The sequence below is a fragment of the Rattus rattus genome, chromosome 7 (genome assembly GCF_011064425.1).
Source record: "Rattus rattus isolate New Zealand chromosome 7, Rrattus_CSIRO_v1, whole genome shotgun sequence".
Taxonomy (NCBI): Eukaryota; Metazoa; Chordata; class Mammalia; order Rodentia; family Muridae; genus Rattus; species Rattus rattus.
Window position 1 is genome coordinate 123,206,675 of NC_046160.1, and position 60,948 is coordinate 123,267,622.

Below are 60,948 nucleotides of genomic sequence, written 5' to 3' on the forward strand. Positions count from 1 at the left end.
CCTCTCACAATCTCTCGCCACACTTATCCCAGGAGTGACTGAACCGTCATTTGTGATTGTGCACATTTAAAACCTGCTCCTCTCAAAACTGTATGTCTCCTGTAAAAGAGCCAGGAACTGTGCCTGGGGCACACAGCAGGCTGGGTGCGATCTTAAAGACTGAGCAAATGGGGTCTTTTGTCATTCCCGTAGGTGCCTCTAATTGAGTCCAGAGGGAGGCCTCTGCCCTCTTAGACCACACAGTTTGATTGCGTGCTAACACCGAGACCAATTTCTCCACATTGCTCAACTTGAGTGATGACTTAAAGCACACTGTCGGAGGCAGCAACCCCACCCGTGACCTTTTACCCTCATATCCGCCTCCCAGATTTTGCTTTTTCCCACCCACCTCATTCCCAAAGCTGACAGGTCTCATCCCAGACTCCCTGTTTGTTTTCTATTGGCAGAGGTGAGTGAGCTCACCCATAATTCCCTGTGTAACCTCTGTGGCCCTGGTTCCTTCCCCTGGGAAGTGGGCGGCTGGGCAAAGGATGTCAGGAATCCTGACTGTGTGATGTCCACATCCACTTTCTTCTTCTGCATCTTGGCCTTGAAACAACAATGAGGACAGAGGAAGAGAGAGGCAGAGAAACACAGACAGAGAGGCAGGAGGGATGGAGGGACGGAGAAAGGGAGGGGGTGGAGAATATCAAAGCCTTTGTGTCTATCAGTTTCCTCGAGTCTGAGTTCTATCACCAGGATGAAATTCATCTGGTCTAAGGATACCAGTGTTTTTCCAGCTCCTAGCCACGTGGGAATCATCATGCCTGAGTCAGAGACAGAGTCCCCTCACCCTGGCCTCTCTTCAGTGGAGAAATCAGGTTCAGGAGCAAGGCCCTGCTAAGGTCTAGTGATCCCCAAGGGTTGCCCTCTAGGGACCTCTCCTCCTCCCTCCCCCTCCCCCTCCCCCTCCCCCTCCTCTCCCTTCTCCTCTCTCTCCCTTTCCCTCCTCTCCCTGCCCCTTTCTCTCTCTCTCTCTCTCTCTCTCTCTCTCTCTCTCTCTCTCTCTCTCTCTCTCTCTCTCTCTCGATCAAGTTTGCTGAGGGTCAAAAAGGGCATCTTGAGCCTTCCCAGAGTCAGATCTGTAGGTTTGTCCAATCAGATAACTCAGTAATGCTCCAGACAGCTGAGGGCACCACTCCTCCTTTTTGGAAAGCGGGCTGGAGAATTTGGACTTGAGTTTCAGAAAGAGGCCACCAGGAAACAAAAGCATGGGATGGTGACAAGAACCTGAGAGGGACTCTGCCCGGGTCCTCAGCCTCACCTGCTGGCAGCAGCCACGCTGACATGGCAGGGTTCTGCTCTGCTCAGGCTTGGAGTGTGCTGTGGCGACCCTTGCTTCCTGCTTGAGTGTCCCAGCAGCTGAAGCTCATAGTCCCGAGGGCCCTCACAGTGTGCAGCAAGGAATCCCCGTGGCGATCAAGGCTTCACGGAGACGCTATAACTTCCTTCCTGCTTAGATGCCGCTCATAGGCAGCTCTTGGCACCTCTGGCCATTGCTAATTCATACCAAGTTTTACACATCCTTCTCCTTCCTGGCATCTCTCCACCCCCCTCCCTTTTCCACGGGTTCACCTAAGTAGGTGTTCTGCACACAAACCCTACCTCTCTCTGCTTTGGAAAGAGCACAGCCTAGTATAAGTTCTCTCCTGTTGGTGATTCGGTCAGTGTCCCTTCTGCGAAAGAGCTTCCAGCTGTGGAGGCTAGAGCAGTTAGTGCCGGTGTGTAGCTGTTGATCACCTCAGAGGAGTGGCCTGAATGCATCTCACAGGAGGCAGACAGACCCGTGAAAGAACGCATTTGGGAGTTTCTGTGTCTCAGAGTCATGCGTTCTGGGATCTGACCCACTTCATGATGGTTGATCCAGATTGTTGCCTTGATTAGGAATATTCAGGATGTTGGTAAGGCAAGCCTCGAGGCATATCTGAGCACTGACTGTGTTTCCAGAAACAATGAGATCCTTAGGGCTCTGAGTTATTCAATGAGCCAACCCATTAATGGATACAAAACCTGTTGTACTGTCACAAGGAGGCGGAACTGTGGGAGACAGGGACTATGGGAGGAAGTGTCACTGGGAGTGTGTCCTAGAAGCTGTACTATGCCTTGGCCCACTTTGCTTCCTGTCTAGGAGGATGAGAGCTGCTTGGCTCAGCTCTGTCCTCTCTGCCATGATGAAACCATGAACTAAAACAAGTCCACTCCTCCCCTGAGCTGTATCGCTTGGGTATTGTAGGAGCAAAGTATCCCGTGGGGCTGGAGAAGTGGCTAAATGGTCAAGAGCACTTGCTGTTCTCATGGAGGACCTGGATTTGAGTTGCAGAACCCACATTGAGTGGCTCACAATCACCTGTAACTGCCACCCCAGGGGAACTCATGCCCTCTTCTGGCCTCTCTATGTACACCTGCATCCCCCTATTGTGCACGAGTACCCACTTCCCCCAACCCACACACACTCACACACACTCACACTCACACACACGCACACTCACATACACACATGCACACTTGAACACACACTCACACACACTCACACATACACACACATGCACACTTGAACACTCACACACACTCACACATACTCACACATTCACACTCACACTCACACACTCATACACTCACACACACATGCTCACACATTCATACACTCACACACACTCATACACTCACACACACACACTCACACATGCTCACACACACTCATACACTCACACACTCACACTCACATACACACACATGCACACAAACACTCACACACACTCACACATACTCACACATTCACACTCACACACTCATACACTCACACACACTCACACTCATACACACACATGCACACTTGAACACTCACACATACTCACACACTCATACACTCACACTCACACACACGCACACACACAGACTCACTCTCACATTCACACTCACACTCACTCACACACACACTCAGACAGAGAAGAGGAGAAGGAGGGAGGGAGGAAGTAGGAGGGAGTGGGAGGAAGCCAGATGACAAACAGAGACACAGACAGACAGAGCAGTTGGGGGACACCTAACCCATACCTCTGCTACCCTAACTCTGACAAATAAGCTGCTCCTGCCTCTTGGCCTTCACTGACAACCTCATTCCAAGTACTCAGGGCCACCCAGAAGGTCTGGATACCACGCAAGAAGCTGTCCCCAACCCCAAGCTGCAGACTCAGCAACCCCAGTCTCAGAGAAGCACGGGCACTCTCTGTCCCCACATACAGTCCTTTGCACACACCACTGGACCACACGCCCACTGAGCCTGTCACCAGCGCTGCCTTGCCACAACATCTGCTCAGGGCTAAGAAATGGGGGCCTGGTCCTGCTGAGCAAAGAAGAGGAAACAGGAGCCCCAGTGGGTACACTGTAGGACCCAAGGACGATGGCCTCTCTGCTCTGCACTCTTGTGACCTGAGGTGACCTTCTGCTCCCCTCGGAGCCCATTTCCCCACATGTAAAGTGGACTCGTAGAGTCTATTTCACAGAGGTGTTCTGAGTGCTCAGTGACAGTTGTTGGAAGCCTTATGCTAAATTCTACAAGATAGGAGCTGCTGACTAAATAGCAACTTAGAATCCTGTGCCGAGGGGTTGGGGATTTAGCTCAGCGGTAGGGCGCTTGCCTAGCATGTGCAAGGCCCTGGGTTTGGTCCTTAGCTCCTGGGGCTGGGAGTGGGGAACAAAAAAACAAACAAACAAACAAACAAACAAACAAACAAACAAACAAAAGACCAGAATCCTGTGCCATCCTTGGCTGCGGAAATGGGCCCGCTCCATGGTTTTCCCAGCATGCAGGTGTCCAAGCCCTTGAAGATCTACACGAGCCTCCCACCCTCTAACCACAGAAAGTGAAAGGCCTTGGTCTGATGTTGCCCTGGAGAATAAGTTAATTAAATGAGCACTGTAATGGGCAACTGTGGTGAGACCGCAGGATGACCTTGAGAGTGGGGACCGGGAAAGAGCAGGGTCAGCCGCTGGGAAGATCTGCCCTCTGCATGGCCTAGCTGGCTCCATCCCTGGCCTCTGCAGCACTGACTCAGGGTGCTGTGGACACAGGAAGTCCATTCCAGAAGTTTCCACTGGCACAGACATAGGACATGCCATGGTGACCCAGGATAGCAGGCGCTTAGAGCATTGTGGGAACACTGCACAGTTAACTCCTCGGCCTGGGCACAGCCTGAACCAGACCTTCTTGGAGTCTGCATTTCCAGAAGAGGAAATAAAAGGTTTCTGGAGACTCACATCCCAGGCAGATTTGGACCAGGTGAGCCCTCAAAGCCCAGGAGACTGCCCACTGTGCAGGAGTGTTGGGTACCCACACCCTAGACTATGGGGGAGGGGCAGAGGATAAAGTGAGGAGGACTCCAGAGAGCTGTCAGGGCAGACACAGCTGCTGTATGGGGGTCATGTAGGTGACACCCTGGATTAGCAGCCTTAAGCCTAGATGGAGAGGCATTTCTCCTTATCTCCACAGTACTCACTCCGTATCTGTGAAAGATTTAAGAAAGCCAAGTCTCTTGACCTCTCTAAGACTCCATAAGCCATGTTAAAGTTTTATTTCTAAATGGGGGAGGGATCTCTTGCCCTCTGTGAGAGAATATAAATAGACATACTAGATGGGCAGAGGGCCTAGATCCTACACTCATTCCTCAAATCTGCTCGCAGGCAGAGGATCCAGGCCCTAGGGGATCCCCCAGCCCTAGCCATCACCTGCTATATACCAGTCATTGCCACAGGATCTGTTGTGTGCCAGTCATAGCCTTTAGGACCAGCAGAACAAGAATTGGATAGCTGGGAACAGAGAGCCATGTGTAAGCAAGTACAAGAGGATTCTCATGGAAGAAGAGTAGCTGGCTTGAGAGAAGACAGCAGGGTGCAGAGGGAAGAGTACAGGTGCAAAGAGGGAGGACAGGTGCAGAGGGAAGAAGACAGGTGCAGAGGGGGGACAGGTGCAGAGGGGAGAGGACAGGTGCAGAGGGGGGAGGACAGGTGCAGAGGAGGAAGGACAGCTGCTGAGAAGGGAGGACAGGTGCAGAGGGGAGGACAGGTGCAGAGGGGGGGACAGGTGCAGAGGGGAGAAGACAGGTGCAGAGAGGGGAGGACAGCTGCAGAGGGAGGAGGACAGCTGCAGAGAGGGAAGTACAGGTACAAAGGGGGAAGGACAGATGCAGAGAGGGAAGGACAGGTGCAGAGGGGGGAAAGACAGCTGCAGAGGGGAAGGACAGGTGCAGAGGGGAGAGGACAGGTGCAGAGGGGGAAGGATAGGTACAGAGGGGGAAGGACAGGTGCAGAGGGGGAAGTCCCTCTTCTTCAGGGATGTGGCTGTTGGTAGGGTGCCCATGCTCTGGGGGATACCCACATACTTGTGCATGCAGGAAGCACTCTTTAGACTCCGTGAAAAAAATAAAAGCAGAGAATAAAGGGGGACTTATAGATATCCGGGAAGTATGGGGGAGTGAGAGGGGATTTGAGTTGGATACAATCAAGATACATTGTATCTATACTTGTATGGAATCTCCAAGAATAAATAAAAATATTCTTTTTTTATGTGCATTGGTATTTTGCCTGCATGTATGTCTGTGCAAAGGTGTCAGATAACCTAAAACTGGAGTTGCAGACAATTGTGAACTGCCCTGGGGGTGCTAGCAATTGAACCCAGGTCCTCTGGGAGAACAGCCAATCTGTCTAGCCCCATAAAACATATAAATAGAATACCCTAATGTTGTCTCATGTGGTTTGATAAGTGGACACTCTCCCAGGAGACTACTCCAGCAAGTGGTCACCTCCACACTAATTCCCTAAACGTGGGAATATATCCTTTGAGGAAAGCCTTTTGTGGAAAAGATCAAGTTAAAAATAAAAACCCGCTGTGACCGTGTCCTTAAAATTGGGGACACTGGGGCTCAGACAAGCACACGTTAAGCATCATATGCAGAATAGAGTCCTGCTGCCGCAATCCAAGAAGGTGCCAGACACCAGAAAGCCTGAACCAGAGCCATCTAGAATCTTCTGGGGTCTAGGGCCCTGCCACACAGAGGTGATGCACATCTGGCTCCCAGGACGATGTAACTTATGTTCCTGTGTTCTTGGCACTTGGTTCAGTCAGCCCAGCACTATCGTATACATCCGTGATCTGAACATTAAAGTGGAGTTCCTAGGCTCTTGGGGGTGCTACTCTATTGCGTAACCATCAGTAGATACCACAAGCATCGCCCCTGAAGACAGCCAATGTATAAAGCAGCAGGGTGAGGCTTTAAGACGGGGGAATTGGAGCCAGGAGCCTGTATTCTGAAAATAAGAAGCCAGTGGGATCCGAGGGCTGTGTGCCAATGCCGACTGGGACTCCTGGATGGGATCCTGGACTGCTGGCTGGGGACCATGAGGTCACATCCTGAGAAGCAGGTGTCTGGTGTAGACAGAGACAGTGGCGGAACAGTCCTGGGGCAAGGAACAACCAGGCGCCTCCCGGGGGATTGCTGTTTCCTCTGTGAGGTAGTAAGAGAAGCTGCCAGCTTGGGTGGTGGGGGAGAGGGGAGCCAGAAAGTCTGAGGGAAATTAGGGCACGGAGATGGGAACCCCTGGGAGGCTCTTCTAGGCAGTGAAAGCCCCGCTGGGGCTGTCTGTTCCCAGGGGACAGTGACACTAAGGCGCTGAGCTGTGTAACTCTCCTCGGCAGTGCCCAAGAAATGTCAAAATGATAGATCATGATGCCTGGTCTAGTAAGGAATAGAAAAATGCAACGAGAGACACAGACAGGTAGAGAGGGGCGTTTGGGCCTCAGAAACGGGGGGGGGGGAGGTCACAGGAGCAGTGAGTCACTGGCCATCAGAGCAGGAAGTGCAAATCGGCTGAAAACAACTGATTTGCTCCTTCTTGGTTTCCGACTGTTCCCCAAACTCCTTTTGAACGTTACTAAAGAGGCAGGGACATGGCTCAGCAGGCAAAGGAGCTTGCCTCAAAAGCTTGATGACCCGAGTTCAATACCCAGTGCTTGTAACAGAGAGCTGACTCCTATAAATAATTTCAGAAAGTGAGATTCCTTTGTATAAGTTAATGTCTTAGTCAGGGTTTCTATTGCTGCGATGAGCACCATGATGAAGGCAACTTGGAAAAGAAAGGACTTGCTTCATCCTAGGTGACAGTCGATCCCTGAGGGAAGTCAGGATGGGAACTCACACAGGGCAGGAACCTGGAGGCAGGAGCTGATGCAGAGGTCATGGAGGGCGCTGCTTACTGGCTTGCTTCCCCTGGCTCACTCAACCTGCTTTCTTATAGAACCCAGGACCACCAGCCCGGGGATGGCACCACCCACAATGTCTGGGCCCTCCCCCAGCAATCACTGATTAAGAAAATGCTTCCTGGGGGTTGGGGATTTAGCTCAGTGGTAGGGCGCTTGCCAAGGAAGCGCAAGGCCCTGGGTTCGGTCCCCAGCTCCGGAAAAAAAAAAAAAGAAAAAAAAAGAAAATGCTTCCGAGAATAAAATACTAGGCCCACTATACGAAAAGAAGTGTTTGTGAAAATGAACCATAAACAGAGCTCTCACCACCAAACATGTCCAGGTCTGGCACTTGCTTCCAAGCCACCACCCTGTGGCAGAAGAGAATCAGCTTCCCCAAGCTGTCCTTTGACCTTCACATGACTGCCATGCCTTGCTTGCACACTCTTACATAAACAAGATTTAATAAAACGTTTGAATGTCACAATCGAGCTCAGAAGGAAATCTTTGCAAAGTACACCTTTCTCTGATGAAGGGCCTGCAGTTCTCTGTAAAGGACTCTCACTCACATGAAAACAAGTAACCCAATTAAAAAAATGGGACAATGATTTAATAGATGCCACTCAGACACACTCTCACATACACGTACAGGCACACACACACACACATTCACACACACACACACACTCACATACACATACATACATGCACACACAGATACACACTCACACATACACATACACTCACACATATACTCATACACATACACTCACACACACACACTCATGTGCACATATATATGCATAACATATTCACATACACATCCACTACACACACATACACTCAAATAACAGACTCACACACTATGTACACATATATGCACACATATACATTCACATATATTCACACACATACACACACATACACATACACTCACACACTCATTTACACATATATGCACACACATACTTTCACATACATATAACACACATACAAACACACATACATTCGTACTCTGACATACAAATATACACACTCCCATACACGCGCGCACACACACACACACACACACACACACACTAATAATTATAAGAAGCAAAGAGCTCCTATACCACTGTGAGAGGAAGTCACAGCCCTGAGCATGGGGTGTCTGCAAGGATGGTGGGGGCATTTTGTGTGGCCTTCTTCATTTCCTGCCTAAGCTTCCTGCGTTCAAATTTTGCACCCAAGTCTTGAAGGGTGGTAATATTCTCCTAGCCTCTTTCACATTTGGTGTGTACACGGGTGACTAGAATTTCCCAGTTGAGAGGGAACCATAAGTCATTAAGAGAGATAGAGGGGTTGGGGATTTAGCTCAGTGGTAGAGCGCTTGCCTAGCAAGCACAAGGCCCTGGGTTCAGTCCCCAGCTCCAAAAAAAAGAAAAGAGAGAGAGAGAGGAGAGAGGGAGAAGAAAAAGAGAGAGAGAGAGAGAGAGAGAGAGAGAGAGAGAGAGAGAGAGAATCCTCCCCAGGACGCCCCCCTCAAACGGTGACACCAAGTGGACCCTGATATGTCATGCTTTAGGGGCAATGTGGTACCCGTGTCACACCTGGGCTCCTCAGCACTTGGAGGAAACAGGCATGACTGCATGGGAGCAGATCTCAGGTGGTTCTCAGTAATGTTTACAGCAGCATAGGCTGCAAGCCGAGCTTCGAGGACACCCCTCTGGGTCACCCAACTCCACCCTCCCGTGAGCACTGGATCACTGTGAAAACCCCGGAGACACAGCGGTGCCTCCCAGCATTCTGCAGGCTCCGAATGAAAGGGACTGGCTGGTGATTCAATCAGAACAGCCATCCAACACTTCCCTCTGACAGGTTCCATAGCATGACGTCATTCGCTATGACGTCACCCACTCTCGCTTCTATTCTGGTGCTCAGAATGTCCCTCAATAAACCCCAGAATGAAAAGGTGACCCTGAGGGAAGGAGGAGGTCACCTTCTCTTTCTCTGAGTCATTCCGGTCTGGGAAGAGTGCCTAGCCCGGAGCCCGGAGCCCGGAGCCCGGAGCCCGGAAGTGGATGTTACCACCCACCCGTCTGGCCCGCTTGGGGGGCCCTGGCTATTTCTGGCCTCAGATAGCCTTGGATCTTTTCCCACCTCAGCCCCCCTTGGCTTTTGACAAGACCTTTAGGAAGATAGTGTCTATTTATGGAGCAGGACCCACAGGCTGTGCGTGCTCAGTGTTACCCTAACTTGGGGAGCCCGGGTGCCCCTCCCCCACCCTCTCAGAATTTCCGCCTTCATGACCCACTGATAAACACTGGCACTGACCCAGCCAGGAGGACAGGATGGGTGGCCTTGAGCAGTATTCCAGAACCCCAGGTTCTCCTCTTGGCAGGGTTTCCTTTTCTGGGGTGCCTTTCCACACCCTACCCTCTTCCAGGGACTCTCCCAGACCCCCTGTGCCCATACAAGGGCCCAGGGAGACTCCATATCTTCTCCACCTCCTCTACCTCTTCTCTTCCACATAGCTGCTGAAGTGATTGTTTTGTCTTTTGTTTTGTTTTGTTTTGTTTTTTCTGAGACAGGGTCTCATGTAGCCCAGGCTGGTCTTGAACTTCCTACATAGTCAAGGAAAACCTTGAACTTCAGCAGTAATATGGAGGGGAGAGGAGGTGACAAAGGAGCCAGGAGAAACAAGCTAGGTTTGGGAGGACACCCCAGGCAAGGGCAGCTGAGCCCCTGGCACTTGGTGGTTGTGGAGAGATGAACACAGCAGGGCAGGTCGCAAGTCGGAGACCATTGTGAGCCTCAGCTTCCTCAGTGGAACACGCATGACAATTCCCACCCAAGGGCTGCTCCCTTGGAGGTAACACCTACAACCTGGCAGGACCTGGCTGAGCCAAACTGCTCCCCCACTTAGAACTGTACAGTGAGGGTGCATTGTCCGGGGACGGGGTGGGGCGGGGCTCCTGTGGCTGCCTCAGGCTGAGCTACCCACCCAGGGAGCTGCTGTAGACACACTCGAAAAAGCCTTTGAAGGTGAAGTGTGGGAAATTACTCAGCCATGAAGGGCACCCGGCTACCTGAGCTCCTTCTGGCCTATGGGCCCCTTCCTGACAGAGGAATGTGGTCAGAATGTTGTGCATTTAGAGTGCTTCTCTCCCAGGGAGGCCCAGGCCTCCAGCTGGGGCTAAATCAGGGTCTGCCTGAACTGGCAGGAAGGGGGGAGACAGGTAGCCCCTGGAGTCCCACCACATCTGAGGACAGAGAAACACTCTGAGAGGCAGGCAGAGCACAGCAGGGCCGAAGTCCTGCTCCACCTCAACCACCAGTGAGCTGGGCCGCCTTGGACAAATTATTCACCCTCTCTGACTAGGAATAAGGTCATTGCGTCTCCTGGGGGAGCCACTTCGAATGGCCACAAAGTTCTTACGTAAGGATGTTGATGGAGAGGGACCGCTGCCTCAGCTCGGTCAAAGCCTCTTTCCAGAGTCAGCAGGCTGTTTACCTACCTGTGAATGCCAACTAAAGGAGGGAATGTTGCTGGTGGGACCAAAACGGTGCTGCCCTGCGGGAAACAGGCTGGCAGCTCCTCCCAACATTAAGCACAGAGCTGCCCTATAACCCAGGACCTGCCGGCGTATAACCCCAAAGGACTGAAGCGAGATTGAGCAAAGCCTGCCAGGCAGATGCTCACAGAGCATAGTTCACCAAGGTCAGCAGGGGCGAGCAGCCTCAGACCCCACCATAGAATGCTCTTCAGGCTTGAAAGGGTTGGAACCTCATGGATACTAAGAAGTGCGCATCCATTCCATCAAGTAGGCGAAGCTAGGCGTGAAGGCTATGTGTATGGTTTCATACACACAGACCACGCAGAATAGGTGACCCTGTAGAGACAGAAGTTGGGTGATGGGCAGAAAAGTGGGGTGACTAGAGGGTAGTGAGCACAGTCTCCTTTGTGGCTGGTGGAGTGTTTGGAAGCTAGTCAGACGTGAAGGTGCCCAACGCTGCGAATGCCACTGAATTCGACAGAAAGACAGCTTGGTGTCTCATGAACTTCTCTTTTCTCAGTGGAGGCAACCCAGAGTGCTCTGAGCTCCTGCCAAGATTGAGATTCGATGCACTGAGGCTGGCTTCCTGCCTCCTGGCTGTCCCAGCAGCCCGTGATGGGTGTGTTCCTATTCTCAGCGCTCCCACGGGGACTTGGGGTCCCCAGTCCCCGTCGGTTTTCAATGAGCCATGCTGGGCTGAGGTCAAGGCCTGTGTCGGTATTGTGTACCCCCAGCCACATACCTGCCACTCTGCTGGTGGCCTCCTATCAACTCCCTTATCTAATCTCACAGCCTGCACATCAGATTATCACACTATGAAAGGACAGGCTCCCAGAGTTCTGTATACTAAATCACCAATGACAAGTCACCCAGGGGGAAGGGGGACCCAGACCCATGACAAGTTCTGTTATCAGAGAGGGCACAGACAGGCAGAGGCATAGCCCAGGGATGGTGGGACATTGTGTTGGGACAGAACGGGTTAGGTAAGAAGTAAATGAGGTTGGGGGGGGGGATAGTAAGTGCAGGGAGCAAGAGAAGTAGGTTTTAGAGCCCTGGACACCTGGGCAACGAAGAAGCCAGCTGGCAGACAGGCAGGACCAGTGGGTGTGGATAGATCATGGAGGACTCCTGACTGCACACTGGCGCTGGTGGTCAGGAGAATAAAGTCTGAATTTGGGACAGGAGGGAAAATAGAAGCGTCTAAGTTCCTTCAGATACCCACACCTCAAGCATTCGAGCCAACTGGCCCTTCCTCCTCTGTTCTAGGTCCCCTGAGTCATTTGAGAAGTCCCTAGAAGGTTCCTTCTAAGCTGTGCTCCACTAAGTTGAGGAGGCTCCTCTTCCTGAGCCCCGGTCTCAGATAAAGAGGATGGGAGACTGAGAGGGGCTGGGGGAGACTCTTGAGAAGGTGGTCAGACAGCTGGGCGAGGATCCCAAGTATGAGGGGAGAGATGGTCTGAGGGCCCAGGCAGATCAGCTCCCTGGTATTGGTATTCCCAAACACAGCAGGCTTAGGGGAAGGGTCAGAGCTTGGAAAGGCCCCAGCCAGTGCACTGGCCTCAGGAAGTGAGTAACTGCCTCTCCCTGCCTACCGGCAGCAGCACAAGCCAGCCGGAGTTAACAAGTACAGCAGCTGACTGGTATTGAGGAGGCCCTTGCTGTTGATGGCTCTACCATCCCAGAGGGACATGGCTGCATCCTCCTCCCAGGGGAGGAGGAGAGGTAGACAGAGGACAGATAGGTCTTCAACACCTGTCCCACCTTACCCCTGCACTGGAAATTGCTAGAACCTCACTTGTTTTCAGCTTATTCATTTACAATCCATTCATAAGCCTGGGCAAGGGGCCCAGCGTATCTCCTCAGTGCTAAGGCAAGAGGTCCAGTATTTCTATTTGGTACAGAGAATCCCTAATCATGAGGCACATGCTGCAGGGGCAAGAACAGCCTTGTGTATACATCTCGGTCTTTAAGTACAAAAGGAATAGATGTCAGAAATGAGGTGTACCTTCTAAGCCTGGGCAATTTCACCCTTTCTCCCTGGTGCCACCCATCAGCACATGGGGTGTAAGTATAACTTACCTTCCTGGAGGATTCTTCCAGATCTCAAATAGAAGTGGGGGTGCCTGTCTCAAGGGGTTCAAGGTGAGTCTGAGGTCGGGGTGCCCTAACCTGGCCTATGGTTCCCATCCTCACCAGGCCCTGCTTTAGAGTCTGAGAGAAGATGTGCCTCCTGTAACATCAATGGCCAGAGACCCTGTCACAGGCCTCCTGCTCTGGTGCCTGTCCAGCCCTGGTCACCCACTCATGCTCAGGGATAGAGGAGGGAAGATCCGCTCCAGAGTGTCTTTTCTTCCCGGGCAGAACACGGCACAGAGCTGGTGGGATGTTCCAGGCCGAGAAGGGGAAGACAGGTGAACTTGACCTCCATGTCACTTACTTATCAGGGTTCTTTACTCAGAAAAGCATGGCTGACGGAGGGGGGCATGTCCCGGTAAGGAAAGCAGCAAAGGACTGAAGGCCATAGCTCAATGGGTGGTAGAACCTTTGCCAAGCTGCATAAGGACTTGGGGGTCAATCTCCAAGAAAGGAAGGAAGAGAAGGACTAAGCAACAGCAAAGAAAGAGCTGGTGAGCTGCTAGGACAGAGCTCGCCAAACAAGATCCGGATTCCAGCCTCTTCATAGCATTCCACTAAATCAGCACTAAAGTCAGCAGAAGCAGGAGGAATTCACAGCATAAGACAGCACGTGTAACACGATGAACATATATGTGTGTTGCATAAGAAGGCGGTTATACAACAAACACATGCATGCACACATGCACATGTATACACAGACAGACTCACAAACACACTATCCACCCCCCCCCATACACACACATAGTTTTGTGTGTCTGAATGCTTGGTCATAGGGAGTAGCACTATTAGGAGGTGTGGCCTTATCTGAGGAGGCGTGGCTTTGTCAGGGAAAGTGTGCCGCTGTGGAGGTGGGGCTTTGAGGTCTTAAATGTTTAAGCTATGCCAAGCATGGAACATATCCTGTCCCCTTCTGGTGCCTTCAGATCAAGATGTAGAACTCTTAGCCTTTCCAGCACCATGTCCGTCTGCACACTGCCGTGCTTCCCCCCATGATGATAATGGACTGAACCTCTGAAACTGTAAGCCAGCCCCAATTAAATGTTTTTGCTTTATAAAAGTTTCCATGGCCATGGTGTCTCTTCCCGGCAATGGAAACCCTAACTAAGCCACAGGGTGTTTCACTTTTTATCTTGTGGTGGAGCTCAAACAATAGAGAACTACACACATTATGTCTACTCTCAGGTTTTGAGCATGCAGGTAGGCCAGAGGGTCAATCATCATTATTTTCTGAAAGGCACAGTACACCTTTTGGAGTTTTTTTGTTTGTTTGTTTTTTGTTTGTTTGTTTGTTTTTCTTTTTTTCAGAGCTGGGGACCGAACCCAGGGCCTTGCGCTTGCTAGGCAAGTGCTCTACCACTGAGCTAAATCACCAACCCCCACCTTTTGTTTTTTTGAGGCAAGCTTTCTCACTGGCCTGGAACTCACCAAGTAGACTGGCTGGTCTTAGAGCCTCAGGGACCCACCTTTCTCCTCCTCCCCAGCGCAGGGATTAAAACACAGGCCTCCACAACAGCATCCATCTTTTTCCGGTGCATCCTGGGTAATCAAACTCTGGTCCTTATGCTTGTGGAGTAAGTGCTTTGCCCACTGAGCCATCTCCCAGCCCCTGTCTCTTATCAGGTTTTCTCAGCTGTACCTGAACCTGGAGACACAGGGAGAGACTGGGGAGTCTGACTGGGCCTCGGAGCACAGCTGGGCTATTCACATGTGGAGACTCAGAGAGGATAAGGAGCCTCTCTCAGCCTCCATTACCTCATCCAGCTTCCTTCACTGTTGTGCAAAGTCAGGGGAATCACATAACCACTTGCTTAAAGACAGCATGGTCCAGAGAATGCCCATCCCCATGAACAAGGGCCAAATCTGTGTCCCATAATGCCCCAGCAGGGTTGGGTAGGAGATCCCTGTTGGGTATCTGGACCCCAGGCCCAGATAAACCACCTGTAGAGGCGCTGAGTGTCCTACAGGGTGACAGTCAGACAAGTCGATAGCTTGAAACCTAAGAACTAGAGTCAGGGTGGACCTTTGCATTCCAACACCAAGTTGCTTGGGTCCGATGCAACTTGCCACAAAATAGAATCACCAGGGTAGGGAGTCTCAGGAGAGATTTGTCACAATTGCCTTAGTTAATGTGAGAAGAAATGCCCCCCAAATAGGTAGCCACTACTGGAGCAGCCCAGATTAAAAGAGGAGTGTACGAAGACATGGGTGGAGAAAGACCCTCTTCTCGGTTGGCCTTCCTCTTGCCTCTGGGCCAATTTACCCTGTTGCTGCTGATTCCTTCAATGACATCAGACCCAGAATTTCCAGGCTTCCATAGTAGACTGAGTCCAGAGCTCTTCAAGAACATCTGGGTTTCAGTACCAGATTGGAACTGCTAACGTACCCAGTCTTAAGGACCAAACAACTGCTGGGTTCTCAGACTCGCAGGTGTGAGAGAGAGAGCTGGTGTTACTATTTCAACATAAGCTAATTTGATAAATTCTTTCGACACACATATATATGTAGACAGACAGCTAGGTATAGATAGATGATAGATAGATAGATAGATAGATAGATAGATAGATAGATAGATAGATAGATAGATAGAAAGAAAAAGAAAGAAAGAAATGAAAGAAAGAAAGAAAGATAGTACTACATAGATATCCACTGGTAGCTTTCTGTTCAAAACCATGGATCGCACCGGCCAGTTCTTGAAGCTTTGGGGATGTCTTTCTCACCCACCAACACGTAGAGAATGTTCTGGAATGTTGCAGCAGAGCGGTGGATGCTCATGAATGTGTTGGTATCCTGTTCCAGGCTGTCCTGTTTTACTTGGTCTCTCCTTCACTCAGGTTGGGTAGGGGGGACTCTTCCCTTCTTCATGGGGTTCCCTGCTTGAGGGTTCTTAGCCCACTAAGAAAAAAAAATCCATGACTGGTGCAGAACATGCAGGAGTTGGTGAGCACACGTGGGATATGGTACTGGACCACCATATCGGGTGTCCCCAAACAGCCTTCCAGAAAACAGAGACTGCCATCCAGGGCAGAGATCACAGCCAGTGCAAAGGCCCAAAGTTGAACGTGGTCCTGACACACTTGTGGGCTGAGAGGACATCCTGGGGCTAAGGCACAGAGGACTGAGGGGGCTGGGAGCTGTACTAGAGAGAAGAGCGGGGCACAGGGGAACCTCTGCCTGTGGTGTGAAGGTCCTGGCTGGGTGGGGAGGCTATGGGAGCTTCATAGGGACATCTGACCTCCTCCATTGCGCTCTCTGAATACAGCAGAGGGCTGAAGGCTGGAGTCCTGCCTCCCAGGTTGAGCTTCCCTCTGCAGCCTTCGCACAAGCACACATAGTGCTGAGGACATAAGAGGCAGCCACCTCAGAGAGCTTTCAGAAAGTTGAGTCAGATTTGCTCAGAGCAAAAGCAAGGTTTGAAAAGCAGGCAGAGCCAGAGAGGACCGGTAACCAGTTTGTAAAGAGTGCTTTGAAACGGCTGCACAGCCTGTTCTGCCCTGAGGGACTGGCCTGACCTGCACCCATCCCTTCATGTCTGCTGCCTATGAATGTCTGAGATGAACCAGGTGGCTGGATGAACCAGTGGGCATAAGGGAGAAAGGAGAGGGTGACAAGTGAGGGAGAAGAAAGGAGAGAGAAGGGGGTTGGGGATTTAGCTCAGTGGTAGAGCGCTTGCCTAGCAAGTGCAAGGCCCTGGGTTCGGTCCTCAGCTCCGGGGGGGAAAAAAAAAGAAAGAAAGGAGAGAGAAGGGGGATGGAGGAAGGAGAGGAGGAGGAAGAGAGGAAAGAGGCAGGGAGAGGTACAAAGGCATAGGTAGCTAGATGGAAGAAGGACTTGTCATTGGTGTCAATAAACAGGTGTGGGTGTCTATAAGATTTCTAGATTCATCTGACAGCTGGACACAATGTAACTCCAGGTTGCTAGATAGAGACACAGTCTTGGTGACTTACAGTATCCAGCAAGAGAAGCCTCCTCCCGGTGCCACACTAGGGTTCGTGTCAGCAAGCCAGACCAGTAGGGACAGCTTCTGTAGGGGTGACATGTGGGTGGGGCTGGCTAACCTGGGGATTATCAACTCTGAGTGCTCTCATGGTATAGGATTCTTCATAACTTCTGAGTACCTGGCCTCGGGGTGAAGAGTCGGTTGCTTCCCATCAGGAAACGGAGTAAGGGAATCGTGTGTTCAGAATGTGAACGGAGCCTGCCCCTCCAGACCAACCAGCCCTCAGCCGAGACACAGAATGGGGACAGGACAGTGGGGCTTTGGGGGTTTTTGTCCTTCGTTTTGAGTCTGGAGAGCCAGGCAGACCTCGGACTCTAGAGCCTGTGGCCTCGGTGTCTGTGGATCACCGCCCAGCTTCTCTGTCTGCTGCTCGAGGTTCGTGAGGGACCCTTCCCTTGTGACCTCCCCTTAGTGCTCTGGTGGAGGTTGTGGTTTCCCCTGCAGGAGTGGGGTAGGCACAGGACATCCGCATTCAGCCTTAGTCAGATCACAGACTCACTCACCCAAGTGGACCCGAGGTCCCAGGCCTCGGAAGTTCCCTGTGGTCAGACAGGCCAGAGGTGCAGATGGGGCCATGGGACACTCAGGTCACAAGAGCCTTGACTCACTTCAGTTAGGTCTCGGTGCATCCATGGCTTTCCTTGGATTCAAAGCCTTGGCTGCCGCCGCCTCCCATTCCTGTGTCACAGTCAGGGGGACAGCAGTTGGAGTTCTGTCTGTGTGCATTCCTGGACCCTTAGACTTCACTCTTGCCTGGTCTTCCCTGCACCCTCCACGCCTCTCATCAGGAGAGGAAAGTGCAGTAGGTCGTTAGCAGATCTTCAGAGAAAATGAAAAGATCCAGAGCTTGGAAGGAGAGGGAGAAACTGCTTCTAAATCCCCCGAAGGAATTCCGTGTCTGGCAGGGGCCCACACACAGCTCACCCAAGGACTTGGCCAGCAGTGTGGCCTTCTCTGAGATGTATCCTAGTTTCTGCTACAGCGCCCTTGGGATGTGTGCATGGCGAAAGCAAAATACAAAAACACTTTGAGAACTTCCCAGCCCAACCTTTCTGTTTACATCCTCTATGTAAGTGCGCACTGTTAGCACCTAAAACTCTGGAGCAAAACAATCACTTCAGGAGACCCAGTAGTGGTAAACAATGTTATGTTAAACACAGGCATTCATGTGGTCCCTCTAAACATTTGCCACCCAAGGCTCCCCGGCCAGACCTCAGTCTGCACCAATTGAGGACTACCTGTGGCTGTGGCCATCGCAACTTGGCCACTGCAGCTAGGAGGTCCAAAAGCACCCCAGCCAGAAGCTGCTGCTGATCCCGGAGCCAGGAGCTGATCTGGGCTGGAAGTGGAGGGGGGAGGTGCCCAGGAGAGTGATGACATCACCGGCCAGCCCTTGAAAGATGAGCCGTTCCCTGTGCCACTCCAGCTCGCTCCTCAGGAGAGTGAGTAGTACTGTTGGGGACGGCGTGGCAGGCAGTCGCTAGCCCTGGACCGAGGGACTCCCTACAACACAGAACCGGCTCTCTCTCGAGAAAAGGTGAGTGTCCGGCCAGAGGTAGCTCACTGAGAGCGCAAGTGCCCCAGTACAGAGAGGGCCTGGCCAGCATCTGATACTGAGTCCTAGGCTCCCAGGGGTTCCACGGTCCCGGGGAACTGGAGGAAGATTACTTCGTTCCCTGGGTCCGAGAAATGGCTGGAAGAAGGGTCACAAATACAGACGGTGTTTGCCTTGCCGGTTCCAGCTCAGCTTTTTCCTGTGAGTGACCTGTGGTTTGAGTTTTATAGGCTCCATGTGGACACCATGGGCTAAAGCAGTGAGTGCCAGGCAGCAGGACAGGTGTCCAGAGTCTGGCTTTTTATTCACTGGGCCACTGATGGTCTTTTGTGACTCCCGGAGAGTCTCTGTCATGTCTCTGAGCCTAGTTATCTCCCTCTGCAAGGTATGTTCGGCTGCTCCTTGGAGCGGAGATTAAGACAGAAAGGAGACTTTGTCCCCACTGTCTTTGTGCCTCATGTGGGCCAATGGGGGCAGCTTTAATCCACAAACGCTCTGTGTCCTTCCTGCCCTGGTCCTCCATCAAGGCAGTGGTTATGAATGAGCTTTATGTGTGGTCTTGGGTTCAAGTCCCAGCTCTGCTTTTACCCCATGGGTGACATAATTGGTGAAAGTTTTATATATATATCTCGGGGCCAAGGGCACAAAGAAGTGGCTCCTTTTAATTCAGACAGAAATGTGGCCGCCCCACGATGGGCCACGTGTGCAGTTTGAGTTACCCCGGTTACTGGGTTGGTAGCTCGGCGCCTGTGTTAGGTGCAGCAGTGATGCGCCCGGGTGAGGCAGGTTAGAATGCGCTTTCCTGAGTCACGGGCCGCCTGTGGCTCTCTCCAACCATCCACAGGAAGCAGGAGCTCTGTTGGGTGTGGGTGTGGTGCCATGCCAGCCACAACTTCTGGCCCCTCTGTGCCAGAGAAGGGTTTGTAGAGGCTCTGATCTCCCTCTGTGCCCTAACAGCAGGGTGGGTGATGGGAACACCCCACAGTTGTGAGAGTCGGGAGCAGAGTTTGCTGTTTTCCTTTGCTCAGATGGGGGGTGGGGTGGGGAGGGACAGGGACAGGCAGGGAAAGAGGGATGGGGAAAATATTAAAAATGGAAAAGCTCATGTGCTTGCAGGGCAGTGGACCCTAGGACTCCATGACAGCCCTACCCTGGATTTCGCACTGCAGCTCCATGTGTTTAAGAAAAAGAAAGCCCCCGTAATCACACCCTGCAAGGCCCCCAGCACAGATGTCCTTCCTACATTGCCAAGGGACTCCCATAACTTCATGGGACACAGGCTCTGTCACCTTTAAAACAGGAAAAGATGGATTGACCGAGCCTATGTAAGGGCGCTGATCTACAGGGGATCCACCAGATGGAGATCGAGCCCAGAATAATCGGACCATGTGACCTCTGCTAACACAGTGACTGGCTGGACAAGAATTTCAGGGTGTCTAAGAGTAACATGAGGGTTACCCTCTCTGCTGTTCAGGTGTGGCCTGGAAGGGACCAACCACATGGGCCAAGGGAGAATTTGTACAGATTGCCAGGGGGTCTGGGCTTCCAGAATGAAGGTGGGACCCACACCTCTGTATCCGCTTGTGGGATAAATAGTTGACTGCTTTACAACTGGGCCCAATAGTCACTATTTAATGAATAAAATGAAGGGTTTACTGAATGGACGACCACAGCGCTAACACAGAAAGCACCAAGAAACACGCAACTTGCTTGGTGCTAAGTTAAAGCAGTTAGTTTGGGAAGGTGACATTGTGAACAGCCTGTGACATTCTGGAGAAAGCTAATCATGTATATGGTAATAAATATAGGGTCAGGATGGACAGGGGAGGGTTAGGTGAGAACCCTTTGAACTTTCCCCTTAAGTTTTCTGTGAGCCTATAGCCGGTCTCTCGGTTTGGGGCGGGGGAGTGGGGGAGAGCTCGTGGATCAGGTGGGTCCGTGTTTTGCTTTAAGAAGTCAAAGGTCATCAGTTAAGGGATAACAACCCATTGACACCAGAGACCCAAGCGACCACTTCCAACATGCACCACTTCCAACATGTGTTCCTTGGCCCAGGAATCCCCAAGCTATGAAGAACTATCCCACTGTGCATGCTGGGAGGGGAGCAGTGTGATCAGGAAGCTGGCTGATGCCCAGGACCTGGTCCGTCTCAGGAGGGTTCTAAGGCCAGCAATGCCCTCCTCGGATGGAGGTGATCCTCTTCCCCAGAGCTGCAGCCCATTTACGGACTTTACGACCCACACAAGTGAGCTCTCCTTGGCTGGAATGTCCTTCACCTGCCCTCTGTGAGAGGCGCTACCTGACAACCTTTCCTGGTTTCCTGGGGAGCCCGCACCCAAGACATACACCCAGGGCTGCATTCCAGAACAAACTGAAGAATCTCAATCAATCAATCTCTCTCTCTCTCTCTCTCTCTCTCTCTCTCTCTCTCTCTCTCTCTCTCTCTCCTCTCTCTCCTCTCTCTCTCTCAATCGCTCTCGCTCTCGCTCGCTCTCTTCTCTCTCTGATTCTGTCACCAAGGTGGGGTCTCTGAGACTCTGGAGGCCAAAAAACTGGCACTCTATGGCCCCCCGCCACTTTGCCAGAGGTCAAAGTGAGGAGGGACAAGCAGGGCATTGGGTCCAAACCTTAATGGTGCCACTTACAGATCAGGAGACTCTCAGTCTCTACTTCCTTGCCCTTGATAGGGACAATTGTCCCTACTTCAGAGGAGCCCTGCAATGCCCCTTACAGCAGACTAGAGGGAACACCCTGGAGAATGAGACCAGTTCTCTCCCTCCCTCTTTCCCTCCCTCCCCCCTCCCTCCCTCCTCTCCCCTCCTCTGTTCTTCCCTCCTCTCTCCTCTTCTTCCCTTCCCTTCCCTCCCCTCCCTTCCCTTCCCCTCCCCTCTTTTCCTGTCCTCTCTTCTTTCCTCCTTCTTCTGAAGCTAATCTAGAATTGAATCCCTCCTTCCCCCCCCCACCACATAACCTAGGGCAAACCATTTGGCTTCTCTCCCCTCCTTTCTCCTCCCCTCTTTTCCTTGCCTCTCCTCTCCTCTGCTCTTCTGAAGCTAGGCTAGAATTGAATCCCTCCTCCCCCTACCACGTAGCCTAGGGCAAGCAAGCCATTTAGCTCTCTGAGCCTTGGTTCCCTCAGCTATAAATAGTAACTGAGCCAGAAACTACCTAAAAATTCAAATTGGAAACCCCCCTGAGAGTCTGGAGCACTCAGGGAAGCACTAGTCTCCCACAGCAGTGCCTCTGGGAGGCCACAGTCACAAAGAAGGTAAGGGAGCGGAAGGTGCTGCGGTTACGTCCCTGGAGAACAGCCAGTGGGGCCAAGGACTTCTGGCTTCTACAGCACCCACAGTGGAGATACCAGGGGTATCACGGGATCACGGGATCCCGACATCCCACGACGTTAGCTTGAGAGATGCACACCCATTGCTCTGACTTGACTATCGATCAGTCCCTGCGGAAGTATTCTGTAAAGAAACACTCATTGTCAAGGTTTTGTGGGGTTGTTTGTTTGTTTGTTTGTTTGTTTTTAATTAGAGCCAGGGCTATCCCACAGAGCACTTAGCCAGCATGAGTAAAGCCCTGGTTTTTCTCCCTAGCACCTCAGAAAATGAGGTGGTGTGGCAGTTGGTGATTTTTCAACTTGACACAAGGTAGAATTATCTGAGAGGGCATTAATTAACTAATTAATAATTGATGTGGAAGGACCCAGCCCGCTGCGGTCAGTGGTCTTGGGTTGTATCAGAAAGCAAAGTGAGCAAGCCAGGAGGAGCAAGGCAGTGAGCAGCACGCCTCCATGGTTCCTGCTTCAGTCCTGGCTGACAGGTCTCACCTTGGCTTCCTGCCATGGGCCGGCCTCCAGGATTTGTAAGCCAAGTAAACCCTTCCCTCCCCAGGCTGCTTTTGGTCGGGATCTTTCTCAGAGCAATAGAGAGCTGAGACAGAGGACTGCCCAGTGGATGCATAGAGGTAAGGACAGAGTAACTGAAAGTGTCTGTGCGTGTCCTCACGCTTGGTCATAGGCATCTGCCGGTGAAAACCAGGAGGCGTCTGAAAAGGGAGGGGGTGGGATGACAAGAGACAGCCTGGTGGCCTTCAGGGAGGGGGTGACAGGTCTGGATCACACCAGGAGGGAGGCTTAGGGTCACTGTGCTTCCTTCTGTACTATTTGAAACTGTCGTGAGCCTGCAGGTCCCTTTGCGGAAACTTAAATGAAACCTTAGAAGCCAAGCCAACGGGGATAGAAATAAGAAGACAAGTCGGGCTGGGCCTCACACCTGGAATCCCAAAACCCAGAAAGCTGAGGCAGGAGGATTGCCTCAAGTATGTGACCTGCCTGGGTGAGCTTCTGAATTCTATACCAGAAGCCTGGGTTTACCTGTATCTCGGTAGATCCAAGGTCTGAAAAGGTGGAGTGGGGAAATCACACACCCAGGAGAGCCAGCCCAGCAGGGCAGCAGTGAGGTTGGGGTGAAGTCAGGGGTGAGGTTTGAGGGTGGCAGAACAAACCGTCCTTGGATCTTCAGTCTTGCTGGGACTGTGTATGAAAATGGAATCCCTGAGCACATACTGTGTTGAGCCCTGGAGCTGGAGAGGGTTTTTTTTTTTTTAAAACCACCTCTGTTAAATAGACTCAGATGTATGGGGTTCCTTGAAACCACCTCTGCTTATACAAACTCAGATTCCGGGGAGGGATTTGTCTTTTTGGGGGTAGGGAGGGAAGAGAAGGGAAAAAACTTCTTGATTAAATATTCCAGCCAAAGATAAAATTCATCATGCTAAATAATCTACTAAACAGAGTCAACATTATAGAAAAGATGATGATGATTAGTGGTGCCTTCCAGTTAAAGTCTAAGCAGTGGCCCTAAAGCTGGTGGGAACCTGACAGCGATGCTTAATAATAAATGTCTGGAATGGTTCCTCAGAAAAGATAAATACTTTCTAACTACCCGGGACTAAAATCTCATATAATTTCACCCAAGGGGAAAATGGGAGAAGGAGGGAGGGAGGAAATGAGAGTGTGCTAGGGTTTCCACCTTGTTCTTTTCAAGTGTGGGCTGTGTGTGCACCCACACACGTGTGCATGAGTATGTTTGTGTGCCCTCGACATTCAAGCCCCCGTGAGACCAGAGGTCAAACCTTGGGTGTCTTTCTGTGTTACTCCTGATTTTTTTTTCAGAGTCTCTTCCTGAACTTGGAGCTTGCCAACTGGTATACTGGCTTGCCAAGGAGCTCTGGGAATCCTCCTGTCTCTACCTCCTCTGTATACAGATTACAAGGACGTACCCAGTTTGTATGTATGCGTGCACAGGGGTGTGTGTGTGTGTGTGTGTGTGTGTGTGTGTGTGTGTGTGTGTGTGTGTGTGTGTGTGTGTAAAGGCCAAAGGTCAACACTGGGTATCTTACTCTATAGCTTCACCTTAGCATTTGAGACAGGGTCTGACTGAATCTGAGGTTTCCCCATTTCAGTGATCAGTGGCCTACACATATATATCCCTCTGAGATTATACACGCGTGCCTTTGTGCCTGGCTTTCCTGGGTGTTAAGGATCTGAGCTCAGGTCTTCATGGTTGTGTGACAAGCACTTAACTGTTGTTTTTTTGTTTTGTTTTGTTTTTGTTTTTTTAAAGATTTATTTATTTAATGTATATGAGCACACTGTTGCTGTCTCCAGGCACACCAGAAGAGGGCATCAGATCCCATTACAGATGGTTGTGAGCCACCATGTGGTTGCTGGGAATTGAACTCAGGACCTCTGGAAGAGCAGTCAGTGCTCTTAACCGCTGAGCCATCTCTCCAGCCCCAGCACTTAACTGTTAAGCCATCTCTGCAGCCGCAGTTTTTATCGTATCTGGGAAAGGAATATCTCTCTACGCTTGGCGTTAATCAGCAGATATGGATTCCCATGTCCATCAGGAAGATAACTGTTAGTAGGGTTAGTAGGAATGTCACCCGTGACATGGCTACCACAGTTGCAGAAATCAATTGTGTGCTCTAGGCCTGTCAGAAAATCTCAGCAGATAGAGATTAATATTGATGGACGCCTCGTGTTATATTGATAGCTCTGATAGGGTGTACTATGGAAGTTAATATCTGATATAAAATCTTGAAAATTCTAGAAGCTGTTCCTAAAACTCATTCCTCAAAGCGTTGTGGTGAAATTGCAGATAATCTGGGAAATGATCGACTCTATGAAAGCACTGCTTACTAAACCGAGGGGACACAGCCAAGGCTGCACCAGAGGACAAGTCATTCCTTCAGAAATGTCAGTTAGGAAACCACGAGAGCTACACACATGAGTCCATCCAAATCCACTTAGAATATCTGTCTATAGCTAAGCTAGGCTTGGTAGCACAGGTTTGTAGTCCCAGATGCCCAGGAGACTGAAGTGGGTGGATTGCAAGCCTAAGACCAGACAGTCTGGGCAGTGTAGTAAGGCATTCCTACCTCAATAAAAATTGACTGGAACTGTGGCTTTGCCGGGCAGTGCTTGCCTAGCATGCTCAAAGCCATGGGTTCAAACCCCAGCACCAGAAAACAAAATTAGATAATGAATAATAGCCAGAAAGAATGGTGGGTAATAACAGCACGCGCGCGTGCACGCGCGCGCGCGCGCGCACACACACACACACACACACACACACAGGACTAACTGGAAAGAAGAAAAATACAGGCATTGAAAAGCTTGCTGCTGGTGGTGGCGCACACCTTTCATCCCAGCGTTTGGGAGGCAGAGGCAGGAAGGTCTGAGTTCAAGGCCAGCCTGATCTATAGAATGACTTCCGGGACAGCCAGGGCTACAGAGAGATAAAAGGCAAAAAGTGAACAAAGGAGCTATTTAAGGACCCAGGATCTGCTCCTTCTTCGTGAGGTGCGTTACGTCTGTGCAAGGGTTTGATTACAGAATCCTCATGCAAACGCGTGTGCCATGAGCCTGTTCACATTCCCGTCAGTCCCTTCTCTTATCCTCCCTCTGAAGAGGGCTGGAGAAGGGAAATGTGGGTGTGGCTGGTCCGAGGAGTCAGGTCAGTTGCTGGGTGGTCAGGAGTAGTCTGTAGGAGAAGTTGGGGTCAGCCGTGCCCCAGCCTTTAGGAGCCTGAGATGTAGAAGCTGCTCAGATCGGGGTCTTCCCCGCTCCCAGAAAGATCTCTTCCCATCAGGCTCCCCCGAGATCACTGTCTGGACAGAAGGCTCCTCCGGAAAGGCACGCCGAGGGGACAGAGTGCCTCCCTCACTGCAGAGCCTGAACGCCCTGTCTCCAGCTCACTTTTCCACTGGAGTTTCTCTAGGCTCACCGGTGGGCTGATTATTTGACCCCTGGTATTAAAATAATGTCCCAGCGTTTAGAAATTAGGACCAATTGGTCTTGTCCCGCAGTCTGGGGTTAAGCTCTGCCAATGTGGGATTCTGCTTTCTCATTTGTATGGATCCGATGCAGGAGGACCATTGTCAGGTTGACAGAACAGGGCCGCCTGCTCTGTGCCCAGGATTTGAGAAGTTGGTTTATTCCTTCATCTCTCTATCTGCCTGCCTGCCTGCCTGCCTGCCTGCCTGCCTACCTGCCTGCCTGCCTGCCTGCCTGCCTGCCTGCCTGCCTATCTATCTATCTATCTATCTATCTATCTATCTATCTATCCCTTCTCCTCTCTTCTCTTTTAACTTTACATCCTCCCAGTCCCTCCCCCAGCCTTCTGTCTCCTTCCCCTAGATAAACCCCTCTTTTGTTCCCCTTTAAAAAAAAAAAAAAAAAGGAGCGGGCCTCCTGGGGTTATGTACCTAACAGGACCAAGCAAGACACAATAGGCCTTAAACCACTAGTTGAGCCTGCTCTGGAATCCCCAGATCAGAGACCTCTGCCCAGAAGAGCCAGAGTCTAATGGGAGATTGCATAGATTTCAAGTTCAAGTCCCATACCCTGTGAAGCAGAAAGTAAGCTTAAATAGGGGAAAGGGCATGGTGTGGGCTGGAAAAAGGCAGGTTCACCACGCAGCATGTATGGAAGTATGTGTGAGTCCTATCCTAGCTCCAGGGACCATCTCCACCCAAACCAGACACTGCTACTCATTCAGATAAACCTGCTCTCTAGGTGATGTGTCCCCACCTGATGCTGGAAAGGTGACATAGTGACTAAAGGAGTATTTGAACCTGACCTGGCTCTTGTGTCTGCTGACCTCCCCAGACAGACAACCAGTCAGCTACTGGGGCTCAGGGGGAGGAGCATAGGCTGGTTCAGGAAGTCAGGAGCCACCTAGACCTGGTGTGGCTTGCCGACCTCTCTCTCTGCAGCCTAGGACTTCCCAGCAATGGACACGTGTTCAGTTTGAAGATAAGCATTAACAGTCAAGAGGCTTCCCTCACAAGTGGCCTACGAAATTCTTTCCCAGAATCCCTTTGGTGCCTGTGACTAAGAGAATGGAAGTGGAGAAGACATCTGGGCTCCTGACTGCCTGGAATCATCCTTAAATTAGGGGGAAAGAGAAAGCAGCTGTGATACCTGTAACCGTGAGGCCCGAGTCAGGCAAGGGTGTTGGCGTCATTGATGAATGACAGGGGTGAGCATGCCAGGTCTCCTCGGCGCCCTCACACCAAAGCTCCTTAGCTTGCAGGTAGGGACTTAGGCTCAGAAAGCTGGTCACAGCATAGGCAAATGACAGGGCTGGGATTTGAATGCCAATCAGCATGCCTCCACCCTGTCAGTTTGTTCTCAGAATGTGTGCCTGGTGCACCAGAGTTTGGGCAGCTTAGGGAGAGGGTGAGAGAAAATACCCTCAAACCTGGAGTGCAGTGAGTTCCGGCTCCCCCAAGCCCCAGCAGCTGAGAAAAAATAGAGCCAGACACCACCACCACCACCACCACCCCAAGCTGTGAGAATAGTTTAGAGGACAGAATCCCCCATGATACTCTGAATGCATTTTTGCATTGCAAAGAGAAAAAAAATAGGAAGCTGGGCGTAGGGCCCCACTAGCTGCCTTGGGCTTTCTCTATTCTTTGCAGAGGTTCTTAAGCTTCGAGAAGGGGAGTGAACACACCAGACTCCAACAGAGCAGAGTCCTAACACAGGAGAGAAACGGGCTGTGATCCCCAGCACTGTTACAAAGTACCTGAGGCAGATAACTTTGTAACTAAAGGGGGTTTCCCGCCAGGTGTGGTAGGACACATCTGGAATCCCAGCACTAGGGAGGCTGAGGCAGGAAAGAGGGAGCGATGGGAGCAGGAGGAGGATAGGAGAGAAAAAAGAAAAGAGCTTAATTAACTCACAGTTTGTTTTGCTAAACTTGAAACCCTTCCCCTTGTCTGTCAAGGTTAAAGTGAATGACAGGTACAGAAATATATCCCTTCTGAGGCCACACCTCCAATGACTTAAAAGCTTCCCTGATTGGCCCTACCTCTTAAAAGTTCCTCCCAGCACTGCCACCTTGGTGACCAAGTCTCCAACACTGGAACCTTGACAGACAGAGAGTCAGATGAGCACAGCAGGTGAGGAACGGTCCTCCATGAACAAAGATAACAGAGAGACTTGCTTGTGTGGGAGGTGCTTAAAGGACCACCATCCTGAAAATGCCACTCAAGGGTGACCCGACCCACAATAGCACTGTGAAGGGACCCACTTCTGCCCACCTCCTGGGCTTTCCTTTGGCTACCGTGGCCAAATCAAGGAGGTAGATTGGATTTCACAGTCCCTGGAGGGCTTTGCGTCATGGACGGCCCCAGAATCCCATCTCTGAGGTCTTTCCAGATGACCTGGTTCTTCCCAGGTCACCAGAAACCCTCTGGCTCACCTGTGGTAGTTAGACGACCAGAGAATCATGGGAGAGACAGTTTAACACTTCATGTTAAACAAAAACAATGTTTATTTGGCAGTTCCTACGTAAGCAAGGCCTGGCTGGTTGTCTTCCTTACACAAACTAACCATAACTCACTCTCTATTTTGTTTTGGAAAGGAGAAAAAGCAAAGCTTGTTACTGTAAAAGTACCATGGGTCAGCATGAGTGTGCTGGCCTGTGCATGCCTGTGTGGAATTCCATCAGAAGGCAATATTGGTGTCTTTACCACTCTTGGCCCCAGGAGCTGCCTTTCTCTGCCCTTCCCCAGGATCCTATGGCTAAAGATGCTGGCACATCTTTCAGCAGCACACCCTCGGGAAGGTGGATTCTGAGCTGTGTCAATGGTTTAACGGCCTGAGTTTATAAGGTTGACAAGATTTCATGAATAGACTCTCGTTTGGGGAAGCTCTGAGAAGACTCCTATACCAGTCATTGCCTGGGCATAGAATAGCATCTAGCTGGTGCCCCCTGAGGATGAGCGTGTCCCTGCATGAAGCACTTCCTGTCCTTTCATTCCTCTCAGAAACAGCACCTGAAAAGGTAACGGCCCCTTTAAAAAAAAAAAAAAAGGTTTCAATTTACTAAATTATACCAAAATCTAATTCTCTGGAGGCAGGATTGGAAGCCGCTCTATCCCCTCTCCCTCCCGCACCAAACCTGCCGCCTGTTGCTGCCTCCCTTGGTCTGTAACCTACCACATGCAGACCAGGCCATTTTTACATCGTCTTGGCTCTGAAGGCCCCTGTAGGGACGGGCAATTGAGAGTGGATCCTTGCAGACGGGCAAGCTGATGCTCTGGTAGTTTAATTCTATTCTCATTAATAGCAGCCCTAAAATTGATTGAGCACCTACTAGCCGCGCAGCCCAGGCACCCGTAAGGTTTAAAGTACTTAGAACTCACCATTAATGGAGAAACAGAAGCCTCCAAGCTTCCCTTGGGCAGGCTCTGGATTGGGACGGGTTCCAGCAGGTCAAGGCTGCAGTGAGCTGGGCCGGGAATTTGGGCGGGTTTATCTCGCTCCAGAATGTGGAGTGCTGGGGAAGTCTGCAGGCCTGCGCATGTCAGAGCTCTGCTCAGTCCCAGCTCGGACGTGGTGATTTGCCATCCATGTTGACACTCATGCGCGTTCAGGTCCTGGCTGAGGCCTCCCAACCCTGGGACAGGTCATACATTCCCTCCAAGTCCCCTCCCGCCCTCTGAGCTATAAACTAGGCTCTCCTGAGGTAGGCTGGGGGTGGGGTGTTTATGTAACAGATAATGGTGCCAAAGAAGAAGGTGGTCTGATGGGGACGGGGCTCGCTGGTAACGGGCTCAGTTGGTCAGGCATGAGGACCTGAGTTCAATCCCTAGAGTCGCTTTAGTAAAATCCGGTGTCCGCTAGAGAAGTGGCTCAATGATCACAAGCTTGCCTGCTCTTCCGAAGGACCCGGGTTCAGTTCCCAGCACCCCCATGCAGACTAACTGTCTGTAATGCCAGTTCCAGAGATCTGATGCCCTCTTCAGGCCTCTGCAGGCACTGCATGCTCGTGGTGGTTTACAGCCGTACATGGAAGCAAACCACCCAGGCATACACACAAACAGGTGTAGTGGTGGGTGCTTATCACCCAGCCCTGGAGAGGCAGAGACCGGGACAGGCGCATTCCTGGGGCTGACCGGCTAGACTGGACTACGGATTAGAGATCAGTGGAGACAATCTCAGAAGAGAAGGTAGGCAGCACCGAAGGAGGACAGCTGAAGCTGTCATCTGGTTACACACACACACACACACACACACACACACACACACACACAGAAGGGGGCAGGGAGAGAGGGAGGACGAGAGAGAATACTTGAATCTATAAGAGCAGAATATGTACAGATACAGGGGACCACCCTGTCATCTCCCAGCTGGGCATCCTTTAGGATACAAACACCCACTCTATGTATAGATACAGGGGTCCTTCTTTGTAGCAGTACCCAAGTAACATGCAAATTGATCCGGTGCCACCCTGGCTGGCCTCGCCATTCCTCGATACCCACCCCAGTGTTCTGGCTTCCCGAATGAGAGAGACGCACTCGCACCCTTATATTCTAATATGCCTTAAACAGCCCAATGGCTGGGCCACTCCTTAACCTCTACACGGCTGACCCACCTCCCTCCGATATTCCCAAGTCATTATTTATTAAAATCCATATTTTATCTGTGCTGCCCTGGACCCAGTCACACAGGACCCTCTTGGGGTCGCTCTTCCCGGGCTCCTACACAGTGACTATGCTCTCTGTCATGTACCTTCTCAGGTGTGGTGTCTCCTCTCCTCTGTCTTTCTCGGCATGGTGGGTGCTTTTACATTAGGAGTTCTTTAAATTAATTTTTAAACACACCTTGGCACTCCATAGCTGGCCATCCCTCAGGGTGCAAACACCCCCTCTGACAGACGTTTCTCATCTTCAGAGCCGGCTGGTTTTATAGCCAGGATGGTCCCTCCTACAGTGTTACTGGAAAGGTTGAGCTGCCCTTGGCTCTCCTGACACACTATTGCCCACTCCATCCCTAAATAAGTTATCACACTTATTTATTTATTACTCTGCATACGTGTGTTCACATGTGCATGTCTACATGCATGTGTAGGTCAGAGGTAAACTTGTGGGAGTCGGTTCATTCCTTCCACCATGTGACTCCCAGGAATTGAACTCAAGTTGTCGGGCTTAGCAGTAAGTGACTTTACCCACTGAGGTAATGGTTCTAAACCTACGGGTCTAACCCCTTTGAGGGCTAAATGACCCTTTCACAGAGTTGCGTAAAAAAGACCATTGGAAAACACAGATATTACACTACAGTTCATAATAGTAGCAAAATTACAGTTATGAAGCAACGACAAAAATAATTTTATGGTTGGGGGTCACCACAACATGAGAAGCCATACTAAGGGGTCACAGCACTAGGAAGGTTGAGAACCACTACACTAAGCCATCTCACCTGCCCAGCGTTGACCCAGGAGACAATTATGTCAGCTGGCCAGAGATGAGCCAAGCCTCACAGGCTAAGGACATGGCACCTACCACAAGACTGTCCCCATCTGAGATGCTGCTCCAAGGCCCCAGGTTGTGATCCATGCTTTTATGAGGTGGCTGCTAATAAAGGGTTCCCACAGCCCTTCCCTCAGATTCGAGAACTTTCTAGAATGGCTCATAGAGTTAAGATACGCTTCCTTCTATTGGACTTGGAAGTGGCTAGTCTGGTCTCAAAATGGAGAGCCACCCACCATCCGAAGGAACCAGAACAGTTGAGGAAGCGGTTTGTTGGTTATCTGAGATTTGAAACTACAGATGACAACTTAAGCGACCCTTCTGAGAAGTGGGGCACACCTATGGACTGTGCAGTGATGAGGGATTCCTAAGTAAAACGTTCTAGGGGCTTTGGGATTGTGAGCTGCTCTTGGGTGGAAGAGGTGGACGTTGCATTGTGTGCTCGGCCACATGAGGTTGATGGGGGTGTGGCAGAGTCTTGTAAAGTCTGGTGAACACTTAGCAGTGAAGAAGATTTTTGTTGGTGGCTATATTGGTCAGGGTTCTCTAGAGTATAGAACTTAAAGAAGGAACCGCTCTCTATATAGAAAGGGAATTTATTAGAATGACTTGCAGGCTGTGTCCAGCTAATCCAGCAATGGCTGCCTGTGAACAGAAAGTCCAGGAATCCTGTAGCTCCTTAGTCCATGAGGCTGGGCGTCTCAACTGGTCTTCGGTAGACGATAAAATCCTAAAGTGGGCTCTAATGCCAGTGAAGGAATGGATTTGTGTTATGGAGTTTGTGACCCCTAAGGAAAAAAAAAACATAGACTCGATTTAAGTATAATTAAAAGATTTATTGGTTAGCGGCTAGCATGACAGTCTCTGAGCCAAACGAGATTGTCATGCAGGACAGGTGTGGGGAAGGATTTTAAAGGGGGGACCACACGGAAACCTTCAAAACCTGTGCAAGCAGGCAAAAGCTGTTCTGTTCTGCCAGGCTAAGTCCTTAAGGCAACTCGGAACAATCTCTGGGTATCTGCGTAAGCAGGTGACAGAAGCAAAAAAAGCCGTCAGGTCATGACAAGTAGTTAGTCACAGTTGTACCTTTTTGAGTGTGGGGGGTGGTCACTGAGTCAGGGTTACTGGAAACTTATCTTTCAGGGACTGAAGTCAGAGACAAAGGGCTTATAGGTACCAAGATGGATGCTGTAACACTTAATAACAGGCAAAGCAGGAGTAAAACAGGCAAAGAGTGAAAGCTCCCTTCTTCCATGTCGTTATATAACATATGTGCATGCACATGCACACACACATACACATATATATGCTTCCAGCAGAAGGCATGGTCCAGATTCCAAGGTATGTCTTCTCGCCTCAAGATCCTCCTACTTCAGGTTAAGCAGAAATCCCTCCCTGGTGCACCCTCCACTTTTGGATTTGCCGTTCATTCCTGATGTAGTGAAGCTAAGAGCCGAGAATAACCATCACAGTGGAATGGAGGAAGATACAGAAAGACGTACTCCGAGGGGCTACTGTGGGAACGATGGCGAGACTGAAACCATAGACGTTAGAGGAGACAGCGAGGAGAGAAGAGAGGCCTTGCTTTCGTAACTATTGATGGTCATGGCGCATCATGGTTGATAAGACTGTTGTTCAGAGATCGCTCACTATTAATGGGCATACGTGTGCAGTGGGAAGGGCCCTTTCTTAGCTAGAGGTGCAGTCTGCTGGGTCGCAGGGAGGTTGCAGGGGGCGGATCTGGTAACTCTGTGAGCCGCGGAGGGAACTTCGGAGGTGGCAGAGGCAACTTAGATGAAGAGGAGGCTATGGTGGTGGGTGTGGCGCCGGTCGAGGTAGCTGCGGAGGTGGTGACGGTAGATATAATGGATTTGGAGGTGACAGTGACAGCTGTGGTGGTCGAGATTACAACAGCAGAGGAAGGGATGGTGGAGCTGGACCAGAATGTGGAAGCCAAGGAGGTGAATGTGGTGGAGGAGGGGAATATGGTGGTTACAGTAAAGGAGGAGGTTTTGGTGGAGGTAACTATGGTGGGGAGGGACTGTGAGGATATGGAAATTGTAGTGACCAATGGCAATCAAACTATGGACCTGTGAAAGGTGACAGTTTGGGTGGAAGGAGCTCGGGTGTTCCCTGGCAGTGGCTATGGATCTGGCAGGGCTAAGGGACAGATGTGACAGCAGAAGGTTTAAAAAAAAAAAAAAAAGGCAGAAAATGGCTCCGGGTCTTAGCAGGAGAGCGTGGGAAGTTGTCAGGAGAGGTGCAGCTGACTCTGAGACAGTTGTCCCAAATCCAGAGGAACTGTGAATAATTTGTCATCTACAGTCAGAAACGTTCCAGCACCTCAAGCAGGAAATCCTTCTTGTTCGGGACTGGCATAGCCACACCGTTTGCAAAAGCACGGCTGTGATCCCTGCACCGAAGCGTCAATTAGATGTTCGTTCCTGAAACCCTTCATCTGCTGTAGCTTTTTCCTTTCCTTTTCATTACATCGGGTGTGTTGCCCTGTAAAACATGGTAGTGACACCAGGAAGAAAAACATTAAGGAAATTTTAACTAAAAAAGATAAAAGATCTATTTCCTTGTATTTGCAGAGTCAGACAGATCAGGAGCTGCTGGAGATGGAGACAGTGACACAGAGAATGACAGATGCTCAGGATTTGCATACTACAGGAGGGGCGGGGCTCCGTGATGTATAGAAGCCGGACTGGCTGTGAATTGGAAGCCCTTAAAGCTTAGGGACAATCACAGTGTGTCTTATGAAGCTGGTCTGTCTATCAGGTACCGGTTTGAAGTCTCCACAACATGGGGTTCCAGCCCAGTCAGCCTGAGTTTAAACCCTAACTTTGACCTGCTAGCTGTGCCTCAGTTTACCTATCTGTAAAATGGGGCTGATAGCAATCATGTCTACGTGCAGAGGTTGATCTGTCACGTGCTCAGAAACATGGAAAGAAGAGGCATAGCCATGTATGGCCCTCAGGTTACATTGTCACCAACTCTCCCAAAACCCTGTTCAGAGAAATCATCCTATTTCACCAAAAAGGGGGAATCATTTGCCCCAGGTTTTCTAGTGAGTACAGACAAAATCCCATGTCACCCGAATCTGGGCTGGAGGTGAAACAGCAGCCAGACTCAGCCTTTTTTATGTTCTGTGACTCTCTGGGCCCCGTGCTTTGCAACTCAGCACTCAGAAACCTGCTTCCCCCCCACGCCTTCCGGGAAATTCTGGCAGAGCCCAGGGTGCTGGAATTCTGCATGGTTACTCCCTTTCTTTTGAGGGGCTCCCCTTTCATCAGACAGAGGTCATGTGACCCAGGAGATGCTCCATCTTTGGCAGGCCTGCTTAGACAGAACCAGCCCAGTATCCTCAGAGGCTGAGGGGAGCGAGGCAGGGAGCCATCTCCTCTCGGCCATGGCTAGTGAAGGGAGCTGGCCAAGACGGACTCAGCCCACCTTTGGGTGCCTCTAAAAACTCAGTGAGCAGATCCCATGATCTCTGCTTGCGTGCGTCTCTGGACAGGGAGCTCACTGCTTTCCCAGAGTCATCTATAGCCCATTCTCCAGATGAGGAAACAGAGTTTAGGAACACCACACATTTACCCAAAGACACACCCGGTCCCCAGGGCTCAACTCCAGGCCAGCCTCCTCCATTTTTCAGCTGTAATGTCCCAGACAACGGGTAGTGTCATAAGCCCTCAATGAAGCCCGGGAGGCTGCAGAGGCCCAGTTATCCTAGAGGGCCCACTGGCCCCCTCACTGCCATGGGGAATCGCTCTCGAGAGCACATGTTCCTGTCTGCACACACAGAAGCCTTCCTCTCTGATGTAGTTTTGTTGGTTTTGCTCTGTGGAAAAGATTCCTATCGCCTCCTGCGACCAGTGATTATTTCAGTGCTCATGACAGGAAACCCGGGGCCGTCAGAGGCGTGGGAAGACTGAGTCTTTACCCTTTACCTTCACAAAAGGCATGCGCTCTAACATCCCGTGCGTGTCCACAGTAAGGGTGTGCCGGTCTCTGATGCTGGACACGCATGTCTTGGCCTTCCACCCCAGAATGAGGCAGCCATGAGACAAAAGGATGAGGGGCTGGGGTTAGGATTGGAGGTCCTAGATTCAAGGTGAAGTTCTGCTAACCAGGAGTGACCTCGGGGCATACATACCCGCTATGGGCCTCAAGTTCTCGTCTCATGTGCCACCTGGGAGCCTGTCGCACTCAATCCCTTCAGGACTTCATGAAGTTAGAGCCTTAAATTCCCATGTCACCTGAAGGGATGTTCCCAGAGGGGTTCCACCCTGGCCCAGTCCCAGAGCCCCTCTGGCTGTTCCAGTTTTGGATTCCAGCTCCAGGCTGACGTGTCCAGGTTAGTGGGGGAAGTGAAGGGGGCTCTGTTTTCCTCCTCTGCAAAAAGACAGGGAAAAGGGAAGGCTGGGCATTTTGCCTTTGGACACCAGGATTCTTGCCTCTTATAAAACTGTTTGCTGAAGCCTGCTGTTAACGGGAAGGGTATGGGGGTGGGGGTATATGGTATGCCTGGGCAGGCTACGTGTGTGTGCCTTGCAGTTGTTAGCATTGGAACCTCCCCAGGGGGATATCAATAGTATCTAGCCTCACAACAGCTAGAGAAACTCAGGCCACACTATCTACAGCTATTGAATGGTGGAGCTGGCCTTTGGATTAGCTGCGGGTCTCAGTGATAAAATCCCGGGACAGGTCAGGTACCTGGCCCTGTTTTGTTATGTTCCCGAGCACACGTAATAGTAACTGAGAGGCTCAGAAAACACTGGGCATTCTCCCAGAACACATCCAGTCACTGGAGCATAGGCACACATGCACGAATACACACGCACACATACATGTACATGTGCACACACATTCATACACTATGTACACATACACAACTATGTATACATACACAATCACATACTATGTACACATACTACACGCACCATTCCTATGCACACTGTGCACGTGTATAAAGCACAGAGGCACACACACAGCAGCCATTCTCCTTAGCTTCCTTGTCAAACTCTGCTCAAGGCCCATTTTCAAAATAGCTGGCAAAACAGAGGCAAGGGTCTTTCTGTGGTGCGAACCCCATAATATCCAATCATCACAGTGGGCAGATACCACCAGGGCCAGGCTAGAGGCTTCTGTTCTTCTTTCCTGCCGTGAAGATCCTCTAGTGCCCATCAGAGCCTGAGTCTGAGCAGAGAGAGGGTCAGAGAGGCCCTGGGCAGTCCACCTGTACAGCGTATCCTCCCTGAGGAGAAGCAAGGTACAGCCTCCCTCATAAGCAGTTAGGCTGTGAGCTCACCTACCTCAACTTCTCCTTGGGATGCATCCTGCAGGAGATGGATGGGAGCCTCTCCAGGGCCAGAGAATGATTTAGCATTCAGCCTTGTGCAGCTCTGGGTTTGAGACCCGACTCTGATTGGTGGGCTTGAACCACATGGAGCCACTTCAAAGCCTCTGCGTTTTTTGTCTGGGGTGTCTCAGCCTCCAAGGGTGTGAGGATGTATGGAAGTACAATATTGTTACCTTTTGCCTCTATTCTGCAAAGATTCCTGCTTCGGGAGCAAAAGAGAAGTAAACATCTCCTCCCCGCTGACTGTCAGCTAGCCCGGAGGACAGCACTTGCAGTCGGCCAGGCACTTGGCCAGAGAAGCAAAAGGAGCCACGTAGGCATTACAGTAAATGTAGGGACAGAAGGGACAGACCTCACTACCCAAGCAGCGGGAAATCTTAACACTCTCAGGCAGGAGCTTGGCTTGAGAAATGGAGCCGGCTGGAGATTCAGATCATAGGGTTTATTGCCAAGAATTGACTGATGGGCCTGGGGAGGGTGTCTGGGTTCCCTGAAACCTGGGGAAGGTCTTTAGGGAAGGGTCAACCCTGTGTTGGACTCGGACTGCAGCTGCCAGTCCTATGGAGTGTTTCTTCATCTGTGAAACTGGGGTCTGCTCCAAATGTCCTCCGTCTGGGAGATCAAGTCCAGTCAGTGACCTCAGGCACAGGCTTATCCTTCAACACTGCGACACATCACTGTCATCAACAAATGCACTGCATCACGTCCACAGGTATCCTGAGATACACGGGGCACAAAAGCCATACGCTGGACATGCCTAATGGATGTCTTCCTTGTAGAAAGTCAGAGGCTATAGATTTTACTTAAAGCCACCACCGTAATACATAGGCCATCATTAGGGGACCGGGGACATAATAGGGAACACTAGCCTAGTTAGGCTGTCACACATGGATGACCATGGCAAAGCACTTTGAAGAAGATGGTGGGAGGTAGGGATAGCATCTGGGCAGCAGGCTGAGGGGTGTGGCTAGGAGGGAGCAGACAGGAGTGTGGACTGCTGGCCGAGATGTGAGGCTTCAGGCAGAGCTGGACGTATAGAAAATGTCTGGGGAAGCCAGGACTGAATTAAGAGTCTGGAGCATACAGAACACGTTCAACAAAAGGGGACTGAAACAAAGGAATGGCTTTAAAAGCACTGTTTGTTTCAGGTCATTATGACGCCAATGAGCAGCTCAGGCCCACAGTCCCATGAGAGGGCTAATGGTGTAGACAGGAATTATACTTCAAGGGGCGTTTTTACTTCAAGGGTAAGATTACATTGCAAATAAATCAAAATTGTGAAGTGCAGTGTGGGGAAGTAAAGTAACATTCTAAACAGGATCAGCTAGCCATGGTGAACAAGAAGAAACAAAGAATTAAGTCAGCCTCCCTCCCAGGGTGAGAGGTGAGCCGTCATCCTCATCCGGCAATCTCAGCTGCTTCCTGCCTCCCCTGCAGAGAGCATGATGGGAGAAGGGGTTCCACCTCTTAAGTCTCCCTCTGTCCTTTAGTAATATTTCAAGAACATTCCAAAACCAGAAAGTGTCCAGATGCTGGGAGGGCCCACACACACACATGTCTAGTTTGGATCTGGTTTTTTTGATCTGGCTCTTTAGGAGTTCTGAGAATGGAGATCCTGCTGTTCACCCCAACCCCTAACCCCACCCCTGCAGGTAGCTCTGACCTTCCTCGTTTAAGAGCCCAGGGCTACCTGGAAACCCGTGCTCAGGGCTGCACTTTGCTGCAGGGGCTGCTACAAGTTATGAGGTCCCCTTCCCCTCCAACAGCCCCATCTGTACCTTCGATGGAGGTTTACCTAGTGATGGTCTATAAACACCATGCAAAGCTGACTTTGGGGGAAATTTATATTCTGGGAGGATTCAGGGAAGGGATTTAGGAAACCTGACCCTTTCTGGCTCTGGTCTGCTGCTGTAAAGAGGTTTGATTACTGATTCACTGTTGTTAATCAAGGGGCTGAGGCGTGCTGGGCAGAGAGTGGGAGATAGGGAGACGGGGCCTCCCATGAGAAGAGTGTGTGGCATGGGGTGGGCACACATGTACACTTTGCATATACTGAGAGATGCACACAGGTACACATGCACACACATGTGCACATACGTTTTTTGCTGAGATTCTGAAGTGTAGGAGAGCCGCCCCTCGGAACACAGAACAGAGTCTCAGTGGTTGCCTGGGATCATCAGGCTGCCCGTCTCCTTCAACCCCTGTGAAGTCAGTGTCCACCCAGATAGGAAATCAGAGTCAAACATGAGCTGTGAACTGGAGTGCAGGTTGAGTGGAAAGGCCTCTCTATCCTGACCCATCCTATTCCTGTGGCTGAAGCAGGGCGCCCCCTGGTGGTGCAGCGAGAGCAGATTACTAGCCAAGCGATCGCACGGGGAAAGGCTGCCCTGCTGACTTTGATGATAATAGCCCTGGGGAGGATTTTATCTGTGTTGGTCAAGAGTCATCAGAGGAACAGAACAGACAGAATGAATGTATATTAAAAGGAGCCTGAAAAAAAAAAAAGGAAAGCATATGCAAACTGAAAAAAAAAAAAAAAAGGAGCCTGCAGCAGCAACAGAATAGAGTGCTTATGAAATATGGTCTTGGTAGTCCAGCAACTCCTGTTTCTTCATTCTGAAGGGGCTGAGAACCCCAAGGTGGGTTCCCCAGCAGTCCCAATCTGGTGCTAGAGGCCTGGAGAATTCCTAAAGAGCCCCTGGCTGTCAGTCCATGTCAGACACCCCAAAAAAGATGGGTAGCATCATCAGTGACAGCCTGCAGCAGCAACAGAGTAGATGAACTTGCCGATGAGAATGGAAGGAGTGAGCAGGCAAAAAGTAAAGCTTTCTTCTTCCACCTCCTGACCCCACATCCCAAGATGCTGCCCACACTGAGCATGCAAGAGAATTGGAATGTTAGATGCCCCATGCCCCCCACCAGCTCCTAGCATCTACAGGAGTCAACTCAGACCCGTCCCATCCCTGAGAATCAGCATCTGTAGAGCCCTCTCCTGCTCCACCCCCCAACACATACAGCCCAACATACCACTGTCATGAGCACCGAGTTTTCCTCCTTGTTCTCTTTAAACATTCTTCTTGTGCCTGAACTTGCTCTCCCAAAGGTATTTGTCAGGACCCCAAAAAAGGGAGCCAGAAGGCACATTTTCTTGCCGGGTGGCATAAGAGGTTGACAGACCCCCATGGAGCCAGAAGTCCGCGTCGGAGTATAGAGAACATGTGTTGTCAGATGGGAGACCTGGTTGCCCTGAGATGGCATGGCCTACACCCCTGCTCTTCCCTTTTTAGACAGTGGGCTCTTGGTGAAAACTAGAAACTCTGGACCCTAAGGGCCCCCAAGACAGGGAGCTGGGGTGCCAATATCCCCCACTGTACCCCTGGTCAGACCCACTGGGAAGCCAAATGTCAGAATCCCAAGAGTGACCCCAAGGGGCCTGCCAAGCCCAAGGCAGTGGAGAACGGGGGGTTTGGAGCAGGGCTCAGGAGAACCCACACTGGAGCCAGGCAGTTCCCAGAGATACAGGAGCAGAGGGGTAGCCTGTGGTTGTCAAGTACTCTGGGCAGTAAAGCACCTGCTGTCTGTGTGTTGGGCAAGAGCGAACACATATTTTGCTTTTATTTTGAAAGCAGGGGCTGGCTGGGCCATACCGGTCACTAGGACTATTGGCTACCTTTTCAGGGCCACCAAGATCAAGGACCCAAGGTCTCCAGGAGCTGTCACTGTCTAGCCACACGCTAGCCAATCCCAGAAAATAAGAGGCATCTCTGCCCTTCTGGACAACTGGCATGCGACTAACAGACCCCACCCACGTGAATCATAACATGTGCTAAACCCAATGCCTCAAATGCAGAGTCCTAGTTACCCAGTGGCTTTCCCCCTAGAGTCTGGAAGAATCTCTGAAAGGCTGGATGTAGAGTATTCTCTTTCCCAGTCTTCCCTTGGTGGAGAAGCAGACTCTTCTGAGTTCCTAGTCCTGGCCTTGGCTTTGGAAAGTTCCCGTAAAAGCTCCGGTGTCATCTGGGTACCACACACATACACGTGTGCACGCACTGAACTGGGAGAGCCTGGCTTCTAAAGCTAGGCGCTTTTGCTGTGTCCAGAATCTTCTAGCTTAGGAGTGACTGGCTGCTGAGCGAGACATCGGTAGCAACCCACACGCATGCACGCACACCCACAAATACACGTAACCCGGTTTCCTAAACACCTCCCAGGCAGGTCATGTCACATGGAGTTCTGGACAAAGTATGAAGACCAGATAGGCTAAAACACCTGACAGAAACGCCTGAGCAGAGGCGAGTTTGGGCAAACTCAGTTTCAGTGGGTTCGGTCTGTCTGGGGGAGGCTTGGCAGAGGCCATGCAGTGAGAACGTATGACAAGGAGCCTCTCGTTGTAGGAGACAGGAAGCAGAGAGTCACTCAGAACCAGGGGTGCGTATGACCCTCAAGAGGTCTGCCCCTAGTGACCCACTTCTGCTGGATAATCCCTGCCCCCTAGAGGTTCACGGCATGCCAAAATAGCTCTACCTCCTTGGGACCAAGACATGAGCCAGGGGAGGACAGTTCAGACTGAATGTGTGATATCACCTTTTATAAGAACCAGGCTCTTACACGATCCTCCCAGGGACACAGCCAAGCCATTGGCCTAGTATTTGACATCAGTTGGGCAAGCCTTAGTGGCTATTTGAATGGCATCTCCCCCTTCTCTGCAGCCTGCAAGCATCCTGGACATAGACAGTGCAGCTGCATTCACTGTGCGTGCCCACATTCCACGTGGGTTAAGCATTTGTATGTCTAGAGAAGGCCCAAGACCCCATCTTTCATACTCATGGAGGATGGGTTTTTTTTTCAATTAATTATTTTTTAATGTGTCTATGTACTCTGTGTGTGTGTGTGTGTGTGTGTGTGTGTGTGTGTGTGTGTGTGTGTGTGTGTCTTGGAGACTTGGGACGGAATGTCAGATCCCCGAAACTGGAGTTATAGGCACTTGTGAGCTCCCATCTGGGTGCTGGGATTTGAACCCAGGTCCTTTGTAAAAGCATCCAGTGCTCATAACCACTCATCTCTCCAGCCCAGATATGTGTGTTTTGACCATCACAGCTAATGACGTTTTCTTCTCTGCTTCCCCAGGACGATCCTCACTCGTCTTTGTCCTGAGTACAAATGCACTGTTCTTGGAAGCGACCCGTGCTCCTGTCCGTGCATGAGCCCATGCCCACCACAGCCTCTCTGGGGTGAGTCAAGGGTTCTTCGCCTCATTATCGCTCACTCTAGGACTCCAGGACCGGCAGCATCCTGTTTTGGATCGTGGTTGAGGGGGCATTTTGTGTTAGGCCCAAAGACCAAAGCTTTAACCTTAGTCCCCACGGCCCTATCAGGAGCAGCGGGAGTGAGCTTTTGTGGGACTAGGGGAAGGCACGAGGACACTTCATTGCAAGGGAGGTGTCCAAGTCATTGTGAAGACAGGGTCACTGTGGAATTGACATCTGCTGGAAGACTGAAGACTAAGGGGATGCTTGGGGAAACTGAGTCAGAGTAGAGCCAGGAGACAGGGCCTCCATCCCGAGGAACCAATGCTGGCGGCCGATCACCAACATCCTGTGGCAGCAGAGATGTCCCAAAAGTTCTCCATGCTCACTCACTGGCCAGACAGCCTCCTGGATTCCTGGGGTTTTCTCAGCGCGCTGGTCCTCACAACGAACACCAAATGGCTCTGATGGTATGCATGAGGCTCCAGTGAGCAAATAGCCAAACCCAAGCTGCTAACATGGGCTCTCCAGGTCCGCAGAAGTAGGGCCGAGGGTCAGAATGAGGACATCTGGAAAGTTCCAGAAGAAGAGCCTTTTCCATAGGTCGTGGTGTAGGACAGTCTGCAGGTGACCCGTCTCTGCTGCGTGGTGACCGGGCTCAGTTGGAAGAGACTGCCCCGTGGGAGCAGAAACAGCACAGGCTGCACTGGGGTTGGTGACTCCTCTTACACCCTAGGGTGTCTGGCTTCCCATAACCCACTCTGTGAGGCCAGGAAGGCCCTGCAATGCATTTAAAGACCCCCACCTCGGAAGTCACATGTCCCTATCACCACTACGGGTCAGCAGCAGTTCACTAAGTCCAACTACATCCATAGGAACAAGAATTAGACCAAAAGGAATTGTGTCAGAGACTCTGTGTGTGTGTGTGTGTGTGTGTGTGTGTGTGTGTGTGTGTGTGTGTGTGTCCAGGCATCTTCCCAGAGCATATGTCTTACCCCTTGGCCCCTCTGTAAGTAACATCCTCAGGGCCACAGTGGGGACCCTCCCTTCTTCCCTTTTTCAGTCTCATCTCTCCCTCCACACACATCCCTGCCAAACTTGAATCTCACTTCCTGACCCCAAAATGGACTTGAGATCTGTCACTGCTCCAGCCTTGCCTGCATTCTCCCCCATCGGAGGCTTTTTAAAATCCCAATTGGGCCCGGCTCCAGGATTCCTAATGGTGGTGGTGGTGGTGGTGGTGATGGTGATGGTGATAGTAATAATGTCACCGCCTACCCAGGACTCATCACAGAGGTGTCCTTATCCACAAAGGGAGCTACAGGGCTCCAGATACCTCAGGATCCAAACCGAGTCACTCATGAGTCACAGGCTGGCTCTTGGGTAACACCAGCCCAGAAGACACTCTGGGGTTCTTCCTGAGAAACGCCAGGATGCTGGGCAGAGCCTTCTCACTGCCTAGTGCTTCCCCTCACCTGCCCCACAGTGAAGGGCCCTCCCATCCCCCACTCCACGGTGACTAATCACACGTGCCCTGGGTGTGCTGTAGGCTTTTTTAATGCATCTTCATAATCATGCTTTGACATTATTCCCACTCTGCTGGTTAGGGGTCCAGAAACACTAAGCAACTGTCCAAGGCCATACCGTGACCAGGACTTGACCCCAGGAGGACTGGTCCAAAGCCTCGCTGTGCCTCCTCCCGTGCACCCTCTGCTCACCTCCTGTGCTCTGCTGCACGGACACAAGGTCCTCCCTCTGCCCGAAGACACAGGCTGTCGTGGAAGTGGCTGTGTTCTGGGGGCCAGGCTGCCATCTCTCCACCTGGTATGACATCACTGATCTGGTCTAACTCACAGCTCACCCGTGACCCCGCTCTGAGGAGGGGAAGAGGCGTGAGAAGGCAGCGAGCACATCTCATAGTGGAGGCTTCAAGGGAGTCTGGGTGTGGCATTCGTGGTCATTAGAGTAGCCAGGGAAACCGGGAAGGTTTCTTTTTTTTAAAAAATTGTTATTTATTTTATGTATGTGAGTACACTGTAGCTGTCTTCAGATACACCAGAAAAGGAATCGGTTCCCATTACAGATGGTTGTGAGCCACCATGTGGTTGCTGGGAATTGAACTCAGGACCTCTGGGAGAGCATTCAGTGCTCTTAACTGCTGAGTCATCTCACCAGCCCCTAGGGAAGGATTCTTAACAGAGCTCAGACCACGGTCCCTTTGGTCCTACGAGCAGAGAACCTCTCAAAGGGCTGGAGAATCCAATGTCCCCTAGTGCTGTGCCCAGAGAGACTGGAGCTCCACCACCTCCCACACCCCCACTGCCCTGAGGAGCCATCATCTGAGCAATAGATTCTCTGGTCCACCTCTCCTTCTGAGCTCCTCCCTGCCTTTCCTCCTTCCCCTATCCCGTCTTCTCCCCTCCCCTTCCTTGTGGCCCGAGGATACAACTGTCTCTTTCTCTACTTTCTTTCAGCATTGAAATGTTCAACATCACCACGCAAGCCCTGGGGTCTGCTCATAACGGGACCTTTTCAGAGGTCAACTGCCCAGACACCGAGTGGTGGAGCTGGCTCAATGCCACCCAGGCCCCCTTCCTCTGGGTCCTCTTCCTGCTGGCCGCACTGGAGAACATCTTTGTCCTCAGCGTGTTCTGTCTGCACAAAACCAACTGCACCGTGGCTGAGATCTACCTGGGCAACCTGGCAGCCGCGGACCTCATCCTGGCCTGCGGATTACCCTTCTGGGCCATCACCATCGCCAATAACTTCGACTGGCTGTTCGGAGAGGTGCTGTGCCGCGTGGTGAACACCATGATCTACATGAACCTCTACAGCAGCATCTGCTTCCTGATGCTTGTGAGTATCGACCGATACCTGGCGCTGGTGAAGACCATGTCCATGGGCCGGATGCGCGGGGTACGCTGGGCCAAACTCTACAGCCTGGTGATCTGGAGCTGTACGCTGCTTCTGAGCTCACCCATGTTGGTGTTCAGGACCATGAAGGACTACAGGGAAGAGGGCCACAACGTCACGGCCTGCGTCATCGTCTACCCGTCCCGCTCCTGGGAGGTGTTCACCAACATGCTGCTGAACCTGGTGGGTTTCCTCCTACCCCTGAGTATCATCACCTTCTGCACGGTGCGGATCATGCAGGTGCTGAGGAACAACGAGATGAAGAAGTTCAAGGAGGTCCAGACGGAGAGGAAGGCCACTGTGCTGGTGCTGGCTGTCCTGGGGCTCTTTGTGCTGTGTTGGTTTCCTTTCCAGATCAGCACCTTCCTGGACACGCTGCTGCGGCTCGGCGTGTTGTCGGGATGCTGGAACGAGCGTGCCGTGGATATCGTCACCCAGATCAGTTCCTACGTGGCCTACAGCAACAGCTGCCTCAACCCGCTGGTGTACGTGATTGTGGGCAAGCGCTTCCGAAAGAAGTCCCGAGAGGTGTACCAGGCAATATGCCGGAAGGGAGGCTGCATGGGAGAGTCTGTCCAGATGGAGAACTCCATGGGGACTCTGAGGACCTCTATCTCGGTGGACCGGCAGATCCACAAGCTGCAGGATTGGGCGGGGAACAAGCAGTGAACATAAGCCATCGGGCAGGACCACTGCCGAGCGTGTGAGGACTGCTGGGACCTGAGCTTCTCAGCCTGGGTTCAGGAAGGAGCTTGAAGCATCCTAGGGAATCAGGCAGGTGATTCCAGCCCTGTCTCACGGCATAAGCGTGCTGTGGGGAATGGGGACCCTGGAGCATAGCGGGGTTATTCTTACTGGCTGGTGCTCTAAAACCCCCATGAGTGGAGGGGATCATGGGGTAGGGATGGGAGTGACAAAGCTTCCTTCCCTTTGGGGGAAGGACAGATCTCCTGCCAGTTTTGGCCCTGTGGCTACATGCACAGTTGGCATGGCTGCCTCATTTCCCAGTTTCAAGGGTTTAAGATTTATTGGTCTTCTGAAGGCTAAGTTCTAAGGAGTCTCTGGTAAGAGCCCAGAGACTGGGATTCTGTGGTTCCTCTCACCCCTAGACAAGGTGGACGGTACAAAAGAAGAACCCCAAAGCATGTATGGAGCACTTGCTGAGTACACAGCATTGAACACTGTGGGCAGGAGGGAAGACACGCATAGTGTAATGTCTTAAAGGAGCCCTGGCGTTAGTGGAGAAAGCCAAGGACTTGCAGTCTCCAGAAGGCTCCTGATGGCGTGCCAAAGCAAGGAACTGTGGGAGAGGGGAGAGCACAGGGCCTAGGGGAACCGGTAACCCTGAACACGGTAGCCTGACCCCTGCCTCTGCTTCTTCTGCTGTCATGTGAGGGTGTCCTGTGCTTTGAAAAGTGGGGTGTTATAGGGCTGTGAGGCATCAGAACACACATCACTGGGTCTGGACACACGTCACATGCAGATGCACCAGAACACACATCACATGGAGATGCACCAGAACGCACATCACGTGCAGATGCATCAGAACGCACATCACGTGCAGATGCATCAGAACGCACATCACTAGATCAAGACACACATCACACGGAGACACTTGGCACAGAGAAAGCCACTCAGGCTTACTCTGCCTGCAGGTACAAGAGGCCCTCACTCCCTCCTACCTTTCCCTCCTAGTATCCCACCCCTATGTGCACACAACAAAGCGTTTGGTACTTGGGAAGGGCGGGAGAAAGCAAGTGTTTGTTTTGCAATGAGACAAAGAAAAGGATTTCTGGTGGGACCTGCCCGGAGAATCCACACCTTGCAGCATGGCTGCAAATTGGTAGCTGACTGGGAGAGTTTAAGCTGCTTCCCAGGGCTCCTGGCTCAGTGACCAAGGGATGCCAATTAGTGGTTTATCTGAGAGTGACTCACAAAGCAGGGATGCTACCAAAGAGCTGACCCATCATCCAAGGTCACTTAACTGAGGGCGTTAATTCCAGGCCCAGCTCCCTACATGGCTGCAGAGTGCCTCGTGAGTGATGTCAGGGGTGGGTAGGGCTGCCTGGGCCCCGGGGAACTCTGACAGGAGAACCACCCCCACCTTGGGGGAGAGGGGAACAACACATCTGCATATTGAGCAGGTCTTCCACCAGAGATAGGATAGCCTTCCGGATGGTTTCAGGGCCAGTGGGTTCCCCATTAGAACCTATTCCAGGGGCCTTGGGTGAGCTCAGTGTCAGTGGAGACAGTTGCCCCAGCAACGTCATAGACTCGGGTGACAGACACCATACTCATAGTTCCAGAATCTTCCATGGGAGTTTATTTTTCCACGTGACCGTACCCTGTGACGAACCTCCCGACAGAGGCCACTTAAGGGAAAGAGAAGGGTTACTTTGTCTCTCAGTGTCAAAAAAAAGGCTTCGGTCCAGTGTAGCCGGGGACTGTATGGTAAACAGAGCAGGAAACGGAGACACGGCTGGAACCAGGGCAGCATATGACCTTCAAATGTCTGCCCCTAGTGACCTTTCACCTACTAGGTCCTACATCTTAAAGCTTCCATCGCCTTCCAAATTAGGACCAGCAGTCAGGAATGAAGGGAGGTGCCTTTCAGACTCAACTATAACAATTTCACTGCCTATTGGCTGGCCTCTGAGGCTAACACTCTGTCAAGCCCCTGGGGACATCTGAGGGGCATATCAAACAACCTCCAACACCAAGCCACTTAGGAGCTGACCACCTGATAGCCACGGGCTACGGAGACTCAGGAAATGGGCAGAGTTCATTGGTGTTTCTGGCCAGGCTGAGCCAAGGGAGAGCCTACATGGCAAAAGTCCTGTGAATCCCCACCAATCTGACTCTGAATTTCCTAAGAGAGAAGACCCCAGGAAATTCTTTTTTCCACCCCATCCTCCACTTGTAGCCAAAAGAAGGAAACAGATGGCATAAGCTGAGAATGGACTCGGCCACACCCATACTGTGAAGGTGAAGCAGGGCCCCACCCTCAGAGGAGAAGTTGGTGGGCTACGGGCGTGAGGGACACGGCTTGACCACAGCCTGGGTCCCTCAGGGTGGCTGAAGGGTCTGAAACTGGGTCACTGCAGGGTCTGCAACTAGGTCTGCAGGAGGGAAGCCCCCTTGTGCCTTGCGTCGACACCCTGATGAGAAACCGTGTCCATTGAAGGATGGAGAAAGCTCTGTACCGTGCAGAGGAAGTGGCCGACAAGGGAGGAGCGCTCTGTGTAAGAACACGCCTCCTCTGTGCACTGGAATAAACAGATGAATTTTGCATGGTGTTTCCCTGTGTCAAACTTCCTGAACCTCTGAGCTCTGTCTGACTCGGGGACACTGGCTTTGGTAGTCGAAAGCCTTGGGAGATGAGGGACGCATTCGGTTCCCATGGAAATGATCATTGGTCTCCAAGCTTTTGAAATTGAGTGGCAGGTGGTGGGACTGGGGCTGGGCGGGCAACACACACCACAGGGCACTCAATTTGCATACTGACTAATATGCATTGAAATATGCGTTAATATATTTAACAAATAGCGTTAGGACTTTTCAGAAATGCATTTTGGGTATTTCCTCCCACGCTACTTTACTCCATGACACCTGATGACCAAGCCTCTTTCAGATGTTCGTATCATAATGTCAGAGACGGCCAAGTCCAGTCGCTCATGTCTGCCAAACACTTCCATTTGACCTTCACCTTGAACCAAGAGCATCCTGCATTATATGGAGACGAAAGACCAGCGTTTGTGTCTTCCCAGAGATGAGAATCTCTGTACTTCACATTCGCTTCGGGTTCCACATCCACTCTCCATGTTTCTGTTCATCCATCAAACAAGACTCCATTCTGTGACTCCACAAACAGCACTGCCTAGTCACATACCCATCTGTCCATTCCAGAAACCTGGGCTCAGTGTTCCCTGAACCCCGTCTTGTTCATCCCTAGGTGGAGAACCATCCCTTTCGGATTCTGCCCCTTGTGTTTCCTGGGTCTTTATGACCTACCGTCCTGGCTAACTGCTTCTCACTCCACTGCTAGATATCTCCACCCTCTCGTTCTTCCCCCTAGGCAACAGCAGTTTTCAAGACTACAGTCCCAGAAGGCTGTGATCATGGGGAATAGCTCTCAGGTTTCAGAGTCACGGTGACGTGGAGTCCCATTCTGGTTCTACCCGGGCTCCCATTCGACTCTTATCCGTGTTATGTCAACTTTTAATGGGGTCATTTTGATGGGGTCAGCAATGGCGGCAATCAAATCAGAAAACTGGCAATAGGGTTCATGTAGGAGACTTTTTAGGATGGTGTCTGGTACAGACTTGAAACCAGTCTGTGAGATACGTATCTGTAGTGGTGAGTGTCTTCCGTGATGGTGAATGTCATCTGTGATGGTGTATGTCACCCATGATGGTGAATGTCATCCGTGATATTGTATGTCATCCATGATATTGTATGTCATGTCATCTGTGATAGTAGTGTATGTCATCTGTGATATTGTATGTCATCCATGATATTGTATGTTGTGTCATCTGTGATAGTAGTGTATGTCGTCTGTGATATTGTATGTCATCCATGATATTGTATGTCATGTCATCTGTGATAGTAGTGTATGTCATCTGTGATATTGTATGTCATCCATGATATTGTATGTCATGTCATCTGTGATAGTAGTGTATGTCGTCCGTGATATTGTATGTCATGTCATCTGTGATAGTAGTGTATGTCATCTGTGATATTGTATGTCATCCATGATATTGTATGTTGTGTCATCTGTGATAGTAGTGTATGTCATCTGTGATGGTGTATGTCATCTGTGATGGTGTATGTCACCCATGATAGTGAATATCATCTGTGATAGTAGTGTATGTCATCTGTGATGGTGTATGTCATCTGTGATGGTGTATGTCACCCATGATAGTGAATATCATCTGTGATAGTGTATGTCATCTGTGATGGTGTGTGTCACCCGTGATGGTGAATGCCATCCATGATATTGTATGTCATCTGTGATGGTGTATGTCACCTGTGATGGTGTATGCCGTCTGTGATGGTAATGGTTATGTCATCTGTGATGGTGTATGTCACCCGTGATGGTGAATGTCATCCGTGATATTGTATGTCATCCATGATATTATATGTCATGTTATCTGTGATAGTAGTGTGTGTCACTTGTGATGGTGTATGTCACCCATGATGGTGAATGTCATCTGTGATGGTGATGATGTTAATAATGGTGACAATGGTGGCAGTGGTAGTGATAGCAGAAATGATGCTGATGGTTGGTGCAGAAGCTATTGACAAGGGTGGTGAATATGGTGGGGATGGGAATGTCGATGAGGACACTCTTCACAAGGAAACCTTTTGTAATAAAGCTACACATTCATACATGGCTTGCAAGGCTTCCAGTGATCTAACCCCGCCCACCCTGCTGCTCCACCCCCTTCTACTCCACTCTTTCTCTACCCTCCAGCTACAGTGGGCTCAAAATGCTGGGACAGATCTCAGGAGACATTCCACTTCTCCTCAGGTACCCCTCCTCCTGTCAGCCTCCACCCCACACAGTACCCCACGTCTGAAGTGCCCAAAGGAGATTCCAGCTCCAGGGGATAGAGATGTGGGCATGACAAACCATTTATTTAGGGCACAGTACGGGTAGGATTCTGAGAGGAGCCATGGGCTGGGACTGGAATCACTGGAGTCAGATCTGGATGCGGGACTGTCCACCCTAACCCCACCACACAGGCCCTTCCCTGGGCTCCAGGAAGTCAGACCCATGAGGAGAGCTCCTGGTAGGCCTTAGGAAACCAGTCAAGAGCAGGAATTCTGCTCTAGCCAGGGCAGTCAAGGCCAAATGTAGAGCTAGCCTCCTCAGGCCAGGGGCTCCCATAGGAGCTCACGTGAGGCCATGAGGAGAGTTCACTGACTGAGGAAGACACTAAGCAAGCGCAGTCTTTGCGGCTCAGAAGGTAGAGCTTCACACAACCCAGCAGTGCAGCTCTGTGTCTTTGCTAATCTCACTGTCAAGCCTCACACAGCCCCGATCCCTCATCTAGGTCCAAGGTGAATGTGGGGGTCACGGACGAGCAACCAAGGTCAGGAATTGGCAAGAACAGTGGCTGAAAGCTTACATCTTTCGGTTTCGGCTGAGACCAGGTCTAAGTCAACCAGGCCCATGGAACTAAGAACCACACCAGACCTCACCCCTTTCCATGGAGACCGGCAAGGTTGGGAACTTATTGGGGTCCACAGTTCTTAAAGGGGGTGTTAGGGAGCCCCAGTGACTCTGCTAGCTGTGGGTCCGTCTGTGAGACCTGCCGGGAGCAATCTCCCTCCATCTTCCTCCTGCACAGTGCCGTCCTTCATCTATGAAATGTGATGGCGGTGTTTCCCCTTTCCCCATTGTTGCAAGTGGGAATGCTCGGAGGGCTGGGGAGACAGCTTAGGTGAGAAAAGTGCTTGCTGGGATCTGAGTTTGAGCAGCAGAAGTGGGGTGAAGACATCTGGACTTGGTGCTGTGTCCTTACAGTCCCAGAATTAGGAAGGTGGAAAAAGGCAAACGGCTCAAGACTCACACACAGGCCAGCCAGTATTCTAAGGAATGACGTCTGAGGTTGGCCTCACACACGTGCACACGCTTGTATCCCCTGCTTGCATCAGCAGATATAAAGTGCTTGGAATAATGTCCCCTAACCCTGGCTTAGCCAACAAAACTTTGCAATCTACCACAGACAGACAGAGGACCTCCCATAAATTGCTTCTATACCAGAGTCTGGCCTGTTGTTAACACTACAATAAACAGTGTCTTTGGGCCCCCATGTGTACAGAGGTTCTCCATTTACAATGGTTCTACCTAGACAATTTCAACTTTATGATGGATGGCACCAGGCCTTGACCATCCAGATTCTTTTCCCGGGCTAGTGATACGCCTGAGTCTGTCTCTGCAGTGGGCAGAGACACCGCAGTTCCGGGGCAGCTCTCGGAGTAACAGTCAGAGGGGAAACAACACCCCACAAGCTGTGCTGCTCAAGTGAGACGTTCAGAGACATAGAAATCTAACGCAGATTTCCCGTTCATACGGCCTTCGAGTTATGATGGATTTATTGGGATGAAGCCCCACCGTGAGTGGAGAACCATGTGACCTTACGCTGACACACGCACTGACACACAAATATAAACTGTTAAGATGCAATCCACATGCCCCACACATCCCCCGTTTCAGCTTTTAGTGATTCACAGAGTTGCACAACCATCGTCACGCTTTAATTCCAGAACGTCCTCATCATCCCAAAGTAAAATCCCCGACACATTAGCTGTCGCCTCAGATTCCTCCCATCCCACTGCTCCGCTCTGGTGGCTACTCATCGCGGTCTCTCCCTCTGCCCCTCCGGCATTTCACGCTGGCACACTCATGCATGAATACTGATGGTGTCTGGCTTCTCTCACTTGCTTTCCACAGACATGTGACACTTGCGGGAGACATCCCCAAGTGGCCCGGGCTAGCGACTCAACTCTACTCCTCTAGCTTTGGCCTCAGGGTCTCTTTCTGTAACACGGAAAGTCAATTCTCTAAGTAAGAACATCTCCAGCATGTGACTCTGCGAAGGGGCCTTAGGAAAAGCTGTAGAGGGCGGTACCAGCAAGGCAAAGGCTGTCCCACAGTGGGGCTAGGCTCCTGGCTCAGCCTCAGCTTACCCACTTCATGACTGGAGGAAGTGAGCTTCCTGCTTGGGCGTCCTCCTCTACAAAATAAGGATCCAGGTGTCGTGACAATTAAGTGAGGTAAAGTTGGTGTAAAGGGTCACACTGCACCTCCCAGAAACACACACACACACACACACACACACACACACACACACACACACACACACACACACACGTCCATTTGGAAGTCCACAGTGTGGCTTGGTTGGGAATAACGTCTTAGCCCAAGTAACAGCTTAAAGTGAGGTTATACTGGAGCAGAGTGGGCCCTTGGTCAAACAGCTGTTATCATTACAAAAGACAGGAGCACCCAGAGTTGAGGGGAAGGAGGGGACACATACTAGAGTGATGGCCTGAGCCCAAGAGAAGAAAGGGTGATTGATAGCCACAGGGTCTGATGGAGCAAGTGTAGTCCCCCCAGGGCCTCCAGCTGTCCGTCCTGACGTCTGTTCCCAAGCGTGAAGGAAGCATCCTACGAAAGCACGACACACCCCAGCCTTCTGAATTGTGCAGATTTTACCAAACAAAAGAGACTGGGTGCTTTCCCAAGGTCACACGGCTCGCCAGAGGCCATCCCAGGAGCAGAGGTCTGGTACCAGTGGGTGTGTGTACCCATGGGCTGCCACACGTATCTCCTTCTCCCACCCCCAAGGGCAGGTGCTTGAACTTGGTTAAAGAGAAACTGAAAGTCCTGCCTCCAGACTTGTGGCTCCTGCAGCCACCAAGGCCCTAGGGAAGACGGTTGTTTTGAAGATAAGGGCAGATTTGGGGTTCTGAGCCTCCTGAGGAAGCTGCCTCTCCACCGTGTCACCTGTGTGACCTCCACAGTAGGACAGAAGCAGCATCTGCTCCTCTAGGACTGGTCAGGGTGGGCGAGCCGTATGGTCTTATGTCAACTTGACACTAACTAAGGTCATCTAAGAGGAAGGAGCCTCAGTGAGAAGCAGCCTCCTTAAGATGGGGCTGCTTAAGATTAAGACATTTTCTTAATTAGCGATTCATGTGGGAGGGCCCAACCCACTGTGTGGGGCCACCCCTGGGCCCATGGTGCTGGATTCTAGAAGAAAGTGGCCTTGGTGAGCAAAGTCAATAAACAGCTCCCATTCCATGGCCACAGTTTCCGCTCCAGGTTCCTGTCCTGTTTGAATTCCTACCCTGGCTTCCTTCAATGATGAACAGGGATGTGGAAGTGTAAGCTGAATGAACCCTTTCCTACCCAACTTGCTTCTGGCCACGAAGTTTCACCACAGCAATAGAAAGCCTAATTAAGACAGCGGAGGGCAGCCATGTCACCATCCTGAGCTGACAGGACCACGGTCGAACGCAACATCACAATAATAAAAACTATGGCCCTGCTGGAAGTGCCGACGGGAAGATGGGAAGTCTCGTTCTGAGAAGGGAGAGCAGGAGAGGGCGGAGTCCCCTCTGTACCCCTCGTGGACACAAGTGGTTTAGGATATGCTTACTACATAAGAGAAATGTTGCTGTTATTAGGTATAAATCATTTCTGAATTCTCTCAACAAATCCTGGACATCCCACAATGCATCAGCCCACTCAGGGGGTAGCAAATGAGAGCTAACATGTGTGTATAGAACACGTGAAAAGCGGCAGATGGAATGAAGAGCCAGGAAGCCAGGGGGGGAGGGAGGAGGGGGAGGAGGGGAAGAGGTGGAGGAGGAGGAGGAGGAGGGGGGGGAGGAGGAAGGAGAGGAGGAGGAGGAGGAGGAGGAGGAGGAGGAGGAGGAGGAGGAGGAGGAGGAGGAGGAGGAGGAGGAGGAGGAGGAGAGAGGAGGAGGAGGAGGAGGAGGAGGAGGAGGAGGAGGAGGAGGAGGGAGGAGGAGGAGGAGGAGGAGGAGGAGGTTCCAAAAATGGCTGCATCTCCAGACATCTTGTAGGAAACAGGAAGACCTGAGGAGGTGAGCGTGAGGCTTCCTGGGTAAGCCGCTCCTGGCAGAGGAAGCCGTCAATCCCAAGGCTCTGTGGTGAGAGATGTGTCAGCTCTAAGACGGTTGAGGGGGTCTGGAGGGCCTGTGAGAGCATCAGGACTGGCATGGGTGGCCTTGAAGACCACCATCCTGCCTTAGTTCCTGCTGGAGACAGAGGGTCAATGTTTCAAGGGTAGAAAGGTCTTAGATTCCAAAAGATAAAGAAGTAGAGTTGATCGTCCAGGTTCAGACCCTGATAGGGCCTTGGAGAAGTTTCCTCTTGAGGACTGGGACCCAGGGCTGAGATTCCCTTGTGAGGAGCACCTGGGAGACCCCATGTCCTTTTCCAAGCAGCCCAGTACAGGGTCCAAGAGCACAGGTGGGGTCCTTATAAACTCCCCCTGGTGCATGGAACCCTGGTCCAGCTTCCACCCACCAGTGAGCAGCTTCTCACTCTAGGGCTGGTCTCATACACACAACCACCCACTGAAGAGGTCCCAGTGTCCCTATATTCCTCAGCCAGGTGCTGGGTAAGGGCTGTGGGGGACAGGGGCGATGGATGAGATCTGAACAGGAAAAGACGCCTAGGCAGGAGAGACGCCCGGTTAGCCTGATGTCCCGTCTCAAGAGTTCAAGAGACAGTGAGGATGAGACAGCCTTTACTGCAGATGGAGGGTCCCTCCTCTCCTCATTCCTGTTTGGCCCCCATGTCTCTCCCTTTCCCATCATCCATTGCCTCAAAGACAAAGGGGAACCTCTCCTCTCCAGCCCTAGGCCACCTTCCCACTACGGCGGGAATAAGCCTGTTTTCAAAAAGCTCTCTAACTTACCCAGGGTGGCCCTGGACCCCATCCAGACACCACAGATTCATTCCCCTGAAGTCCAGCTTCCTCAGCCTCCACAAGGCTTCTGAGTGCGGTCCCACCCAAATCTGGCCTTCTGCCCTCGGCTGTTCTCATTCCTTCGGACATGCATGTCGACATATCTCCTAGGTCAGGGAATCTGAGAGGCCCTCCTTCCTCCCACCAGAACTAATCAAAGACTCTGCCGAGGGCGGGTCACTGCCGGGCAGAGAGACATGTGCCCAGGACCGACACTTCTCAGCCATGCATCAGTCCAGACTCCTGTGAATCAAGGGAGAGCCGGCACTGGCTAGCAAGGCCTGGCTACACTGCCAAGTGGGAAAGCCCATGGCTTTTGAGCTTTTCCTGGGCTAAGCCAGCCCTAGGCATATAAAAAGCGTCTAGATGGCTCACAACACCGCACCTCTTGGGAGGGCTGGGACAAGGCAAGAGACTTTCTCAGTCTCTCCCTGTCTCTGTCTCTGTCTCTCTGTCTCTGTCTCTCTCTCTGTCTCTTTCTCTCTCTGTCTGTCTGTCTGTCTCTGTCTCTCTCTTTCGCTCTCTCTCTCTCTCTCTCTCTCTCTCTCTGTCTCTCTCTCTCTCTCTCTCTCTCTCTCATTTACCTTTCTGCTTCCATGATCCCACATCCCCTAGCGACAAGAGAAGACATCTCTGGAAATGTTGCTAGTGGCCGTGAAATCATGGGGGGAAAAAAGAAAAAGAAAAGAGGGAGGAGATCAGATGTCAGACAGAGCAGGACATCTTACCTGGATGAGTTGGACTCACCTTTAGAAACAGAGTTTCCGCCATGAACCTGGTGGGCAGTTTCCAGCAGTAAGGGCAGACATAGAGAGAGAGAGAGAGATGGCTGGCCGGTGGCTGGAGGATCCTGGCACCCAGCTCTCAGTGGAAGTCAGGAATTTCTGCCTCTCTGAAAGCCAGGTCTAGGGTAGATCAGCTTCACTGAAGCCAACTCACACCAAAACCAAACCCAGAGCCGCCAGCAAGGATTAGGAAAATAGCGGCCAGTCTTACTCAACTCTGAGCCCCAAGTGAGTCAAACTTTTTCCGAGCTCACTGTTTGTACAACGGGGTCCACACTGATGGATTCTTGGCTGTGTGTCCTTCGCTGCTCAGATTGAAAGGAAGCTGTCCTCGTGTGCTCCCAAGAACCTGTGGTCAAATCCCAGACCTCCTGGAGCCAACAGGGAACTGGGGAAGCCATCACTCAACATCCCGACAGGGGGCGAGCCTTGAGAGTATTGGCTGCGCCGAAATGTGTCTTCAGGGCCTGTTTGCCAACACACAGTAGTTAGGTGAAATCAACGGGCGGAAAATGTCAGCGGAGAAAGTGCAAAATGGTGGTCAAAGAACCTCCCACTATCTATCCCTAAGCAAGTGAAAGGCAATGCCACGCCCCCTCCAAACCTCAGCCTCCTCTGGCTTGAGAGACTCACTTTTTGGGTAATCCCCTGTGACATCATGGGAACAGAGGTGGTTTTATTTAAGACCAGCCAGCGTGTGTCCAGGGAGCTGCCCCAGGACAGAAACCTCCCAAGACAGCAGTCACCATCAAAAAACACAGCTGAAGCTGTGAGCTCTTTGCTTTTCTATCCGGGTAAGTCTATAGCGATCATTTTCCTCTCAGGGCTTAAATTCCTTAAACGGAATTGTATCATGTCTCTTAGCAAAGGACAACAAACAGAAAGCCTTCTTTTCTACATATGCACCCGCAGGAGAGATAGGCTTCAGCCGTTTGTTTTAAAAGGATTTTTATCCTATGTTTGGTCTGTTTTGGTTTGTTTCTGGGTTTGGGGATGGTGGTGGCTTTTTGTTGTTGTTTTGACAGACTCTTCCTGTGTACCCCTAAGTTGTTTCAGGCTCCTCAGTTCTGGGTTTGCAGGTGTGAGACACTATACCCAGCCTCTGGTTAGGGGTTTAACAATCCGTGTGCGTGTGTGTGTGCCTGTGGTGTGTGTGTGTGTGTGTGTGTGTGTGTGTGTTGAGATAGGTCTTTCTACCCAGCCCTTACTGTCCTGGCTGTCACTATATAGACCAGACTGGCCCAGAACTCACAGAGATCGCAGCTCTGCCTGTGGAGTGCTCTGAGTAAAGGCCTGTGCCACCATGCCTGGCCCTTGTCCCTTCTACTTCAAAACTTGTTTTGCCTCTGTGCGTATGTAGGTGCACTGAGTGCGTGCAATGCCTGTGGAGGACAGAAGAGGGCGTCAGGTTCCCTGGGACTGGAGTCACAGATGGTTGTGAGCGGCCTTGTTGGTTGCTGAAACTCAAACCCTGGTCCTCCGGAAGAGCAGCCGAAACTTTTAATTAATGAGCCTACTAGTACCACCTCCTACCAGTTCCCCCTTTTAACCTAGAGTTCAGTCCTCTCTTCCTCCAAAGGAACTAAGTAAATGCCATCAGTTTTGCAAGCCACACCGACTGTGCTGTGCTCGCTCTGGTCTGCCGTCACAGCACACGAAAATCAACCCAGACGCCATCTACACAGTCATGGAGTAATGCCGTGTGCCAATAAAACTTTATTGTCGGGCTGGAACGGTTAGGAACACTGACTGTTCTTCCAGAGGTCCTGAGTTCGATTCCCAGCAACCACATGGCGGCTCACAACCATCTGAAATGGGGATCCAATACCCTTTTCTGGTGTGTGTCAAGAAAGAGTGGCACTATATTCACATAAATGAAATAAATAAATCTTTTAAAAAAACGAAAAAAAGAAAACCTTTATTGTTTGGAACAGACCACAGCTGGGTTTGACCTCCTGTACTGTGTCAACGTCAGGTCCCTGTGGATGGCGTCCGAGGTCTTGTTGGAGCTCCAGCCCTCTAACCGAAGCCCGAAGGCTCCTGCCAACATTACCTCCTGCGAGGGTGCCCTAGAAGCCTGGGACCTGCTGTATCGGGTGCTGCCGGGGTTCGTCATCACTATCTGCTTCTTTGGCCTCTTGGGGAACCTTTTAGTCTTGTCCTTCTTCCTTTTGCCTTGGCGACAGTGGTGGTGGCAGCAACGACAGAGGCAGCAGCGCTTAACCATAGCGGAAATCTACCTGGCTAACTTGGCGGCTTCCGATCTGGTGTTCGTCCTGGGCCTGCCCTTCTGGGCAGAGAACATTGGGAACCGTTTCAACTGGCCCTTCGGAACTGACCTCTGCCGGGTGGTCAGCGGGGTCATCAAGGCCAACCTGTTTGTCAGCATCTTCCTGGTGGTGGCTATCAGTCAGGACCGCTACAGGCTGCTGGTCTACCCCATGACCAGCTGGGGGCACCGGCGGCGACGGCAAGCCCAAGCTACGTGCCTGCTCATCTGGGTAGCCGGGGGTCTCTTGAGCATCCCCACATTCCTTCTGCGCTCTGTTAAAGTCGTCCCTGATCTGAACGTCTCTGCCTGCATCCTGCTTTTCCCCCACGAGGCTTGGCACTTTGCGAGGATGGTGGAGTTGAACGTTTTGGGTTTCCTCCTCCCCGGGACTGCTATCATCTTCTTCAACTATCACATCCTGGCCTCCCTGAGAGGACAGAAGGAGGCCAACAGGACTAGGTGTGGGGGTCCCAAGGGCAGCAAGACGACGGGGCTGATCCTCACACTGGTGGCCTCCTTCCTGGTCTGCTGGTGCCCTTACCACTTCTTCGCCTTCCTGGATTTCCTGGTCCAGGTAAGAGTGATCCAGGACTGCTCCTGGAAGGAGCTCACGGACCTGGGCCTGCAGCTCGCCAACTTCTTTGCCTTTGTCAACAGCTGCCTGAATCCACTGATTTATGTCTTTGCAGGCCGGCTCCTTAAGACCAGGGTTCTGGGGACTTTATAAATGATGCACCCGAGAAGCCTCATGCCCATATGGCCCAACAGGAAGGGACTCTTCCAATTATCCTGCTGGAATTCAAACAGCAGGGAGCCAAGAAGCCTGGCTCTTGACCAACCATCTCCGATATCATAAAGACCATCTGGTCAGCTGACCCACAGCCCACAAAGATACCCAGGGAAAGTTACTAGCAGGGTAGCCGGGACCTTGAAGGTGCAATTACTAGGGCTCTGGAGATTAGGCTGATCCTGGAGTTTTTCGGGACAGAGGGAGAAGCATAGCCACAGCGGTTCTTTTAAGAGGGGATTTAGGAGGGCTGGAATGCATGTGGACAGAAGCAGAGGTCAGAGTGTGGTGAGGAAGGCGCCACCCGCCGAGGACGGCAGGCACCCTGAGAGGCTGGAAAAGAAAGAACACAGGCAGACATCCTCTCTGAAACCTCCAGGAAAGACCAGCTTGGCCAACATGCTGATGTCAGCCCTGCCCCCCACAACTGTGAGAGAATAAAGCTGTGCTCTGATTTGCCAAGTTTGTGGTTATTGCTACGGCAGTGGTGGGGAACTTGTACGAGTACCTGACACCCGGCAAGCGTCTGCTGTTTTACACTTCCACTCACCCAGACCTTCCTAGGCTAACGTGAGGTGAGGTGGCTGCAGACCCTGTCCACAAGGAACTGGTAGAGCTCTAAGTAACCAGGAAACTCCACAGGCTACAGATGGAGCAGCTCCCAAGGAACGGGTCAGTTCCTCCCTCAGCTCCATGTAGGGTAGACGCTGGGGCCCATGGAGACGGACAGGAAGAGCTAAGTTCCCACCCAATCCCTGCAGAATGGGGAAGGACCAGGCTGCTGCCTGGAGTTTGCAGGAATATTACCAAATGCTGGAGCCTCCATCCAATCTCTCTGTGGCCTCAAGGATCCAGCAGGGACCCTCCCAGAACCTCTGCCTCCAAAGAGCTCTGGATAGTACCCAAGAGAGTGTCACAGGACAGGAGAAGCAGCCATCCAGATCATAGGGTGGGTATGAGGGCTGGCTGGGACAGGCGGAGAGGTCTTCTGGGCAGAGACATAGCCTGGCTTTGAAAAAGCTAGCAGTTGGTCAAGCAAAAATAGGGAAAGAGCATTGTCTTAGTCAGGGTTTCTTTTTCTTTTCTTTTTTTTTTCTTTTTTCTTTTTTTCGGAGCTGGGGACTAAACTCAGAGCCTTGCGCTTGCTAGGCAAGCGCTCTACCACCGAGCTAAATCCCCAACCCCTTAGTCAGGGTTTCTATTCCTGCACAAACATCATGACCACAAAGCAAATTGGGAAGGAAAGGGTTTATTCAGCTTACACTTCCACGTTGCTGTTCATCACCAAAGGAAGTCAGGACTGGAACTCACGAAGGTCAGGAAGCAGGAGCTGATGCAGAGGCCATGGAGGGATGTTACTCACTGGCTTGCTCCCCCTGGCTGCTCAGCTTGCTCTCTTTTTTTTTTTTTCTTTTTCTTTTTTTTTTTTTGAGCTGGGGACCAAACCTAGGGCGCGCTTGCTAGGGCAAGTGCTCTACCAGCCCCCCAACCCCAGCTTGCTCTCTTATAGAACCCAGGAACCCCAGTTCAGGGATGGCACCACCCACAATGGGCCCTCCCACCCTTGATCACTAATTGAGAAAATGCCTTACAGCTGGGTCTCATGGAGGCATTTCCTCAAGGGAGGCTCCTTGCTCTGTGATGACTCCAGCTTGTGTCAGGTTGACACACAAATCAGGCAGTACAGGCATAGTCCAGAAAGAAGCACCAAGCTAGATGCAGAACAGCGGGCTCCCAAGTTAGGAGG

The 60,948-nt window shown here is 51.4% G+C and overlaps 2 protein-coding genes and 1 pseudogene across 3 annotated transcripts; all 3 read left to right on the forward strand.

Annotated features, from left to right (window-relative positions):
• The first annotated feature begins 18,372 nt into the window (after positions 1-18,372).
• On the forward strand, positions 18,373-48,135 carry Bdkrb2 (bradykinin receptor B2). Of its 2 annotated transcripts, XM_032908879.1 has the most exons (4): positions 18,432-18,473; positions 41,815-41,918; positions 43,541-43,757; positions 44,408-48,135. In XM_032908879.1, the coding sequence occupies exon 4, from the start codon at positions 44,415-44,417 to the stop codon at positions 45,513-45,515; it is 1,101 nt and encodes a 366-aa protein (XP_032764770.1). In that variant the 5' UTR covers positions 18,432-18,473; positions 41,815-41,918; positions 43,541-43,757; positions 44,408-44,414; the 3' UTR covers positions 45,516-48,135. The 2 variants fall into 2 exon arrangements, with proteins under 2 accessions (XP_032764768.1, XP_032764770.1); XM_032908877.1 differs by lacking the exon at positions 43,541-43,757 and having other exon boundaries at positions 18,373-18,473.
• Positions 32,177-33,486, forward strand: LOC116906268 (annotated as a pseudogene).
• An 8,703-nt stretch (positions 48,136-56,838) lies between the features above and the next one.
• Positions 56,839-59,299, forward strand: Bdkrb1 (bradykinin receptor B1). Its single transcript, XM_032907460.1, has 2 exons — positions 56,839-56,936; positions 58,077-59,299. Exon 2 carries the CDS (start codon positions 58,128-58,130, stop codon positions 59,139-59,141), a length of 1,014 nt encoding a protein of 337 aa, XP_032763351.1. The 5' UTR covers positions 56,839-56,936; positions 58,077-58,127; the 3' UTR covers positions 59,142-59,299.
• The last annotated feature ends 1,649 nt before the right edge of the window (positions 59,300-60,948 follow it).

Excerpts from the sequence above, each read along its gene's own strand:
- Bdkrb2 (XM_032908877.1), top strand. The coding sequence starts at position 41,848 with ATGCACTGTTCTTGGAAGCGACCCGTGCTCCTGTCCGTGCATGAGCCC. Across the intron at positions 41,919-44,407 it reads CCCACCACAGCCTCTCTGGG|CATTGAAATGTTCAACATCA; the intron begins GTGAGTCAAGGG and ends ACTTTCTTTCAG.
- Bdkrb1 (XM_032907460.1), top strand. The coding sequence starts at position 58,128 with ATGGCGTCCGAGGTCTTGTTGGAGCTCCAGCCCTCTAACCGAAGCCCG.